Genomic DNA, 72089 nt, shown 5'->3' on the forward strand with positions numbered 1-72089 from the left:
AGACACCTTAAGGAACACATGGTCTCCAACCCCAAACACCAAATCGCGTCTCCTGTTATCTGCATAACTTTTCTGTCTACTCTGTGCCGTGCGAAGTCGCTCTCTAATAAGATTGATCTTGTCCACTGTTTGTTGCACAATCTTAGGCCCTAACAACTTCCTTTCACCGACATCATCCCAACACATAGGTGATCTACACTTTCGTCCATATAAAGCCTCATATGGTGCCATCTGAATACTCGCATGATAACTGTTATTATAAGAGAATTCCACTAAGGCCAAATGCTCATCCCAAAAACCTCCAAGATCGATAACACAAGCCCTCAACATATCTTCCAAGGTTTGAATAGTTCTCTCTGGCCGTCCATCAGTTTGAGGATGAAAGGCAATGCCAAAATTCAAACTAGTGCCCAAAGCTGTATGCAAACTCCTCCAAAACATAGATACAAATCTGCTATCTCTATCAGACACTATGGTCACCGGAATACCATGCAACTTCACAATCTCCTTGATATACAATTTTGCAAACTTCTCTAAGGAGAACCCTACCTTAAAAGCTAGAAAGTGAGCGGATTTGGTCAATTGATCAACGATAACCCAAATAGCATTGTTACCACCTTGGGTCCTAGGCAACCCTGTCACAAAATCCATGGTAATATGTTCCCACTTCCACTCGGGAATAGGAAGAGGTTGTAACTTACCTGTAGGTCTCCGATGTTCAACTTTCACTTGTTGACATACCAAACATTGAGCAACATACTGAGCAATTTCCCTCTTCATATTATTTCACCAAAAGTTCCTCTTCAAGTCTTTATACATTTTAGTGCTCCCTGGATGTACAGTATATCCTGAACTGTGAGCTTCTCTCAGGATTTCTCTCTTGAGCTCTAAATCATTAGGCACACACAACCTCTCTCCAAATCTCAAGGTTCCATCTTTATGCATACAAAATTCTATTTGTAGCCCTATTTCTATTTCGGCCTTAAGTTTTTGCAACTGAGGATCTCTTTCCTGAGCATCTTTAATTCTATCAATCAATGTGGGTTGAACTCTAAGGTTTGCCAACTGCACTCCATGGCTATGCCATCTAATCTCAATATTCAACCTCTGTAAGTCCTCCAAGATATTCTTTTGGTCAGTGATTAAGGTAGCCAAATTACTCGGGGTCTTTCTACTCAAGGCATCCGCCACTGCATTGGCTTTTCCTGGATGATAATTGATAGTCAAATCATTGTCCTTTAATAGCTCCAACCATCGTCTTTGCCTCATATTCAATTCTTTTTGAGTGAAAATATACTACAAACTTTTATGATCAGTGAATATCTCACATTTCACCCCATACAAATAGTGCCTCCAGATTTTCAATGCAAACACCACGGCAGCCAACTCCAAATCATGCGTAGGATAATTTTGCTCATATGGCTTCAACTGCCTAGACGCATATGCCACTACCTTATCATTCTGCATCAGGACACAACCCAAGCCCATCTTCAATGCATCACTATAGATGGTAAAACCTTCATCTCCGGACGGAACTACAAGTACTGGAGCAGACACCAATCGACTCTTTAGATCCTGGAAACTCTTCTCACAATCATCAGACTATTCAAATTTAACCCCTTTTGTGTTAAACGAGTCAAAGGCATAGAAATTCGAAAAAATTCCTCAACAAACCTTCTATAATAACCTGCTAAACCCAAGAAGCTACAAATTTCAGTGACACTAGTAGGCCTATTCCACTCTACCACCGCCCCCACTTTCTTGGGGTCAACAGACACCCCATCTCTAGATATCACATGACCCAAAAATGATACACTCTCCAGTCAAAATTCACACTTCCTTAATTTAACAAATAATTTCTTCTCCCTTAATATCTGCAACACTATTCTCAAATGTTCTTTGTGTTGCTCTTTACTCTTTGAGTACACAAGAATGTCATCAATAAAAACTACCACAAACTGATCTAAGAAGGGTTTAAATACTCTGTTCATTAAATCCATAAAAGTTGCAGGCGCATTGGTCAACCCAAACGGCATCACTAAAAATTCATAATGCCCATACCTAGTTCGGAAGGCTGTCTTAGGTATATCTTCCGCCTTAACCTTCAATTGATGATAGCCAGAACGAAGGTCAATCTTAGAAAAGACTTGTGCTCCTTGCAACTAATCAAATAGGTCAACTATCCTAGGCAAAGGATATTTATTTCGGATTGTCACCTTGTTCAACTCTCGATAATCAATGCAAAGGCGAAAACTACCATCCTTCTTTTTCACAAATAAAACGGGCGCACCCCAAGGAGAAACACTAGGCCTAATAAAGCCCTTATCTAGTAACTCTTGTAACTGTTCCTTCAACTCTTTCAACTCTACTGGGGCCATCCGATACGGAGCCTTGGAGATAGGACCCGTGCCAGGTATCAATTCAATGGCAAACTCAATCTCTCTATCTAGTGGCAACCCCGGTAACTCTTCAGGAAAAACATCAGAAATTCCTTCACAACTAGAATATCCTCTAACTTCAATTCAGTCTCACGGGTATCTCTCACAGAAGCTAAATAGCCCTCGCAACCATTCCTTAACAACCGTCTAGCTTGCAAAGCTGAGATTACCAGAAGAGGAGTGTTAAGTCCACTACCCACAAAACAAAATTCTAGTTGATCAGGAAACTAAAATACTACCCTTTTGCCTCGACAATCAACAGAAGCATAATTGGTTTCCAACCAATCCATTCCAAGAATTATGTCAAAGTCCCGCATATCTAAAACAGTCAAGTCTACAAGCAATCTCCTGCTATATATACTAACCACACGAGATTTGCCAATGTCTCCTCATGTTCCATTGCAACCTATATGCATCAATAATAAAACCTCATCTTATTCTATTCTCAAGTCCCTATAACATGTAAATAAAATTAACATTATATCAAATTATAAGCGTTCCCAATACTACATCTACCCAATCTCACCACTATTTTATACCAGCCTTTAAAATTATAACCTGGCTCTGATACCATAAAATTGTCACGCCCCAAGCTCTGTGACAACGCCGCACACTCATATAAGTGAGCATGCAAGGCTAAGAATCCAATCACATAACCCACAAAATAAAATACTCAAATTAAATCCTTAATTGTCATAATGCCAAAATCCATAAAAATAAATAGTTCTCAAATGAAAATGTCCACCAAATCCACTAATTTAATCCACTAACAAAACAATAATCCAAGTACTTAAATCATGGTCCTACTCTCGGCACTTCCACATGTAAAAAAAAGATCCCGCGCAGCTCTACTCTTCAGAATCTGAAAAAAAAAAAGAGTAAGCTAGATAGCCCAGTAAATAACCAACCATCACTGCTAGCTGGATCAAGTATACAAAAATAAATAAATAAATCGATAACCAATAAATATAATTTTTTTTCTACAGTTCAATAAATGAACAATTATTTGTAAGACAGTTTCATAGCTAAAAATAAACAATGTACAATACATTTTAATTGAAAATCCAACAAGATAATTCCAAGGAAATTCGTTGTTCAAATCGATGGTTCGATATTCAGATGGTTCAATGATTTGATTCACAAAACCAAAGTCTTAATGACTACGGTCACTTAGCCCGTGACAAGGCCCAGAACCACACATAGGCCGGTGGTAAAGCCCCAAAAGAAACTAGTTTCTGTGCCAATAAATAACCCCCATTGGCTAGGGTCCAAATCATAGTCAGACTAGAGTGATGTTCAAAATTCAAACAATACACAACTTTTAAATAAAATATTCGATATTTTCGGAATAAATATTTGGTACAATTTTCAGAATAGTTTCACAAAATATTCAAATAACTTTCATAATAATATTCGATGTTGTTTTATACCTGACCCATATTTTATTTTAAGAGAACATGAAAGCTATAAATAAATATTTATAATTTTAAACGATTCAGTAGGAATAAAAATGAACCAACAGTGATAGAGGGTTACTTACCTTCGAACAGCTAAAATAATATTTTCCAAGCTAATCTCAATTTACCAAGATCCACCTCAATCTCACAAACCTAATAAAATATTACACCGCATAAACAATTATTATGTGCACCCATCCATCTCTTCTTGTAACAACAATAGAATAAATTAACTCAATAGTCTATTAAGAACTCCCACGATTTAGCATCAAAACAAAGCCATCACGGCTTCAGAAATTCTCAACCCATATTATTCTCTTGTTGTTTATATACATGTAAAAATTTGTAATTGCTTGTAGTCAATCGTGTATCCCACAAATACACCACCATTAAACTTAACCTATCACATATCAATCTCAAAATATGAACCACCCAAATGGGATGCAAAATACACTCTAAAATTGAGCAAAATTGAGGCCCCCAACATAGACTACATCAATATATCTATTTAATCATATATGCCCATAAAATCATCTATTGATATATTAACACTAAAATCATAGATAGAAATACAATAAAATAAATCTTACCTAAGTGATGAATAAAGCAAAACCACCACTCTTATGAATCCTCCCTCTTCCTTGGTTTGGGTTTCTTTTCTTTAATTTTAAACTTTTCCAAACCCTTGCTTGCTACCTTCACCTTTGACTCTTCCAAACCCTTTCTGCAGCTCCTCTTTTTCTTTTCTTTTTTTCTTTTACCTTCTCAAACCCTAGCCGCCTATGGAGCAATTCATAGCCTCTGTTTTGTTTGTTTTCCAAGACTTAAAGCCACAATAGGTGGGCTTATTAACCTAATTTCTCAAAGTTACAAAATTACACATCTAAGTAATAGGAAATATAATGCCATCTCATAACTAATTCTTTGATATTAATAAATGACTCATATAAGTTAATTTAATTACTAATCTATCCAATAAAATAATCCTACACACAACTTGGGTTTTACAAAATTTTGATACAACTGTCATTATATTTAATTTGAAGAGAGCATCATTCATATATCCCTTACCAACATACATACCACTTTTTGATAATACAAATTTATCATACTCAAATACAAGCCTAAAATCATTTTTACTTAACAAAGAGCCAGAAACCAAATTCTTCCGGATGTCAGGTACATGCTGTACGTTGTTGAGGGTCAATTCCTTCCCTGATGTCATCTTCAAGATCACCTTTCCTTATCCAGTCACAGTAAAAGTAGAAGAATTTCCTATGAAAAGTTGTTCACCATTTACAGTCTCATTGTAGGTAGTGAATATCTTATTGTCCGCACATATGTGACGAGTTGCTCCAGTGTCAACCTACCACTCCTTGGAATTTCTAACCAAATTAGCCTCAAACACCACAGTAGAGAGATTGATGTCATTTACCCCATCAGAAATGTAATCTAATTCTGTCACATTGGCTTGATTGGTGGTCTTCTTGCTTGTACTTCCGCGATCTTTCTTAGGGCGGCGGTAGTCAGAAGCTCGATATCCAGTCTTGCCACAGTTATAGCATTTTCCTTTGAATTTCTTCTTGCTATTGTTGTCGCCTTGTTTATGACCATCTCCAGTAAACTTCCTCTTTTTGTTATGTGGTTTGTGAACTTGTTCAACCACATTAGCCTTGGACTCAATGAGATTTTTCCCATTCCTCTTTTCAGCCTTTCGGTTATCTTCCTCAATTCTCAATCTTACAATCAATTCATCCATGGTCATCTCCTTGCGTTTATGTTTTAAATAATTTTTGAAATCTTTCCAAGCCGGTAGTAACTTTTCCACTACAACAACGACTTGGAAAGACTCGCTAAGAGACATACCTTCTGAATGAATATCATGCAAAGTTATTTGAAAATTTTGAACTTGAGAAATTACCGTTTAGGAGTCTACTATAACAAAATTCAGAAATTTACCGACAACAAATTTCTTTGTGCCGGCATCCTCTGTCTTGTATTTCTTCTCCAAAGAATCCCACAATTCTTTTGCTGACTTCAGAGGGTTGTAAACATTATACAGCATGTTGTCAAGGTCATTGAGGATGTAGTTTCTGCACAGGAAAACTGAATGTTTCCAAGCATCTACAGCGGCAACAACTTACCGATCACTTTCACCCTCTTTGAGTGTTGGAGCCTCTTCACGAAGAAACCGGGCCAAATTTAAAGTTATAAGATAGAACTTCTGCTACCATCTCTTAAACTCCGTACCGTTAAATTTTTTCCCTTTTTCTCCATGATTTATTGGTACTTGAATATGGTTCTAGATAGGAACCGGAGTTGGTGTAACAATTGGAGTATCACTTCCGGTTGTAGTTTCAGTTGTAGTAGCCATAATATCTGATTACAAAAATCAGGAGAAAAAAAAAATACCAAAACACAAATTAATTTTCTAGTTACTAAAACCAGAAAATAAATTATAACACAAAATAATTTTATTTTCCTTATTACTAAAACTAGGAAAATAAAATACCACAATAATTTTCTGTAACACAAAATAATATTCTGCAATTATTAATGACACCAGTATATAACTACTAGTTGTCAAAGAAAATAGAGAGTATATTACTACTATCTGTCAAATAGTTTAAAATACTATTTGTATTTTCCAACCAGAATATCACTTTGTGAAAACACAGAAAATTAAATACAATGAAGACACAAAAACAAAAAGATTCTGTCTTAAGATTGTTGGACAATCTTCACTGTATTTAAAAATTAAGGCCTAGTTTGGGAAGACTAAATAACTGCACTTTTTGACTTTTTATGAAATATGAGTTGGGTTTGGGTTGGGTTTGAAGTGATGTATTAGAGAGGTGATGTGAATTAAATAAGATGATATGACTTAAATAGGATAATGACTTTTTGACTTTTTGTCTTTTTTCAATCTTCCCAAACTAGGTCTAAATTTTGTTGTGTACTTAATAACAACCAGAATACTGAAGAAATAAAGAAAATGAAAGAATTTGTTTGATTAAAAAAATCAAACCAGGAAAATAAAATAAAGTAAATAAAATAGATTTTTATTTTGTTACAAAAATAAAATCAAAATCTGATTTAAATAAATAAATAAATAAATAAATAAACAGTAAATAAATAACCAACTTTCTTGATTAATTTCTTGAATAATATTCTGATCAAGTCCAGTGTTCGACACTGTGTCTTTAAGACAGATTCGTCCTCTCCACGATACTTTCAAAATATGGACGTCTATCTCCCAGGATAAAATGATCTATTAATGAATAAATACAACACTACAATTTATTCAAACAATGAACACATTAAAGTGTTTACACTTTTTTTTAGAAGGAAAATAATGCAGCAAAATGCAGAGAAGGCAAACAATATTTAGGACGAAATTATTGAATGAAAACATCAAATGAGGCATTACAACAAAAAGCACATTTGGCGACCAAAAAATTAGTCACCAAAAGTACAAATTTCGTCGCCAAAAGAATCAAGTACACAATTGGTCGCCAAAGGCCTGTCACTAAAAGTATTGGCGACCAAATCATAAATTGTCACCGTATGTAGACATTTAGCGACAAGCAAAATTGGTCACCAAAAATCATATATTTTGTCACTGTAAAATTATAATTTGTCGCTAAAAGGTTAAAATTTGAATAGGCTATGTAGTTTTAGCGACAAATAAATGCGTCGCCAAAAGTACTATTTAGCGACAAAATTAACTTGCTCACTAAAAATCAAGTTTTTAGCGATGACTAAATTTTGGTTGCTAAAAGTTCTTAGAGTAGCCACTAACTTTTAGCGACAAAAACAATATGTTGTCACCAAATGTCACAAAACAATATGTTTTTAGCGATGACTATATTAACGACGACCAAAATGTCACCTGTCACTAAAAATTCAATGCACAAATTTTAATTTTAATAATTTTCCTGTTCAAAATAATCCAAAACACCTGTTTTTCTCTACACAATATATACACAAATGCAATGTAAATAGTAATATACCTGTGCAAGACATTCATAATAATTCAAAATTAACAGCTATTAAACATCCCAACAAACATAATTACAATTCTCTAACTATCTGAAACATTCATACCACACTATTAACATCAAACCCACAAATCCATTACCAAATCCTATGTCAAAATATTTTTCAAAACACAAAACCAAATATTTTGATGCTAAACATCTAACCCACAAGTCATTTACCAAAATCCGATGTCAAAATATTTGCAAAAATACAACACCAAATATTTTGATGCTAAACATCTAATCTATAACTCATTTATCAAAATCCTATGTCAAAATATTTCTAAAAACATAAAATCAAATCTTCTGATGCAACCCGAACTATTTTCCACCATTGCCAATCTGTCACATGAAAAAGAAAAAACAATATTAGATTGAAAAAAAAACTCGATATGAATTTCATGATTTTGATTTTAATTTTGTAACGGGAAGTCCAATCGAGGTGCCGTTTGCTCATACAAGTTTATTTAGTCTTGAGCAAGTTGCCCGTGCTAAGTTTTGGCGGTTTCGGTGGTCATTTTACAATTTCGCCCCCCGAACGGGCCTTTTAGGTCTTGTGTTTTACAATTTTCCTTCTAATTTTCTAATCGAAAATCCAATTGAGGTCCTGTTTGTTCCTACAGTGCTATTCCTGTGTGTGTGTGTGTGTGTGTGTGTGTGTGACATTGAACAAACACATGAATAACACTGTAAATAAGACACACAACACCCACCCACCCCCCTCAAAAAAAAAAATTCAAATAAGCGTAAACATGGGGAGCAAATCCATTTCTAATGTTAGCACACCTAAAAGTAACTTTAAGAAGCCAAACTAGTCAACAAAAATTTCCTAGTGTTTTGTTAGCATACTTGAAAGTAACTTTAATATTAAGCCCAAAAGATGCTTACAGAAGTATGAAACTTTTTCAGCAATGTATGTTGTGTGGTAGATCTTCTTCAGCCTTCAAATTTGCTTGGCTGCAACTTTATTGTATGAGAAATACAATTGGCGGCTGTGATGCTCCCTACTACTGTGATATTGGGGGCAAGTGGGAAGTATCTGTTTGCTTCGCCTGAGTTTTATGAAGATCCCACAGGGATCATCTTTAAGGCAGCAACAATAGGCATGCCAAGGAATCTGAGAGAAATGCTCACAAACCATAGATGCAAAGTGAGAGGATAAGTGTTTGCAAAAGTACCTAGAAATTCGATGATAATAATTTGAAAGAGGACCATGCAAGCGAGCACCGCCACAAATACATAGTTGTTCAGTATACCTTTGAAGACGTTTATCTTTTCCATATCTCTGGAGCTTATCTCATTGAAAACCTGCAGGGGAAAAAAAAAAGAAAAAAAAAAGGCATTATGTCACAAGTCGCAAACATGTTTGGTAAATTAATTTGTCTTTTGAAGAAATCATTGGGATTTATGGATTTTGATTCAAACAACGCTCACAATTAGATATTTTAGATCAGCCAATCATTACCCAGATCAGAAAAACAAATTTATGTTTTCATGAATGAAAAGTTGCACACTTTCACTCAAATACAGCTAAAGCCATCTATCATGCTATATTTGAAAATAAATAAATAACACCATCAATAACTTAACCTTCAAGTTCATTTATTAAGGGTAAAATCACATCAAAAAGGGATTTGGTCAGTTTTGAAGAATGAATTGTCTTTGCACTATCAATAATGGCCATCAACGGGGCTTAACAAAGGGTAAAAGAAGCGTTAGTATCAATTTAATTTATGGAAACAACATTGCTAACAATTATAGTAGTGAATGCACAAATCAGAAGGATATTATTCATTACAGAAAACATCATCTAAATAAATTTTAAAAAAATTAGAAGTTACGTGACAAAAGACAAACGTGTTGAAAATAAGTGTGTTTAGAATCAGATCAGAATCTGGGCCTTCAATATGAAAGACTGTTTTTCCTGATGTCTGAAGATACCAAAGTATGATAAAACTGATATAATGACTGCCCCAAAATATTCCTCCACATAACGTTACTAATGAAGTTTCCTTTCCTTCCAACGGTTTGTCGCTTCATTAAGTCGTCATTAGGAGGTTCAGTTGCCCCAAAAGGATAGTATTATAAGAAACATGATGTTTAATGAAATTGGATATAGAGGGTGATTAAGGTCGGGATTGCTTTGCCTCTCAAACAAGTTGAAGAAAAGTTGACAATTAGGGCAACCACGTTGACTGTCAGCTGAAACAGAACAAATTTTTGAATGTTTATGTATACCGAACGTCCACATTTGGCCACAGTTGGAATTGTGGAAAAGTTGTCATCTTGAATTATGACATCGACACTCTCTGTAGCCACCTAAAAAGTCATGAATAATTTAATAACTTAATAAAAATTTTCTACTAATTTCATATATGTAAGAATAAAGCACAAGATGGTAAGAATTTTTTTTTTTTTTTTTTTAAATGAAGAACCAGGACTAGAAGAAGACACAGGGCAATATCTTCACAACCAGTTGCAAGATCAACAAGATCAATCCAATCAAAAGAAACACAATGGCTTCTGAGACAAAAATTGGGGCATCACGATCTCCAAAGGACAACCGGACACCTCCAAGAACAATTCTATCATTTATGATATACCTCCCTTCTTTTTATTATTTTCTCTTGTTTTTGGGGTCATGAGCACTGTCATCTATGATTCCTAGTCGAAACTTATCAAGGCCAATCCTGCTTTCCCATTCAAGCCTCTTATGATATTACAGATATATGTTAACATATAACATATTTATCATATATGTTATGAGAAGTTTATGTGACATAAAATCATTGGAAGATTAATCTTTCCATAAGCTACAATGATGGATTTGATTCAGTAAAAAAAGTTCCTAAGGAATTTCCAAAACTAAATTGCAAGCAGTATTTACTTTCCCAAAGATCTTTATTTGCAATGGTTAATTGAGAATATCTATATAGACAAAGTCTCAAGAATTAAAATTGCAATCCTATGAATCGCAATCCCAATCTTCACATTAACAATATGAATATTCACATTATTATTCAATAATGTATATATTATTCTGTGCTGTTATAAATATAAATACTATTATAACACAAACATTAAACTATTATTGGGAGAAAATGGGTCATAAAATTGGGCATATAAAATTTGTAAAAAAAATGTCCCAAAAATATATTGCAATTTAAAATAATACTAGTACAAGTTGTAATTGTGCAAGCCCTTGTTGTTGTTGTTGTTGTTGCGAGGAAGTGGAGAACATTTCCTTTGTCAATTTGTTTGTTACCGATTAACAAACAAAACACACAAAAGCAAAAACACAAATAGAAAAACAAACTACCTTCCCACTCCTCTTCCTGCTACTCCCTTGTCGCTCTCAGAATCCGTTCTTTTTTTATTCCATTCCACTCTCTCTCCCTCTCTCTACTCATATATATATATATACATTGTAGTCTTTTATTTATTATATATTCAGAAAGACAGTCCCAAAATCAGTCTTCTATGTAGAATTGCAGTCCCAAAATCAGTCCCATAAATTCAAAATATCAAAGAGAGAGAAGATAAGGAGGTAGCGACCAGCGCTGTGAGAAAGGAAGACAAAGGGGAAGCACTGTTTGAGGGAATGCCGTCGGTGGCGCTCAGTCGGTGGCGCGAGAGAGCGAGAGGAAGAGAGAAGAAGAAGAAAAAGCAACAAGCTCTAATTCTAAAATGCAGAACAAGATAATGAAACTAAAGACAAAGTAGAAAAAGAGAAGGAGGCGGCGGGAGAGAGTGAGAGGGAGAGGGAGAGGGAGAGGGAGAGAATGCATACCTCTGTGTTTGTGTGCCGCTTGAGGCTGTGGACGGAGAGAATGAGATGAACAATGCCTAGGTCTTATTTGTTTATTCACCAAAAGGGTCAGTCAAAACTTAAAAAAAATAAAATAAAATAAAATAAAATAAAAAGTACAAATGCAAAAGGACGTAGTTTCCATAGCCTATTTATTGGCGACGAAAATCCTTCAGTCGCCATAAATATCGTTCACCTTTTCCGCAACTATTTTGTTTATGTCGCCAAAAAATTACAATCGGCAACCAAAATTTTCATCGCCATATATTAATTTGGTCGCGAAAATTTTTTTAGCACTCCTGCATTGAAATTTAAGTTGGCGCCAAACATTTTGGCGACTAAAAATCTCAACTTGTCGCCAATAGTTTATTTTTTGGCAACCAACAAGTATATTGTCACTAATTATATAAAATTGGCGACTAATTTCAGTTTGGTTGCTAAAAAAACGTCACTAAAAATGCTTTTTGTTGTAGTGAGGGCTGCCTATTTATAGATGGATTGGTGGCTGCTGGTTTTGAATTAAACAGGTGCAAACCTGTTTTGAACATGTATGAAACCTGTTTTGTTTTGAATGAACGAATTTAAATCTGCTGGGTTCAAAATTCAAACAAATAAAACTGTTTTGCCCAGATTTAAATCTGTCCGGGTTTTCTGAATTTTAAACAGATTCAATTCTGTTCGGGTGAGAGAAAAACGGACCCAATTTTGAATTCAAAAAATTGAAATTTAAATTGGACAAATTTTATTTTTCTAAAAAATAAAATTGAATTCAAATGTTTTTTGCCGGACAAGCCCAACCCAACCTCACACTACGCACTCACGCCCGGACAGACGGTGACGACGGGCGCGATGATTTTTGGGTCCAATGGGTCTAGCCCATTTTGACCATAACCTCACTCTCTACAAAACTTGGGTACCCCTTGAGGCACACCCCAAGTTCCAATCCTATGCCTTATAAATCCACTCAAAACTTCCTACCAAATCAATGTGGGACAAACCATTTTTCAAACCTTTATCGATTTTCTACCAAAACTCTATTTCCATGGAGCACACTTTGGTTTCAATTTCCCATTCACTCGATAATGGTTTTGAACAACTAAATATACCACGTGAATCACAACGTGGCATAGAACGCGTTACCACTTCAACCCGCCAACTTTGGTGTATAGGTCCCACTTAAATAATAGACCAAAGTTAGGAAAAAATTCTGTTTTTACCCAGAATTTCTAAACCATTTTTAACAAATATCAACACGTCCAGCAAATTATCAGTGCCCAAACTTTTATGGAGGAATTTCATTTTGCACTCGAAGTTATCACTTAAAAAATAATTTAAATCATATTTTTTTAACAATATTAATTTTATACTTAAACTATTTGATTTTAAATTAATTTTATCCGTCGTCTATAATTAAATGGAAATTGTTGACGTGACATTGAAACTTAATTTAATCTCCTTAACTATTCTTGAAATATTAATTAGACCCCTATATATATATATATATATATTTAAATATTTAATAATAATTTCCATCTGAAAAAACAAGAAAAAAATAAATTTTAAATAGTAAATTTTATAATAAAAAATTTATTTAAACATATATGTCATTTAAAATTGTCGCTTTAAATCTCAAATTGTCTTGCATCGGCTGTAGAGAAACTAATTGAGCCCCAACTTATGAGTCTACTCTCTTTCTCTTAGCAATTGTAACTAGCTTATCTCTCAAACTAATTTTAATAGGATTGATGATAATAGCTTGAAAATTGTGGGTAAAAATTTACACCATACATATTATGAGAGAAACAACATTTGTCAAGTACCAAAGAAGGAAAATTATTATTGTTAGGCATTTTGTAGTTGGCAATCCCTTTTGATAACAACAATGATTCATCCTCCCTTTTCCCCCCATCTCCTTTGACCCCCTCTCTCTCTCATTGGTTACATTTTCTTTTTCTTTTTTTTCCTGCTCCTCCAATCACCACCTGCCACGTGGCAAAGGGGGTGAGGGGGTGACCCCCAAAAGGGGGTCCCAAGCATTATTCTTTTGATAAAACTCCATTTAAATGTTGATTTCACTCTTTTGTATCTGTGAGTTTGTGGGAGTTTAGATGCGAATTCAACCCAATTTGTACCTGAATAGAGGAGTTTGTGTGGAAGGAAAGGTGTACTTAAGTAGGAGCAAAGAACTTATTAAGTCAGTCAAACTTCTTAGACCACTCGAGGTGTATGCTCGAATGTTGATTTGGATCATCTAGTATCTCAATCTGATTTAAGAGATATTGAAAGTTGTGTTTTACCGCTTGAGCAGTAAGTCTTGCACTTGAGCGATGTGACATGTGAAGTACCGCCTTACCAGTCTCACTTCTCGAGCAATCATTCTTGCGTTTGAGTGGTCTTCATATCCCCATTTGTTATAAAGTGCCTCAGTTGCTCGTTTTAGGGTTTAACCCATCCAGAATTCTTAGAGAGAAGATAAATTAAAATGTTCTATATTAGAGAGTGTTTATATATTGTTTTCCTTGATGAATTGAGGGTGATTGATAGATCAACCAGTTTCATATTGACTATTATCAAGGGGTTTCTTTCGTTTAATACAAATTCATAGAGAGATGTTCATCGGTAGATTCTAAGAAACTTAAGCCTGCAGTTTTGGTAGATTCTAGAGTGACTCATCGTCATGGATTCGATATCGGCATTGTGGATTCAATATTGGGCAAAGCAATTCCGAGATAAAGAAGATGGTAGAAAAGGCATAACGGGTTTGGTTCAATTTGGGCGTGGATTCATTACGTAATTGAGATTTTTCGTGTGTAATTCCTTTGTCTTCTTAGTGATTTTTTTGTGATTTTGACCTGTGATTTTTTTTTATCACATATGAAGGTGCTCTAATTGTGTTTTTTTTATGTGTCAATTTGTTGTTACTTGGTTGTAGGTATAATTTGATTCTTATTTGATTGAATTAGATCTATGATTGTTTAATTGGGGATTGTTATTCATTCCTAAAATTGAATCCTAGTTACAAATCATTATCTCAAGTTTTTAAGATTTTCAATTATTATTTAAATTTATTTTTTTATATATTTAAGTGTCTAATTGAGATTTTGGGATAATTTAGGAGGTAAAATGAAATTTCAGTGTCATATCAACAATTTTTGTTTAATTATAAACGCGGGATAAAATTGATTTAAAATCTAATAGTTAAATCTAAAATTAATATTAATAAAAAACAATGATTGGATTGATTTTTAAATAATATCATAATGAAAAATGTTATACAAACCAACAAATTACATAAATTTTTATTACTAATTAATGCCTTTCACAATAATGACACTTTGAATTCACATCCCCATATTTTTTATTTTTGGGATAATTTCATTGCAGTATATATATATAGAAAAATATTTTCAAATTAGTAGTAAACTTTATAAATATTAAAAGATAAAATCATAAATTTTATTATGAGTTTGTAATTAATTTTTTGATAACTGAGTGTCTGGACCAGTTTACGTGCATCTCGACTAATCCCGAAATACACACAAAGCGTTATTTCCACGTGGATCTGACAAATCTCGGGTAGAATCTGTAGATGTGGTCTCAAGGAGCGGATTGCTCCTCATTGGAGTTAAACTTGAAACCTAGATGGAGTATATCTTTAAATTCCAAATTACACCCATTAGGTCAACCCACTGGAAAGCATATCTCTAGGTTCCAAATTACATCCACCAGGCCAACTTGTTGGCGGTAGTTTGTAATTAATTTTTTTAAAGGGCCAGTGGCATATTATATCCCCCTTATTTTTTTTTATTTTATTTTTGGGGATAAGATTTGTAAATTTGTATTGTGGTATTCTTTTGTAATTAGTCACAGTACCCAACCGCACGGTGGCCAACAGCAGCAAAACCGCCCTTCGTAAAGATTAATCCCGTATATATATATATATATATATATATGTCTTCCTTATCTTTCGACTTTCCTCGTAGAGCTAGCTTCTATGGAGTACGGAGACGTAAATTGAGAGCACTTTAATACCACACTCGTAACCATTCTCGCAGCTCCAACAGGTACTCTTCCTCTGTTTCTATTACCACAAACAAAGAATTTTTTCCCCGACTCTGATTTCCTAACCATTCTCTGTCACTCTGTTTGATTGCACTTTGTGAAGTTTGTGTTATTTCATGTAATGAATTGGCCTTGATAACTTTACCCCTTTTACTTTTAATTGATTTGGGTTATTGATAGAATGTTTAGGTTCTGCACAGTAATTGCTGGAATGCCTTTTGTGTTCAGCGCTGTCATTGAACACCATGTGTTTGTGTTATTGCTTGTACCTTTTTATTTTTATTTTTCAATAACTTCAGTTTTTGTAGAAAAAGATAATACCCAATACAATTCTCTTCACCCATTTCAATCAAAACGGTATTACAACGAATTAAGTAGGCTATAATAATGCAAAAGATACCACGCATTGGAATTGCGCTCTTAACTTTGACACCATTTGACCTGTTTCGTGAAAAAGCTTTCCTTTGTCTATTTGATATTTACTTTTATTCTTTTTGGATGTCTACTATTAGGGAAAGGCTACTATGTGCACCCCAAAAACGGTGCATATGGTATGATTTTTATCACAAAATGAATAACTTTTTATCACCTTATGTAAAATTTATGATTTTATCACAAAATGTGTAACTTATCACAAAAAATAACTCTATTTTTTTTTTATAATTTTTTGCTTCTCACAAAAAACATTACTTTTACGGTGCACATCATAACTTCACCAATCGTAACTTTCATCCCAAAAATAGTCACTTCCATCCCAAAAACCGTAACTTTTGTCACAAAAATCTAACTTTTCTTACAATGTGCACACATTGTAGCATTTCCCCTACTATTATCATTATTATAATTTTTTGGGGTGTAGATGTTAGTGTTTTACACTATATACTCAGAAATTTTGTTCTCTTACATAGAATGGCTAATGGATTTGGCACTTCGTCACTTCTCTGTTGACTTGACTGCTATCCAAAAAGAATTATGTTGAATACGTGGGGCTAGAGAAGTTGATCCTGCTGATGGTTGGCTTCTTTGTATCAATATTCTTATAAGATAGGCTCTGAGATGGCTGTTCTCATGTCTCCAACAGACCATGCTAACTTATGGAATTCAGAAGTCAAGGTAATATCATCCAGCTGTAGATAAGCAAATGTTTATATTGATAATTCTTGAAATGTGGTTGGATTGACAGTAGAACAGGTCATTATCAGTCAATTGAGTAAGTGATTTTGAAAATTGTTTTCCATCAATATATATACATTTAATTTTATTGAAGAGAGAGTAGACTAAAGCTCATTTATATTATTTGAGATGGAAATACATGTAGCTACTGGGATTAAGATAATGTAATTTATCATTTACTATTGGGATTAAGTTAATTTAATTTATCATGTAGCTACTGACCTATTGACTTAATGGTCTCGGCAGATACGTCATTGGGGGAATTTCAAGTGTAATCGTTTCATAAAGGGAGATATGTCACCTTCGTGTGATACACTTCGGAGACTCAGGCCTGAATTTTCTGTTTCAATACCTCTACCTGGAAAGCAATATAGAAAAATCATGGTGATGGATTCATGGATGAGATTTCATGCCAAAAGGTCTCCAGCTTATGGGCTGGGACCTTTTGTATCACCTCCAGCCAGAGGTATTATTTTTGTGACAGCATTTCTTTGTATTAAGGTCCTTTCTTGATATGTTTCTTAACACTCAAATACTTCCAGTGGTTTGACAGATAATGACAAGATTCTGAAATGCTTTAGAAGTGATTCTTTGGTGTCGAAGCAATTTTTAAGTGATCTCACAGTCAATTCTGAATTATACACTAAGGATACAGATACTGCAATTTATGAGGGCTCGGATATTGATAGAGCATTCTCTGATAGAGACCAACCTGTTGAGGAGCCCTGGCTACTCCACTCTTGTCTCCTCTCTCATTATGCTGCACACTCGAATGCTTCCATTGGTTTGACAGATGAAGACAGGGTTTTACAGCACGATAATAGTGACTCTTTAGAGACAGAGTCCTTTGATCAGTCCGTATCAAAGGTTCAACCCTACTCTAAAGGTGAGGATTCATTAAGTTCTATTGATAATGTATATGGTCCTTGCAGAACTTTCTGTGAGTGGGACCAGCCTGTTGAGGAGCCTTGGCTATTTGAGTCTAATGCCAAGGTGGTTTCCGATAAAGAATCTGTTAAAGATGAGGAAACTCACGCCAAATTTTATGATCAGCATCACCAAGTCACAGAAAATTTATTGACTGCAGAAGAGAGTAAAGCAATTTCTCATGAGGATTTTGTTTCTACGGTTATATTGATTAACTCTTCTATATGTACCATGCAAAGGATTGCTCTGTTGGAAGATGGAAAATTGGTTGAGTTATTACTGGAACCCGTTAAAAATAATGTGCATTGCGATAGTGTATATCTTGGCGTAGTTACAAAATTTGTTCCCCATATGGGTGGTGCATTTGTAAATATTGGGAGTCCAAGACCCTCTCTTATGGACATAAAGCATAGTAGGGAACCATTCATATTCCCTCCGTTTCGTCGTTGTAAAAAGGAAAAACAAGTAAATGGCTCTGCATTTGCCATACCTGATGAGCAGCCAGGTGCTGATGAGATTCAAAACAATTCACATGATGTTGAAGTGACAGATGAGATTGATGATGATGAAATTGATGGTGATTTAGTGGAATACTTGCACGATGAGTATGTGGAGGATGACATTGATGAGGACATTGATATTCAAGAAGATCTTAAGGAAAATGTTAATGGTAGTCTACTTGGTCATGGTGAGGTCGAAGCTGATTTTGATGGCCATTTAGATCAGTTAGATGGGGATGTGCGCAATGTGGAAGGATGTTCTGACAATTCACTACCTTCTCATCTCCATGATGTGAAAAAAGTTCATAAGGAAGCAAGTGCAGATGAAAACAAGTGGGGCCAAGTTCGAAAAGGCACTAAAATCGTTGCACAAGTCGTTAAAGAAGGATTAGGTACAAAGGGCCCCACACTGACTGCTTATCCAAAATTAAGGAGCAGATTCTGGGTATTTCTTTTTCGTTACTCTCAATTCTTACCGTCTTGTTTGTCTTTCTTGTTGATCAGAACCCATCGATTTGTTTTGACCATCCTCTGGCTCTCAGGTCTTGAGTACTCGTTGCAATAGAATTGGGATTTCAAAGAAAATTTCTGGTGTTGAACGCACACGCTTGAGAGTCATTGCAAAAACTTTGCAACCTCAAGGTTTTGGTCTGACTGTAAGGACTGTTGCTGCTGGTCGTTCCTTGGATGAATTGCAGAAGGACTTGGAAGGCTTGCTTTCAACTTGGAAAGATATAATGGAGAATGCAAAATCTGCTGCCCTTGCTGCAGATGAAGGTGTGGAAGGGGCAATTCCATTTTTGTTGCACAGGGCAATGGGTCAAACACTATCTGTCGCCCAGGATTATTTCAACGAGAAGGTGAACACATTCTCTAGTTAACCAGTCTTTTGTTAAACCATGCCACCTAACATTTTTTTTTCTTTCCAAATTAGGAGTTTCAAACAGTAGATTTCCTTAATTGTGTTATTGAATGTGATTCAATTTGTTTTTGTCTTTAATATGGCTTTCCTTCAGGTTAAGAGCATGGTCGTTGATTCTCCAAGGACATATCACGAGGTATGACCTTTGTCAAACATCAGGGGAATGAAGTTACTGTTTAATCAGGAAAGAATTGTTTGTCTTCAGATTTCAGCGTGCTCAGAGAAAGTATTAGGTCTTTCTTCCCACCAATTGTACATGAGCAATGTTGCAATTAGGGATGGTCAAGAGTGCCACATCGAAGAAATCTAGGGTAGAAAAGTGATTAAAATCAGTGAGCATACAATGACTGTAAATTTGTTCTCTTTTGTTTCTTTCCTCTTTCGTTTGTGGTTATAGGCTAGCTGCTGCACATGTATTGAATGCAGACAAACCAACATAGGTTAAGTACAAATTCCAACCACAAAATGGCTAAAAATATTACACTATTGTCAACTAGATTTTGGATTGATATGATCAATTGTCATGCTGAAGGATGAATATGGAAGCTCAACGTGACGTCTATGTTACATGGACTCGGATACGGGTGTCGGGTGCGGGTATGTATCTAGAGGTCGGACTCATCAAATCATAAATTTAAGGATACGCGGACTCGGCAAAAAAATGTCATATTTTTATATTTTTAATCTAATATGTGAGATAAAATGGTATTATATGTAACTTATAGTGTCAAAATGACATTTATAGCAATTATATAACAATATATACATATAATAATAGTGTTATATACAATTATATAAGAAGTATCCGTTGAAAAGTATCCGACACATATCCCATACCCTTGTCCGAGTGTCGGGTGTCCGACACGGGTATTTGATTTAATTTGAAGAGTCCATGTAACATAGCGTGACGTAGTCAAAACCACTTTGAATCCACTCTGGAGGTGAACTGGCTCAGAATCAATTTGTTGTTGCTTCTAAAATATTAGTCCATGATCTTAATTTTTTCCCAACAAATGTACAGTCAATGTTGCAGTAAAATCTATTCTAGATGCTTAGGCTTGCCAAAGTATCATGTTTATCAAACTAACTTTCTTTCTAGGTGCTTGGTCTGAGCTTTCAATTTGATTAAATGAACAATTTGTAGTAATTCCCAAACTTAGTAGCATGTTCAGTTTGTATTCAGGAAGTGTAGGGAGTGGCAACTCATCCCAAGTTCCTGTTAGGTTTTCACAATAACTCGTCTTTGATTCACTGGTTGGATTTTTCCACTGAGAAGACATCTTGTAATGGATAACAGCTGGCCTAATAATGTTGGCCTTGCAATATTGAGGATTGAGAAGATAAATATTATTAATTGTTCAGTTTACAAGCAAATGGAAGGTGGTAATCGTTATGTGTAGTTATGCAGTAAACACCAGTTAAATAATGCATTAAGTCTATGAAAGGGGACGACCTTTTTTACACATTGGGTAAAGAATCAGACAGATCAAACTTGCATTTATGAATTAAATTTTTTTCCACTGCCAATGACAAAATGTTAACTTATGCCATGTTATATCTTCAGGTTACCAACTATCTTCAAGAAATAGCTCCTGATCTTTGTGATCGAATTGAGTTATACAACAAAAGAACTCCCCTTTTTGATGAATATAATATCGAGGAAGAGATAAGCAACATGCTCAGTAAAAGGTTAGAAACAGCAAAGTATTGCTTTTCTTTTTCATTTGTTGCTTTGAGTTGCACTGCAAGATAGCTATTATCTATTAGTTATAATGCATCATGCCTATTATGGAAAAAATTTATTTGTTAATGAAAATGATTATTACTGCTAAGTTCATTTGAATGAATGTACTTATGAATGCATGATCTAATATAGATGTGGTCATGGTTGCTATATTGAGAGCATAGATGTAATCTACTTAAGCTGCGAAAGCTATTTCAGCAGTGTGAAAAGAGCTGGCATGATATCTAAAAGGAAGTAATGAGGTCAAGGGTTCAGTCTTTATTTTAGTTGATTAGAAATAAATAAATATGTAAACAAATAAATATAATTTAGTTAAAAAAAGTTAATATAAATATCAAGTGCTCAAAACTACAGGCTTAAAGATTTTTGCTGTAGGCTTGTAGCATTTCAATTAGCATTTCAATCACTACTTGGATATATTTGAAGTGAATTTCTTATCAAGTTAAAATACCCCTCAAACACTTTTTCTTATTTGTCAATTACCTAAAACACTTTGTATTTTTTTAAAAGGGGATAACTTGCATTAGAAATTCAAACATAAAATGAGTCGTCAGCAGCACGACAAGAAAAGACGAGGGAGGATAAAATTTAATGCAACAAGGAAAACCAAGTAATAAATTCCTTCACTCCCCCAATAGAAACAGAAAAAAAAAAAATGAATATCAATCAACTCTGAAATGGCTTAATTCAAAGCTGTTTGGTGTGGTTGCAGGAATTCTGTTTGACAATCCTACTGCTAACGTTAGATGCATTATCAGTGCCTCACCCTATGACCTTCATGCTATTCTTCTCTCCCCGCATTACACTCTAAAATCTTGTTACTCTTTTTTCTTTTTCTTGTTTTGGTAAGAAAGTAAGAATGTAAAAATGGATCAATGAATACAAAAATTATTGTGTAATGACACCCTTAAATCATATTACTCCTTACTGGTGCAGCGTCAGAAGGTTGTTAAACATTGCAAGACAAGTATTGCATGTTGTTGAACATTCCAAAACAGCCTCAACGTACTTGCAGGTTTTTTCTTGGGCATCCTCCTACAGCTTTAGGAGTGTCGCTCTTTTGTAAAGGTCCCATGCTCTCATAGTGTAATGTTTATACTGTTTTTGTTTTGTTTACACTTTGTATTCATATGGTTTTGCTCAAAAGTTTTGGCTTCTTTGTATAACGCTAGGCTATTCACCAAATGAAGAAAACCAAGAAAAGATCTTGGAGGTAAGAGCCTGATAAATTAATGAAATCTCAATAGGGTAGGCCCAACTTGGACATCCTTCAGTGTCAGTTGAGTATTAAGTTTATATCTCATACTTAAAACAGAAGATTGACTTATTTTTGTTTTCCTTGGCCTATGCAATATTCTTTTAAATCCGATTTAATCATTGCCCAAAATTCGTCTTTGTTCTTGCTAAACTGAGATGTTGAATTTAAGATCTTTGACTCTTTAGTGCTGAGCAGATCACATTTCTTTTATTTCAGGGTTTCTCTTGCTAATGGAGGTTATCTTGTGATTGAGCAAACTGAGGCATTAGTCTCTATTGATGTGAATGGTGGACAATGCATGCTTGGTCAGGGAACATCACAAGAGAAAGCCATTCTCGATGTCAACCTTGCCGCTGCCAAACAAGTATGTAGAAACTAAATTATATCACCCATTTATATTTGTGGTAAATTTTCCATTGATTAAGAATATGGGGTTGTTTAACAAAACAAAGTAGCTTATTTAATAGTGCTGAAAATCTTAAGTAACTGAATTTTGAAATTAAAAAATTTTAATACTTGAATCTAATTCTAAAACTACCTTCCACTGACCATATTAAATATTTTGTAGTAAAAAAAAAATGTTAGGTTTCCCCACTTAGATCATTTTAAGCAGATTTTGCCAATTTGAGTACTAGCTTATTCATGTAAATCAACCCATTTAGTAAAAGTTCCAGTGAATATTTCAGAAGTAAGATGCTTATGGGGTATTCAAACAATTTTTATGAGATTTTGAATAGTTGGAAATGAGGACTTTGTTGTGAATCTTGATGTTTCTATGGAAACTGTGTTTTAGATTTTCTCACCATATTGGAGAATAGAACACACCAATCCTTGAAAGGACACCATACCACACTGACAGCTTCGTTCAGCCATGTTTTATTTCATTACTTTAGGCTGCTGCTGTTACTATCATCCTTGTCATGGAGTAATTCTATGAATAGATTTGTAGTTTTTTGTGGTGCTTGTGGGTCACTCAAATGATTCACTAACAAAATTAACTTTTTCAGATTGCTAGAGAATTACGGCTGAGAGATATTGGTGGCATTATTGTGGTAGATTTCATTGATATGGTGGATGATGGTAAGAAATCTCTCTCTCTCTCTCTCTCTCTCTCTCTCAATATTGCTAAATGCCTGCTGCTTCAACGTATGGTTTTTCTTCGATCATGATGTGTAACATTAACATATACACATAAAAAGGAAAATTGATATTCCTTGTTTTGATTTTCCTGGTTTACAGTGGAACTGGGTTCCAATTACCATTTTTCTGGATATAATTCTATTTTCCATCTGTGTATTCTGTGCCTTCTAAATTCTAATTTTTATAATTAAAGAAATGGGTATTGAAATAAACATAAAGGAAACTAAAATTTAGGTTCAAGTAGGTTTTGTGTGTTAATTTGTTCTTCTGACACCAATCTCATCTTCCAGTGAATAAGAGACTGGTATATGAAGAAGTTAAAAAGGCTGTGGAGAGAGATCGATCAACTGTGAAAGTCTCTGAATTGTCTAGGCATGGCCTTATGGAAATCACCAGAAAGAGGGTATGTTGTTTGTTTCTCAAAATTCTTTCTCTTGGTGTTAATTTTCAGGTAGTTCTGAACACAGTAATATGAATATTTTCATTGCAAGATGTTGATTAAAGGTGGGTATGCATCTGTAGTTAGCTTTTGTAATATATCACCAAAGTGAAATGTATAACTGTTGTACCATGATAGCTGACTACATAGCAACGTTTACCTTTCGTAACAAGCTGTTGCCACCATACTTGACAGGTTAGACCTAGTGTGACATTTATGATTAGTGAACCATGCAATTGCTGTCATGCTACTGGAAGAGTGGAAGCTTTGGAGACCTCATTTTCCAAAATCGAGCATGAAATTTGCCGGCTGCTTGTGAGTAATTTCTCTGGTTTCAAGGAATTTATCACTTCATTTGTTATATGACTTTGAAATATGAAGGTCAACAACTTATAAACTGTTGATTGATCATGATTGTTGTTGATGAAAGGGAACTTATTCTGAATTTACTGTTCTATTGCACTTTGAAAGGCATTTTTGTATTTGAAACTTTGTTTCTGAATTCCTCCTTGGAATTCCAATGTTTCACCCTCCCTCCCTCCCTCTCTCTCTCTCTCTCTCTCTCTGAAGTTATTTTACGACTCCCAGCAACACGCTTCACTTCTCTTACCTATTTATTCATAGTTCTGTGCCTCTAGTGCTTCATTATGATACTGATAATTATCCATTTGTGTCAGGCAATGATGAACCAAAAAGCAGACCCTGAAAACCCTAAATCATGGCCAAGATTTATACTGCGGGTTGATCGCTACATGTGCAATTACTTAACTTCTGGGAAAAGAACAAGACTTGCAGTCTTGAGTAGCTCTCTTAAAGTTTGGATTCTTTTGAAGGTATGTTCAATCCAACTTATGCATGTTGAATCATTTGAGTACCACTGTCGCCTTATTTTTCAGCAACCCACTTCAGAGAGTCAAATTAACGGTCAATATGCCTTTGCACATTTTATTTTCCTTTCCTTAAACATGGGAATCACTTTACCAGTTCCTTTTGTGTGAAATATGAGAAAATTGATAACATATTAAGGTATTGACCTTTATCCAATTCATATAGATTTGTAACCACGAAAGAGATATAATCACAAAGAGGGAAGCATCATATATTAAATAAATTTTTACTACTCTGTACCAGTATGAAGATACAATATACACCCGAACTCCTTGTATAAGCAAGAGGGAGCCTTATCAGACAAACTACTACAATAACTAGTATGGAGATTATATGGGTTTGTCTATCAGCCAACGCTAGACGACAAAACATTATTCACACGACACTATTTACTTATGTGCTATCACACTCACACTCAATTTATTACAAAATGACAAAACCATAAGACACAGTACAAACACCTACACATGGTTTCCACCATGCTTCCATAGGTGTAACTAATAAGTATGTGCATTTTCAGCTGTAACTCCACGGAATACACATTGCTACCTAAATTGATGTATACATCAGAGCATTGTTTTATGTATGATGGTAGTTGGTTAGTATTTTGCAAGTGAAAATAAATGCACTGGCTTACAGTTGGGGTGTTGTTTTATGTGTTCAAGGTCATTAATTAACATTCAACTGCATGCCATATGTTGTTTCAAGCTTTGGTTGTTGTTCAGGTTGCTAGAGGTTTTACAAGGGGTGCATTTGAGGTGAAACCATTGACTGATGAAAAGGATTACAACAGTCAGCATCAACCTGCCATTTCCGTGTTACGACGAACAGAGGTTGGATCTTACACTCCCAGCAGAAAAGTAACTGTTTTTCCTATCAAAAAATGGAAGACTGGGAGGAAATGAACGTGCCGAGTTCAGCTGGCTTCATTCTTTTATTTGTACAGTACAGGTTGGCCTTTGCTTTCTCATGGCCAATTAGTTGAGGTGGCGTTATGCCATTTTTTTTTGTTATAATTCGATTTTCTCCCATTTTTCGGAAAACCAAATAAAATTTGTATAAAGTAGAAATGTTTTAACAGCCTTGATATGAAATATGGGGAAAATGGCTGTTGAAGAACATGATTGCTCTGAGAGATTTTGCCTATTTTTTGTTACTTTCTGCTAAACAAATCATCTTATATTGTATCAGTATGAAAAATTACCCTCGGATAAATTACATTTAGCATCCTGCATTTGTATCAAATATTTTATTTTGATTGAACCACTTTCAATGTGATACACCTTGTAATGTTATCATTCTAAACGTTAGGCGTTAATGAAACTACAGAAAACTAGCATGTGAGAGCCACACATGAATTTTTTCTTTTTTCTTTTTTCTTTTTTCTTTTTTAGAGGATACAATTAGAACTAGACGAATCAAAGTGAGATTTGGTAAAAATGTATGTATGCTAATGGGAAGCTTCTAAATACAGTCAACAAATTTCACAGGTGCATCTAAATGCACTCAAAAAATTGGCTGGGCATCTCATTTCTCAAGACATTTCATCCCAATTATTTATTTATTTATTTTTTTTTTTGTTAACACCCCAATTAATACCAATCTTACTCCAGCTGCCCACCCTAGCCACATTCACTATTGGCTCACCTTTGCCACCTCTTGAGTGGGTGGCAGGTGGCAAGGTTGGGTGGTTGCAACAGGCGGTGATGGGCTAGGGGTGGCAGTGGGAGTTGGAGAGGTTCAAAGGGGGTGGAGAGGGGCTAGGATGTAGCAGTGGGAGTTGGAGAGGTTCGCGAGGGGCTAGGGTGCGGTGGCGGGAGTTGGACAGGTTCGAAGGGGGCTGGTGCCAATGATAGCCGAAAGGAGAGGAAGGTGAAATGAATTTCAGAATTTTGTCCACTTGGTAATTTGACTGTATTAAAAAAATATGGGAAATGAGGTGTTGAATAAGTTTTATGGGATGGATTAGAGGCTCCCACATTCCCCTCTAAATCCACATGCACACGTGTTTCTCACTAAGTTCTAAGGATTACAATGCATGTGGTGGGTCTGGAGGGAAATTAAATTGATATATTTAGAATTCTCGTACTAGTAAGACGAGAAGATGATTGATTATTCATATATGCTCCCAAAAAATTATCACGCGGCTTATATGTCAATCTTCATTAGGCTCATTGATGCCAAATGGACAAAAATATGACATTAAAATTTAACTTAAAAGGTAAAGTTGACTCTTACAATAATGAATTCAGGGATCAAAATAAAAATTCGACAATAGTCGGGTATACTGAAACAATCAGAATGATTTGGGAGCACAGAAGTCAGAAAATGCCCTGAATTCCAAGCACATGAAAAACCAGTTAGATCAAAAACCCTCTCAAGGATAAACTTATGCAACCCACAAACAGAAGCAAAATATTTTTGATGCCTTCCAGATAAATGAATCAAACACATGGATACATACACTCCAATGAGAGGATCACAACAAACTATAGGGATAAAAAAAATATGAAATGCTGATGGATAATACAACGAGGCAAACTATACACAACAGCAACGACAAGATAAAACATCCATGCACGTGTAAGGTTTTGACTTTGCTTCAATCTCCTGTGCTGTTGGCAGCGGCTCCAAACTGTATTTGCTGCTTCTTGGGGAGCAAAAGTTGTACAAATTTCTGCATGCTCCTTTACTGAAGGGATACACTCTTTCAGGGATCCCCCTGCAGATTAATGCAAAAGCTTTAACCAAAATAGATCAAAAAACCTATACAAACACACATTAATCTACTCCATGTACTTTCTCTTTGTATTTCTTTTACTACTTACCCAAGCTCATCTTGGACTCGTGAGGCTGAACGACGCATTCTAAAACTAAAGCACCTATACATACATATTAACCTACTCCACGTCCTTTCTCTTTGTATTTCCTTTACTACTTATCGTGAAGCTGAACGACACATTCTCAAACTAAAGTGCGCATTAGAAAGTGCTTCGAAAGGTGTGTCACAAGTGCACAAGGCCGGCATGTTCACCAAAGCAACTACTTAGTCAAATTAGATGAGATTTGTTGAACAGGTTGTCCTACAATCTGAGCCTTGCCATCTTTAGCAAATGAAAGGGGTTTGATTAAAGCATGGATATTAGAAGCTGCTCACAATTAACAATTCAAGTCATACAATTCGATATGAGTTTCAACCAAAACAATTCGGTTCATATTGTTAAATCTTAACTTGAGTGAATTTCACGATTCAATTGCATTTCACCACAATTCAGTTCTGTTTGTATAATGTATGCAAGTGTCCTTTTTACAAAAAAAAAAAAAAAAAAAAAAAGAAGAGAAATTAATTATATTGTCATACGTGGATTTATAGGTATATATATTTACCATTTACTTATATATTATGCAAAGCAAAGTTAATCTTATAATTCATGATTCACTATTTTAGCAAAATTACAATTTGACAACAGTGGACTAAAGATTTGTTCTTTACATTTTCCATTCTGGATCAAATTGGGGAATTGTTCTGGTATATTGTGATTTTTATTTCCAATTTTTTTTTTTTTTTTCTTAATGAGTAAATGCACGCATCATGATAATATGAGTTCTTACTTCTTACCCTTATTTTAACAATGTAAATTGAAATCAAAATAAAAACTGACCTTAGATATGGGATGCGCCGTCGTCTTACAAGTTCATATGTAGTTTGATTTGTTAGCACAAGATAGCTGTCATAAAAATAAAAAAGGCATCAGAATTAGAGAAATTTGGTGGTTCCCCACTGAATTTGATGATTGTTTAATGAAAGCAACAAAATGTTCTTTCAAAAAACTATGGGGTCCCACCTTAATTAATTCCAGGAAAAGAAATTCATGAGAAAATAATACAACCACACAAACACAAACAATTACACATGCACACAAAAGTGCTATATTTTCTTTTGTGAACAGATTCAATATTATCATTTATTCAAGACAAACATTGCATGCCTGAATATGGCAATACCATCCTCGTAAAATCAACTGAACTGACATAGCTACCTTTATCAAGAGTCCACAAATTTATCATGCACACAGACCAAAAATTCAGTAACACCAAGCAATATGGAATTAAATACTCGTACATTCTGATTCCCATGGGTACAACAATTTGAAGCAAAATTTCACTAATGAATAACATTAAATCAAAATATGATGTCCAGGGGAAAAAGAGTCACAACCTCAAGGAAATGATAATTCTTACCTATGAAAAAGGAGGAGGAGGACCAGAAAGATAAACCAAATTGATAAAGTAATCAACAGCAAGATCATGATTACATCTATCCACCTGAAAATAATCCATTTCAGAATCTAACCTTAGCTTTGGTTAAAAATGTAAATGACAAGAGGGTTTTAACAAGCTAAGATATTACAAAGATTGCCATAGTTCCTGCTGACCAAAAAAGTTCGCCATAATTGTAACACATTAGCTCCTTTTTTCTTTTTCTTTTTCTTTTTTTCCTTTTTTTTTTTTTTTTTTTTTGGTTGTTGGGGGTATTTAACCAAAGCAACATGTTAAATTTTCTAAACTGATATAAAGCTCCTAGAAAGATGCATACCACGTCTTTGATATATTATTCTCTAGATATGTAATGTACAATACGCCAGTCCAAAGGCACAACGCTGTTTCCTCACATATGTACCACCTGAATATATATAAAGAAACAGGGAACATTATTGATCAGGAAATGGTTTAGAAAATGCAATTAAAAGTGCATGAAAACAAAAATGAAAGAGGGCATGTCTCCTGTTATTCATTTTTATTGTTGGTTCGATTACAAAGTTCAAAGAGAACCGTCTCTGCAACATACCGAACACACTGAAATGTAGAACTCCACAATAATAATAGACATCAAAACATAACTATGATAGTGGCAATTAAGATAAGTTCGTTCTGTAACTTTTAGGTAAGTTATCTAGTTGTGCCACCAGATAAGAGCCTCCCTCTCTTTTGGAAGTAGTTATCAAACAAGGAACTGTACAAGAAAAATTAGTTATCAAACAAGGAACTGTACAAGAAAAATTAAGGTATGAAATAATTATTTTTTAAGCAAGTATTTTTTCAAAATAATTTGAAGCATCCAATTCCAACCATATTGTTCTGTACTGGAAAATAATTCCATCCATACAGGTACGCACACACACATTAGAATCAACCAGATACCTACTTCCAGTAAACATACTAATGTGACACCGTAAATGATAAGCACAAAATGATACTTCAATTAATTCAGTAATAATTAAGCAGAAAGAGAATCGAATTCAAACCATGTGTTACTTCATCCACAAAAGTAAAACTGAACTTTAGGGGGCAAAAATTTACGATCAACAAAAGACTCTTCATGAGAAAAACTAACCTTTTTTGTGGGTACATAAATAAGAGAAACAAACAGTGAAATTAATAATTGTTGACTCCAATTTTCAGTATGCATCAACTGATACTTTTTTGGATTTGCAAACATCATTTTATATTGATAAATTACTTCCCAGAGGGCATGCTAATGTATTGAGCTTACCAAATGTTCTGACCCCAAAAAAAAAGCCCGTGGATTCTAAGACAATAATTCATGGTTTATAACTAAACTTTTTCCACCACATATATATGTTATATATTTTGATAAGTAAAGTATCAATGTAATATAAGCAAACAGAAACTAACTATTTTCCATTTTCTGACCTAAAAGATGGGTAAGCTTGTGTAAGCTGAGAATATAGCACTAAGGCTTCCCCACAGCAACATGGGGTAATCACGACTCAATCTCAAACATTGAGCAAGTAAGTACAAGCGCTTTACTACCCAACCACCTGCTGGTGGTGGTTAGAGAGAGTAATTAACGGTAAGCAATAAATAATAAACAACAAGCTAAAAGGATGTACACTTACCAAAATCGACAATGGTTGCCTTGGCCTATGCATGTCCCAAGCCAAACACAATGATGATCAAACTCAATAACACATTTGTCACAATCATGGCAATGCTTCGTTCGTGGGGGCTACAGACGACAGATGCAGAATTAACAATGACCAGAAGTAATTCAAATGTTAGCAAACTGTCATAACAGCTTCAAAGGAATTTGTAGAAGCACGCGCATAATTATACTTAAAACGTTAAGTAACTTTATGCATCTATCTTTAAATGGAAAAACCCTGCATAAGTCATCTCTCAAGACCGTCGTTAACTAATTTATATTTTGGCCTTGTAAATTAATTTTCCTAACAATATCATATTGTATCAAAACTCCACAAAACGACAAAGATATTAATGGGTCCAAATCGATTGCGATGAATTGGATCAAATTTTGCAATTTTTTTCTCTTGCAGTGACAGTATGTTCTTATTAATAATGTTACAATTTATATGTGTTAATTAGCATTGATCACCACCCAAATGCATAACGTGTGACCCATGAAGTGGTCTCTGTAGAGTTATTTCTCATTCCCCAGTTTTTCTAGTCTGTTAACAAGGTGTTTCTTTTGCTTTGTTTCTTCAAAAATAATGTGCATGCTTGCCAATAGGCAACAGATACTGAAAAAGCATACCTCTCATTCTCTCACAATGCCATGAAATAAAGAAAGAAAGAAAGAAAGAAAGAAAATTGGTCTTAGATCATACCTATGAAGCATGGGTACTTCGAAAAACAAGCCGTACCCGTACCGGGTACTTACCGGCGTATGGTACCTCGTATGGTACTTCTGCATACGTACCAGGTATACGAAACACGTACCCAAATTTTTTCTTCTTAATTTTTGGCGTACCCACACGTACCTACTATATACTCAAGCCGTACCGTACTTCAGTTGAAACAATATTTTCTTCTACTATAGAGCTATAGATTGGCTAATAAGGAGGTCAAGAAAATAGTGAGAGAGATTAAGTTGAAAGTTTATGATGACCTATACACTAGACTAGATAGTAAGGAGGGAGAGAAGATGGTATACAAACTTGCTAAGATGCGGGAGAGGAAAACAAGAGATTTTAATCAAGTAAAGTGCATCAAGAGTGAGGATTCTAAGGTATTAGTGAAGGACGATGAGATTAAGGAAAGATGGAAGAATTATTTTGAGAAACTATTAAATGAGGAACATGGAAGTACGACAATAGGGGAAGAAATAATCAGTAATACGATAAACCAAGACTATACGTTCTATCGCAGGATTAGAAATTTTGAAGTGGAGATTGCACTTAAGAAGATGAAATCAAATAAGGCTTTAGGACCTGATGATATCCCTATTGAAGCTTGGAAGTGTTTGGGTAAAAAGGGAGTTGCTTGGTTGACTAGGTTGTTTAGTAAAATTTTGTTGACTAGGAACATGCCAGATGAGTGGAGGAAGAGTATTTTAGTGCCAATCTATAAGAATAAAGGTGATATCCAGAATTGTAACAACTATAGAGGAATTAAGCTAATGTGTCATATAATGAAAGTGTGGGAGAGGGTGATGGAACGTCGATTGCGAGACATAACAGAGGTGTCAGAGAATCAATTTGGGTTTATGCCTCGTAGGTCAACAATGGAAGCGATCTATCTTTTGAGGAGAGTAATAGAAAAGTATAAAGAAAAGAAAAGAGACATTCATATGGTGTTTATCGACCTTGAGAAAGCATATGACAGAGTGCCCCGAGATATAATATGGTGGGCGTTAGAGAAGAAAGGGGTGACAAAAGGCTACATTGACGTGATTAGGGACATGTATAAAGGGGTGGTGACCACTATTAGATCGCCAGCTGGAGAAACAAATGAATTTCCTATCACTGTAGGGTTACACCAAGGATCTACCTTAAGTCCTTATCTTTTTGCTTTAGTTATGGACGAGTTGACGATAAATATTCAGGATGGCATGCCATGGTGTATGCTTTTTGCAGACGATATTGTGTTAGTGGATGAGACTAGAGAAGGAGTTAACACAAAGTTGGAGATCTGGAGAAAAGCTCTTGAATCTAAAGGATTTCGGATAAGCAGAACTAAGACAGAGTACATGGAGTGTAAATTTAGTAACAGTAACAATGAAAGCAGAGGAGAAGTGAAGATTGAGAACCAAGAACTGCCTAAGAGTGAACATTTTCGTTATTTAGGGTCAATTATCACAATAGCGGGAGAGATTGATGCAAATGTGGCCCATAGGATTAAGGCGGGATGGTGTAAGTGGAGAAGTGCGTCTGGGGTATTGTGCGATAAACGAATACCTACTAGACTCAAAGGTAAGTTTTATAGAACGGCTATTAGACCAGCTATGTTGTATGGGACGGAGTGTTGGGCAACTAAGAAACAACATGTAGATAAGATGAGTGTGGCTGAGATGAGGATGCTAAGGTGGATGTGTGGTAAGACTAGACAGGACAGGATTAGGAATGAGTATATTCGGGAATGGGTAGGAATAGCACCGATAGAAGATAAGTTGAGAGAGAATCGTTTGAGATGGTTTGGTCATATTCAACGGAGATCAACAGAGGCAGTAGTGAAGAGATGCGATGCTGTAACGGTAGATGGAAGTGTTAGGGGATGAGGTATGCCTAGATTAACGTTGACTAGCGTTATAAATAGAGATATGAATCTACTTAATTTGCCCAATGAAATGGCCTTTGATAGGGCCGCGTGGAGAAGAAGGATTCATGTAGCCGACCCCATTTGATGGGACTTAAGGCTTCGTTTGGTTTGGTTTGGTATAGAGATAAAACCCCTTTAACTAGACTTCTTTTTTATTTTTAGTTTTATACTTAGCATGTTTTTAAAATTAAACTATGGTTTGTAAAATATATTGACATTTAATTTTGATTTATAAATTTGCTTTTGGCATTAAATGTTAATTATAGGTTAAATCTTAACAAATTAAACCATTTAATTAATTTTACATTACTATAAATTAAAAATAAATATTTTTTTACAAGCGTACCAAGCCGTACCCGTACCCTACTTTTTTTGAATTTACCGTATCGACGTACCCGTATCGTACCAGTACCAGTACTCGTACCCGTACCCGTACCCGTGCTTCATAGGATCATACAGTTTTCCCCTTTTTCCCCTCATGTTGAAATGATACTGTAGCAATCTTCATTGGTGACATTGATTATGCATTTCGGAGATTAATTAATAATAGCAGATTCAGGTGTCATAAATGAAATAATGCTACAAACTTGAGAAAACTACCTGCACAATATTACAGTAGGTGCAAGTCCAAGATCTGCAAAAACCAAAAGGAAGTTTAGTCATTCAAAACTGCATGTAACTGTAACCTGATTATGAGAACTTTTGCTATATTGTTCATATGAATTTATTGTAAAACAAAAAAGTTGACACTTCTTTAAAATTCATATTCAATTTCATTAATTTGCACTCAAAATAGTGTTAGTTTACTACAATATTGCATAACATGATTTCAAATACCATCATTCAACCTAAAGGTGAAAAGAGTGTGGGGCATGGGAGGAGAAAGAATATAAGACAGCATTTTTTAGATCTGACAATGACACAAAACTTCAACTGTTCAACACTCAATTTGGTTAATTACTATGTTAACATGGTCGAACTAGATTTATCAGATAGCCAACAGAATAGTGTTCCAAGTTGATTGCAAAATGAGTTGACAAGTACTTACGTTTCTAATTTTATCAATAACATTTGGTCAAGTAACTGCTGTACATCAAATAAACCAAGTACTTTATTAGTGAGAGATATTCCATTTCATATATATACTATATTGATTGACTAATTAAACAAGTGTTCTATGTCATACAAAGCACTACATTGATGGGATAATTACCATTAAAACAAACTCACTCCACGCAACCTAATACAAAACACAATATCTCACCAATATAAAGTTTCACTGCCATGTTTACTTTCACATCAACTCAACTCATTCACCAAGAAACCCCCTTAGTTCTCTCTTCATTTCATATTGAGATTTACATCCTACATGGATTTATATACCTCCCCTATATTTTTTCCATGATCTCCATCCTCCGCCTCAAATCCATGTATATATATTTTTTTGGTAAGTAAGAAGAATTTTATAAAAAGGGCACCGAGGGGATGTGACAGAGATGAAGGTTGAACAAATTACAAAGCTAAATCAACAAAATCTAGAAATTGAACCAGGTTGGGAGTAACTCCTCCATCCCCAGGAGATCCAACTAAAGAAAAAGGCTACAAAATTGTTCTAAGCCCATAACCTCAAGGGGTTGGCCTAGTGGTCAAGGCCTGAGGCCTAGGGGTGTGCTCCCTTCAAGGTCTCAAATTCAAAACCTCCTAGATGCAAACAATTTTTTGGGGGCAATCCATACAAGGCAAAGCCCTGGCTCTAATTGGGACCTCCGCAAGTGGTCGGTGGGATTGGTCCCTCGGATTAGTCGGTCCAATCAATGCTAGCTTCTCTTTTTAGTTAAAAACCAGATAAAGCTATATATGCACATTCTGCAATTCTTGGCATTATAAGTATGTCTAGAGAGTCAAAAGTGTAGCATATACAATATTTTTCCTACAATTCTAACCCCAAATAAGACTTCATTGGGTTCCACCAAAATATTTTCACATCCCCCATTTCCTAATATCTTCTACGAACAACCTTCTTCATCATGAAATACCAAAATTTTTTGACAAGGCGAACACATTTTTTTTGAGGTTTGGCCTCACATAAAAGTGGGATTCTCAAAAGTTTGGAGGGGCTGAGACACCTCTGACCCCCCCTCCCTCCACCCCTGCATCTCAGACAACAAAAAATTTAAATTTTTGAGTAAGCTTTGAAAAATACTATCCTTCTCCCTTTCTGCCAGTATCCATCCTCTAGTTTTTAAGATAGTATTCCAGCATTCCATGAGCTTGAATTGAAATCAGTCATAACACAAACAACTGGTTTATTCTGTGATGCTAATGTCAGTTGACCTGCAGACATGATTTCATGTACAGGATAAAGATACACAGACACAAAAAATGTACAAGTCCTACCTTACAGATGATCCAGGCGGGTACATCTCCATCACCACCTTTGTCCAAGTTGTTGCATTATTTCCTAAAAGATTTCTTCCCAACTGATTCCCACCCACTGTTACAGCTACGCTGCCATTTTTACTTGAAGCAGGTTGTCTTTACTTGATCATTTAAAAATTAAGAGAAGTAAAACAATATGGCAATTAGATAACAACGGAGTTCAAGTAATACGATCTTCCACAATCTCATATATTCAATTAAGGAAACTGAAAAGGAATCTACTGCAGACCTTTTAATTTTAAAATGAAAATGGAAACTAGTGCTTACTTTGAGGTCAATAATGTCTTTCTTAATAAGGCATCTGTCTCATTAGCAGCCCTCATTGCATCAAGAACATAGCTAACAATAAAAAATTGAAAAAAAGAAAGCAATCATATTAGATAGAAAATGAGATAATATTTTGGGTTAATTACATCAAGACCCCTCAACTATCAATGAATATCACTTTACCCCCCTCTTCTATGAACTCGTACACTTTGACCCCTTAAACTATAAAATTGTATCACTTTCACCCCCTCCAAATGGGGTGTATTTGCACAATTTTTATAGTTGGGGGGGACAATATGTATAGATTCATAAATGAGTGGGTAAAGTGATATTCATTGATACTTGAGCGGGTTTTGGTGTAATTAACCCTAATATTTTCATGCGCTGCAAGCACTTCTATACTGAAAATGTTTGCAATAATAGTATAATTGCAATTCATTGACATTTACCCAGGAGAGGAACAAGAGGTCAAGAAATATTGAGCCAATGTAGCAACAAACAACAATAAATATATTGCTGTGTACCTGAGAGAGAGAGAGAGAGAGAGAGAGAGAGAGAAATAACATTAAGAATTAAAAACAATTCAAACCAGTCAGTCATCAAGAGAGGATTTGTGCACATAACTACGATGTTCAATAAAGTGAAAATTATTTTTCCCAAGTCTTTATCGTAGTCGTGGAAGATGTTCAGAATCATGTCTGAAGGCTTACACATCAAATGGGACTCATGTTAGACAAGTTCAACAGATTGATTATCAAAAACCTTGCCTTGCTTCTGCACTGGCATATGAATCTTGTATAATATGACAATTTTGGATGTATCAGTACAACACAAAAAAATTAAGGAAGATAAAAAGGGAACATAAAAATAAGTAGTCAGATCTCAGCTGAATTCAAAAAACTCACATCAAAGTTTCCTGTATAACCTTACAGGCTAGGAAAACCTTCATTAATTTCATAGTTCATCTTAAAAACATGAGGCTTTAGCTGTAATAGTCCGTGAAAAAAAGTAAATTTGCTGTTTTTGAGATGTATATAGATTTTAATAACATTTGGACATTTTTCCCAACTTGTAAGTTCCCACTTCAATTACCCAAATTCAGTCCATTTGCCAACATAACGAAACACAAATGACGCTTATTCACTTCCAACTGAGTTATGAGCTCATTATACTAACATTTTATCTTCCATAAAACAAATTAAACAATCAAATTTTGAGTGGTAAACAGAGCTCAAAATTAAATAAACACACAAATGTTGGATTGAAAATCTACGTTCTTGGAGCATAGCAATCACAAACTCCTTATCAATTAATCAAAGTTAGTGAAGCCACATGTTATGCTAGACCCAGTTTCAGTACAGGATTTTGCCTCCCCAAGTCCCAAAAGATGCAAAATTTTAGGTTAAAAAGAAAATAGAGGGGGGAGGGAGGGAGGGAGTGAATGAATACCATGGTTCTCGCTTAGTTTTGTCTGTCAAATCCTTATCGAAAATGAAGAGAATGCCGACATAGATCAGATGTAGCAACACCAACGCCAATTTCAAACACAGAGAAGATCTCCGAGCTAGAAACCCACAAACCAAAAACATCAAATTGCAGATACAAAAGTGTACATCTTGATGAATAAACAAAGAGTGAAATACCGGGATCGGAGAGACAGGGGAAAAAGTGGAAGCATCGGTCGGAGGCGCAATTCCATGTGACGCGTGTACCCGCCATTGTCATCGACCTTACTTGGAACCGTAAAACACTTGCTGCATCTCACAATTTCGAAGCAAAATGTTTTCAAAAACGCGAGACACTGTGTTGTTTTCTGATACTGTAGAAGAAGAAGAAGAGCTGTGAGCAAAACCACACTACAGAAAGCTCTAGAGAAGGGAATAGTGAGACAGAGAGACGCAATTCACTTCTGCTCCACGGAATCTCGTTACCGAATTCTTCACAACACCTGAATAGTTTTTGGTTTAGGAAAATGCTTGAGGATCCTTAAGGCCTTGTTTGGCGAAGGCTAAAATTGAGCTTTTTAGGCTAAAATTCACAAAAAGATAAAATAGATTAAAATAATTAATAAGACAAAATATTACATCAAATCTATAATCATTTCACTTTTTCTCTCACAAACATCACATCTAACTATAAAAAAAATTCAACTATTTTCACAATCACAAAAATTTTAACCTACTAAAATAGTCAATTTTCCAAACAAGACCTAAAAATAAAAATAAAAATAAAAATAAAAACATCTCCAATTCAAACTACAATAATGACAGTACAATTTATTGGAAATAATAAGTTGATAATCCAAAAAAAAACAAAAGAATTCAAAAGTATCACTCATTTAAAAAAAAAATTAATTTTCTTCGATTTATTTAAATTATTTTTATCTAATAAATTATATGTAAAAATTACACTAGACAGTCTATCAATCTTTTTTTAAGCTATTTTTCTCATAATATAAAAGTTACAAGCAATTCAAATAAATTACATTAAACAATATCAATTTAATATGGCTTTGAATTACAAATTATCATAATTTTACTAGAAAAATACATAATATTTATAACAAAAATGCATAACATATATCTATATGTTGGCTTTTTGGCTTTTCGAAGGGTATTTTTGTGAATGTGAGCGTGCCAGCAAGGATCAATCAGTCCTTACAGAAATTATAATTGCCAACCAATTATCAGACGATTGTGTTTTAGTTCTTTTCAGCCTCAATGAAGAGGACTTTTACTGGTGGCTTGACTTAGGAGAAATTAAGAGAAATAACAGTAATATGAAGAACAATTGAAGTATTTCATAAAAATGAACACTTACAACGGTCCGAACTCAGCCTCGGAGAGGTTTACAACAGCAATCTACTTGAATCTACTTGAAGCTACTCCTATGAATCGAAGTGCAGTGCGAGTATTTAAAGTGCAGGTATTTAAAGAACAGGTATTTAAGGACTGGAAATGTAAATGACTGGAAAGAAAATATATGAAGTAAATGACTGGTTTGTATGGTCTGAGTCCGTCCCTCTTTCTGGGGGCTACCCTGCTATTTATACTCGTCAGTGATGACCTTCGAACTGCACTTCGAACTGTCGAACTGCTCCTCCATGATCGCTGGTCATGCTTCCTTACAAGTAGCTCCATTATGCCATTACTGGCAGTTGAGCTTCCCTCTTGTACTTAGATTTGAATATGAGTAACCGTTTGAAGACACGTCATCTTGCATCCCGTTTATTTGATCTAGTGTTACTCGGATCATGTGAGGACCAATGTTTATTGTCACGTGTACGATCAGGATTAAAGGCTTGAATAACCTTCCTTTATTACCCTTACTATGCCACGTGTCGAACTGTAACTGGCTTTTACAAAATATGTAGCCAACATTACCCCCCGCACTAATATACCCAATACTTGGTGATATTAGTGGATTGCAATTTTCCCGCGCTTCCAGAACGTGTATGAAGTCCATATTCTGGAAATACAACCGTCATCCATTTGGAGATCATCTACATTAACTCGTCGAACATCCCAATACCTTAGTATTCGAACAGGTTATGGCTGCATCAACTTCCCTTTCTATTGATCAAGCATATGAAGAGCCTTTGAGTGATGTTGTTCCCCCTCGAAAGAACCTCCACGCATTCATTAGCCACTTTTACCCGCCCTTCTATATTCAGGTAATGGAGGCTTTTGTAGATTATAAACCTCTGGACTATGAACACATTGCTTTTAATCCCTTGGTTTACAAACTTACAGATACAAAGAATTCTTCCCCTAAGCTCCCTTTGTATTCTGACCGAACTACCCTCGAGCCTTTGCTTCGACAAGTTGAAAACATGGATCTAGGAAACTCTTCTTCACAGACCTCTGCATGGGATGAAATTGTGACCTCTTCATCCTCTGGAGCTTCTGGCTGGACAAGCTGGTCCACTCCTGAGACTTATGATCTAAGGGAGCGAATCAATCACCATTTTGTTGAGTTTACTGATCCTTTGGAGTTTCCCTCCTACGCTCGAAGCTCAGTGGTCTACCCTTACGCGCCCATTGACCTTCGACGTAGCTTGGAGGAGAATCTGCTTGTGGCTTGGTATACTTCTTCCATGCCTACGAAGATAATGCATCCTGCCCAACGTTCAGAAGAAGCACAAGGGTATACCCCTTCATTTTTAGCCAAAAAGGCGAAGATTTGTTCTTCTGATTGGCTTGACTATATTAATGCTTTTGCTCCTTCTGTTCCCGTGCCATCTCCCATAATAGAAGCATCCACACCTTCTTCTGCATCTGCATCCTCTGAGATAGAAACACCTGCTCCTTCCCCTTCGTCTTCTGAAGCAGAATCATCTTCTCCTTCTCCTCCTCCCATCCTTTCCTGGACAGAAAAACTAAGACTTGCCCTTCCAATGGACAAAGTCTTTCCACCTTACCAACCTCCGTCACCCCCTTCTCCAGCCGAGCGAAAGCAAGCTCAACTTTTGCTTGCGGCTTTCTCCCACCTGCCCTTCAATGTTCTTGAGGATGATATTCCTCTTAAGAATTTCCAATGGGCTTGTGATATCCTCACTAGGGGTCATGTCCTCAACCCTCTTGCTCAAGCAGAGCTCCATTTGTTTTTGGACCAACTCCCAGTGCTCCTCTACTGGCATCAGAATTCTAAGATCACCATCCAAAATCTGGATGAACTTTTATCTCTCCGAATTCATGCCCAATATGAAGCAGAGAATCTCATCGAAGAGCTCGATGACTTCAGGAATAAAGATTCTACGTACTGGGATGGTTTGGTTATAGATGACTTGGAACAAAAATCGAGGGAAGAGGCCTTCGAAGCAAAGGCTGAAGAACTCTATTATGAAGTGAGGGCTCATCAGCTTATGCAATCGACTTTAGAAGAAATAGAAGAAATAATAAAGAAAGAACAGAAATTTATTGACCATTGCTGGACAAAATTTCATGACCTTGTTATTTATTCTATTCCTTATTTTTATGAGCTTGAATTTGTACCGAGATAGAGTTACTTAATGTAATAAACAAAGTCTTTCTGTACTTAACACTGTTTGACTCTGTTTCCTTTTATCTCTAAAAGCTAACTCATAACTTTGAATTGAACAATTTCATACTTCGAATCAACTGTTTAATGAAGTACTAAAAGAACCAATCATGTCTTCTTCCAATTCATGGAGTAAAATTGACAATTCCGGCAGATATCATTTTAGTACTTTGATTTCAATGACTTTATATTAACTGTAACCAATATATGGTCATAGTTGATATAGCCAATCAATTTGAAACTGATCTCTTTTGGCTTCGAAGGGCAAACTATGGCAATTCCTTCTTGCTCAAACCAATAACTGGTTTGGATGTTCCGAACAATGCCCTTTTTTCTTTAAAGAGTTCTAGGGCTTGCTTCGAATGTTATCACTTCGAACAGGTCTTTAGATTTTTTGAAGTAGACCAATACTTTGAATATTCAGACATTTTTAAGCATGCAGTATGCTTCGAAGTCGGCTCCTGTATTTCGAAGCCGTTTTTGTTTGAAATTTTAGCGCCAAAATGTGGCTTCGAAGCTGGCATCAATGTGCTTTTCCCTCCAGAAATTATCGATGTTGAAAGAGATTCCTTGTTTTCGCACGTTTTAGTACTTAATGACTTACGAGATGTATCCCCGCACACAAAAGTTATTTAAAACCTCTTCACTCTGTGCCCCGAAATTGCTTACACATTCAAATCCCCTTTGGATTTCCATTTCTCTCTACTCCCTTCTATATTTTCCGAAAACCCACGATCAATGGCTTCTTCCCCTTCAAAAGTTCCGACCATAGAGCGCGTAAGCTCATCTGTGGCTTTGAAGCGGCTTATTGATGCTGAATGTGAGAAATACAAGGGTGATGAGAAAAGTGCTATCGATGGGCGTTTCTTTATCCCTCGTCGCCATGTGCAGCGAGAGTACGTGTTAGGACCTATTTTCAAGGAGATCCCTTCCGAGCTTCCCGCCCTATATCCTCGCTTGGAGAATCAATGCCTTCTGTATGAAGGTGGTCTCGACTGGCAAGGCTGGAAAGTCAATCGTCCTCACCGATGCTGGCCCACGATGAGACCAGAGTGGCAAGAATGGTACGACCGAGTTGTCCCTGCTAGGACATTGGACCTTCAAGAACTCTGCCTTCTTGATGCTCTTCGACTATCTAGGGTAACTATCCCAGAAGACCCTTTTCTAATCCCCGCTGCTTTATGTTTCTGGAACCCTATTTTCAATTTCTTTCAGTTTAGGTGTGGGATGATGGCTCCCACTGTTCTTGATATTTGCCACCTATTAGGAGTATCCCCCATTGGTACCCCCATCACACCAGATTTTCCTGACTTAGTAGTCCCTTTCTCCCTCCCCTCTCTTAATGTATCTTACAGTGATTTTGTTAGAGTCGAGAACAAAAGAATGGGTCCAGTAACTGATAGGGAATTCTTTTCCTTTTTATTATATTGGCTTTGCAAATTTCTTTTCTGCACCTCCTCCCAAAGAATCATGCTCGAATTTGCTCCTCTTGCCAAAGCCTTGGTTTTGCAGAAAAGAATAGCCTTAGCCCCATACATTCTGGGTCATGTATATAGAGTTTGTTCCCTCTTTTGTGAGAAACCCCTAGATGCCAATCAAGGGGGACCATTTTGGATTCTTCAGCTTTGGCTCTTTGCCTATTTTTCTGAACTACAATCCAAATGTCTTAAATTTTCTGGGCTACACTCCCTCACTCATGGCATAAAACTGGCCAATGCTTCACTTTATCCAGCTACTTTTGCCTTTTATTTCTCCTTCTTTCATCAATTACCAGCTGCTCTTCCTGATCATCGTTTCCGTCCCTTCGAAGCTAGCATAGGTCCAACCTGGTTAAATCACTTCCTTAGTGATAGGCTCTGTGCTTTGCCTATTCATAAAGATATGTGGGCTTCCCTACTGATCCCTAGGGAACTGTTTATTGGGACCACCAACCCCAGAGCCTATAAATGCATAGCTGAGCCTTATTGTCCTGCTCAATTTGCTAGACAATTTGGCCTCACACAAGGAGTTCCAATACCTCTTTGCAGCAACACCAATCTGAGTCTTACTAAGAGGGATTTGAAGGTTCGAAAATCGAGATTAGAAGAGGCAACCTTCAAGTTTATGGATGATTTGGCCAATTTTGAGTTCATCCCTTTCTCCCCTCATGGTACTGAATTGAAGAGATATCAAAATTGGTGGGTGAGCAACATGGAAGTTTATTTGACCATCTCCTCTCAAAACCTATTGGAGGTGCTGGATGTGCCCAAGCCCAAAGAAGCTGAGACTGTCATTTCTTCCACTATTCCAATTACAGTAACTGCTACAACTCAGTTTACTTCTGCTGCTTCAATTCCTCCCAGAGTCACTCGAAGTATGTACCCCTTTCTCCTTTTCTCTAACCTCTTCATATAATGCTTGCTATCTTATCTCTAATCCTTCTTTTATGAAGGTGGTCAACAACAAAAGAAGAAGAGACTCTTTGAGCTAGAAAGGGAAAAAACTGAACTTCCAGAGATGGAGGAAGAAGAAAATGATCAAGAACAGGAGTCTCCCTTGAAAAGAAACAAAAGAGACCCTCAATTGGCTCAAGAGGGGATAGCCGCTAGGGAAGAAGAGGAGAAGCTCACTTTTGAAGAGTCTGGACCCCAACCTAAAAAGGTCGAGAAGACAATGGAGGAGCGAATGATTCCAACTCAAAGGAAAAGGAGAAGAAAAATTACCGTTTCTCCTTCCGATTTTACCGAAGATTCTGATTCCGAGACAATTGCTCAAGTAATAGAAAAGAGGAGGATGATCACTGTTCTAGCTACCAGCTCGTTTGAAGATCCCATCCATGAGGTTGTAGAACAAGAATATCCCAAAGCCATAGTTGTTCTTGAAAGAGCTGAGGAGAGGCAGCAGCAACAATTCCTTGGGACAAGTAAGTTTCTGCATGCCTTTATTCTTTTCTTGTCGACTTTTCAAGACTAAGACTTGACATTACCTCACATTTTCTTCTTTTTACAGCAACGACCACTGCATTAATCTTCCCAACGGAAACTTCCCCAATTTCAGTCGAAGTTGATCAGATGCAACGCGTGAAAACCATTCAAATCACGCTCCCACTTCCTAAGCCTATATTCGATACGTCTTTACCGAGGCCGAGTATCCCTTCATCTCTTTTCCTTGGCTTAGAGCCATACCTCCCTTTCTTGACTCTTGATCTGCCTCAGTTTGTTTCTTCGATCCTCACTCTTCCTCCTACGGCTACTTCATCTCGCATGGCAGTTGATTCTCCTTCAGGGGATGCCGATAATTTTTCAATTCATGACTCATCACCAATGCCTACTTCCAGCCCTTCCTCACTTGATTTGCTGGTGGCCAAGACCATAGAGACTGCCAAAGATGCTCCATCTGTTTCTCCCATCCCTATGCAGCCCTTTGTGTCTTCCACCACAACACTCTCTATGCCCTTCATGTCAAGGGATGAGGTAGACATTTTTGAAGAAAGACTAGCTAGTCTTTTTGACATTCCTTCTACCTCTCCTACTTCTACTACTGAAGCTGAGCCATTAGCCTTGGCTAACTCCCTTTTGGAAATCTTCGAGAGTTCTCCTTCCTCCAGCAACAAGCCTTTTGTACCTTTAGTAGATTTGGACACATGCTTGCAACTGTTGACTTCCTTTTCGAGGATCCCCTTCGAGGCTCTACAAAGGCCTATCATCAGGAACGGGTTCCTTCAATGCTGTAACATTGCTGAGCAGTCTGCCATGAGTGTTTCAAGTCATCTATCTCAGGCTGCAGCTACTATTGATTTCTATCTCAACATTTGCCATGCTGCTAAAGCTGCGGATGATAAGCTGGTTAAGGACCAGAGTTTTGTTTCTCAGGTGCATACTGAAGTATCAACTCTGAAAGAACAACACTCTTCTGCCTCCCACTTTCGAGTCCAACTTCTGGAGAAGAAAGCTCAGCTCGAAGAGGAGTTAGCTGCAGTAAACCAAGCCTTGGTTCGAACTGATAAGAAATTGCACATCACCAATCAAGGACTGGCTGATCGAAAAGAAAACATGGCTGCAGCTATTCAATTATTTCCTTCCCTTAGTAATAGGAAAGCTATTGTACAAAAACAATTAAAGCATTGTAATGATTTTTGGGCCAACTTGTGGCATAATGTACTTGATTCTTTATGAAAGCACACTATTTTGAATATAATTTGAACAAGCTTTGTGTTTTTGCATATGGTGTTTACTCTATCCCTTGTGTCTCCCAAACGGTTGGAAAATAAGGTTTTAGATATCTGCCATTAATCTTTTTGGGATGTACATAACCATTCAAATTTCTTAAATGGTATGCTCCGAAAGGCAGAACCCTATGAATTTGATATGGACCTTCCCAATTAGGTGACCATTTGCCAAACTTATGGCTTTTAATCCCAATTGGGAGTATTGTCTTCCATACCAAATCACCTTCATCAAAGCCAATGTGTTTGACTTTCTTATTATAATTCTCGGCTGCTTTCTTCTTTTGGAAAAGAATGCTATTTAATGCCAAAATTCTGGCTTCATCTATGCCTTCTAATTCTAAGCACATACTTTGATGGTATTGTTCAGGATTCAATTGATCTTGACATCTTACTCTCAAAGATTTGACATTAATCTCTACTGGTAAGACTGCGTCATGTCCATACACCAAGGCATAAGGAGTGACCCCTGTGCTTGACCTCGGTGAGGTTCTATATGCCCACAGAACATCCAACAATAGGTTATGCCAATCCCTGGGATTGTCATCCACAACCTTTTGTATTCCTTTTTTCAAGGACTTATTGGATGACTCAGCTTGACCATTAGCTTGTGCATAATAGGGTGTGGAATTAACAAGGCTAATTCCAAATTCTGCCGCAAAAGCCTTCACCATCTTCCCATCAAACACAGTTCCATTATCAACTGTTATGGTTTGCGGGATTCCAAATCTATGGATCAAATCTTTAATAAAACCAATAACCTCTGTTTGGTCTACAGCCTTGTATGGCTTAGCTTCGACCCATTTAGTGAAGTAGTCAGTGGCCACTAGAATGAAACAATGATGTTTCGAAGAAGGTGGGTGTATTTTTCCCATCATATCCATGGCCCACCCTCTGAATGGCCAAGGCTTTACTACTGCATGCAGGTCAGTTATGGGCACGTGCCTTATTGTGCCATGCTTTTGACATGCCTGACACCCCTTTGCATATTCTATGCAGTCTTTAAGAATGGTTGGCCAATAATAGGAATGCCTTCGAAGCAACCATCTCATTTTTACACCAGGTTGATGAGCACCACAGATGCCTTCATGAACCTCAGCCATGGCTGTTAATGCTTCTTTTGGGCCTAGACATTCCAACAATAAGCCATCTCCCCCCCTTTTGTAGAGAGCATTACCATATATCATATATTGCATAGACTGCAATTTAACTTTTCTACTGGCCTTCGAAGATGGACCAACCAAGTACTGCATTATTGGATGCCTCCAATCTTGTTCTTGTAAGTCGTTATGATAGACTTCCAAGATCACATTCCTTTTATTCAAAGGTTGAATTAATCTCTGATATGTTGTTTGGCTTATGTCCCTTTGGGTATTATCTCTTCTCTTGAAGTTCGAAGCCTTTTGAGCCACATCATTGGCTCTATTGTTCAAGAATCTTGGAACATGGGTTACATTTGCTATTTGAAACTGAGAAAGCAAATGTAATGCAACAACATAATATGGCAAGATACTTATGCTTTGACACTTGAAAATTCCTTTTACTTGGTTAATCACCAATTGAGAATCCCCAAATATGTCAACTGCATGTACTTGTAATCCAATAAGAATCTCTAGTCCCACAATTAAGGCTTCATATTCAGCCTGGTTATTGGAACAGGTAGCTTCATCCACTCTAAAACCATGGGTAGTTTCTGTCCCCTGTGGAGACTTGATTACAATACCAATTCCAATTAACCCATTTGCTTTCGACCCATCGAACCACATTTGCCATGGCTCAACACTGGTCATACCAAGTTCCATGATCTCCTGGTTCTCAGTTTGAGATGGATGGTCTGCCAAGAAATTGGCTAAAACCTGCCCTTTTACTGCCCTTTGAGGGACATATTCTAGATGAAATTCTGATAAGGCAAGTATCCATTTGCCAATTCTTCCCCTCAACATTGGTCTAGATAACATATATTTAACCAAATCTGTGGTTGCAATTACCAAGACAGTTGTAGGCAAAAGATAATATCTTAATTTTATTGCAGCAAAATACAAAGCAAGACACAGTTTTTCAACAGCTGAGTATTTACATTCACACGAACTTAAAAACCTACTAAGGTAATAAATAGCTTGCTCCTTGCCTTCTTCATTATCTTGGGCTAAGAAAGCTCCCAATGAATCCTCTGCTGCAGCTATGTATAATTTCAAGGGCTTGTTCCCCTTTGGTGGCATCAGCACTGGAGGTTTAGCCAAGTAGGCCTTGATACCTTCGAAAGCAATCTGATGCTCTGCTGTCCACACAAATTCCTCTTCATCTTTCAGCCTTAACAAGGAAGAAAATATTTTAGTTTTCCCTGCAGTGTTAGAAATGAACCTTCGAAGAAAGTTAACCTGCCCAAGGAACCTTTGTAATTCTTTCTTACTTGATGGGGGTTTGGCTTCGATGATTGCTTTGGCTTTATTCTGATCAATCTGTATTCCTTTCTTGTGAACAACATAGCCCAAGAAATTTCCAGATGATACCCCAAAAGCACATTTAAGAGGATTGAGCTTTAACTTGAACTTCCTCATCCTTTCAAAAGCTGCTTCTAAGTGAAACAGGTGCTCTTTCATGGATTGGGATTTAACTACAATATCATCAATATAACATTCCAGATATCCTCCAATAAGATCATGAAAGATAGTGTTCATGGCTCTTTGGTATGTAGCTCCAGCATTCTTTAGACCAAATGGCATTTTAACCCACTCAAAGGTGCCAATATTCCCAGGACATCTGAACGCTGTCTTGTGGATATCTTCCTCTGCAATGCATATTTGGTTGTAGCCGGAATGCCCATCCATCATTGACAAGACTTGGTGACCTGCTGAACTATCTACCAGCAAGTCCACTATAGGCATAGGGTACTCATCTTTGGGAGTTGCTAGATTTAAATTTCTGAAATCGATACATACCCTCATTTTGCCATTCTTCTTGACTACAGGCACAATATTAGATAGCCACTCAACATACCTGGCTGTTCTAATAAAACCTGCCTTGAGGAGTCTAAGGATCTCTTCCTTGACCTTCTGAATTACTTCTGGACTCATCCTTCTTGGTTTCTGCTTATAGGGCCTGAAATTAGGCTTCATAGGGAGCCTATGTTCCACTAATGACCTGTCCAATCCTGGTAGTTCATTATAAGACCATGCAAAGCAATCTTTGTATTTCTTCAGAACAACCAAAAGCTGGTTTCTGTCCAGAGCATTCAAACAAGCACTTACATAAGTGGGCTGTTGTACAGAACCTTCCCCTAGATTTACTTCTTCTAAAGGATCTTGTGCATGAGAACTCCCTCTAGTTTCTGCTGCCTTTGAAGTGATCTTCGAGCTTGGTTCTGCCCCTAAGTTCTTCAGTTCAATATCTCTGCCCTCCTCCTCATAGACAAAATCTGTCCACAAGGCTTCCTCTTCCTGTATTTCTTGGACTTTTGTTTCAATGTCCAAGGCACAGTACTTACCAAGAGTCAAGACTCTAGCCTGTTGCTGCTGCTGTTTGCAGCCAATTATCATGGCCTCTCTCTCTTGCTCCTGAACTTTCTGGACTATTGCTTTTATGTCCAATGCTGAAAACTTGATCAAAGCCAAGGACTTGGCTTCTGGTGATTCCTCTCTTTGCCTATAACCAGGCATCATTGTCATCTCTAAGGACAACCTCTTCACCAGCACTTTTTTGGACTAAGTGCTTCAGGTGTGTCACCTCTTCATCAGCCGTCACTTCGGCTGAATTGTCATCTTTCATCAGTATACTGAGAGGTGTCACTCCCTCAATATACAATTTAGCCTCCGCAAAGTCTGCACAGGCTATGAAGGGTTGAGGATCTGCGTCGATCTCCTCTGTCTCTCCATTGCCCAAGGCCATCATGATTTTCTGATGTAAAGAAGAAGGCACACACTTGTTAGTGTGGATCCAGTCCCTTCCAAGCAAAGCATTGTATTTAGCATTACTGTCGATTACGAAAAATGCTGTCATACAATCCCTGGTTCCCACACTTAAATTAATGGGTAGAATCCCCTGAGCCATTTGTTTATCTCCAGCAAATCCAGCAATGGTTGTGCTGGTTGGTATCAACCTGGGATTCTTTTTCCCTAGTTTCTTCAAAGAAGATTTCGGGAGTAGGTTCACTGCTGCCCCATTGTCTACTAGGACTCGGTTCAGCTGTACCCCATCAAAGAAAGCTTTGATGTACAAGGGCCTGACGTGCTGTGTCATCGAATCCGAGGGGTACTCAAATGGATATGATAGATTGATGCTTACCACCTCTTCACTCTCATATCCATCTTCCATCGGGATGACCATTTCGAAGTTATCTTGCACCATACTTGCTTGTGAATCTTCACTGGAGATCTGAACTGGGTCAGCTTCCTGCCCCTCTTGATTCTCATCTCCAGCTTGAAATTCTTGTGGCAATATGTGCACCATGTTTACTGATACTGGGGGAAACGAGCCAAACTGGATGGCTGGCTGTACTTGTTTCCCCTCTTGGTTACTTTGGTTGACTTCCTCAGAAACATCCTGCATGATGCATTCTGGTATTTCATCACTAACTGATCCCTTCGAAGGATTTTTCTCAACTGGCTCTTTAGTCAGAAACGTTTGCTCAGCCATGAAGGCTTCAAACATCTCTTCCTCCACAACCTCTTTCTTCTGACTCACGCTAATCTCTTCTTCAGTCTCACTATCTGTTTCCATCAGAGCTTTCTCCAACCCTACCAAACTGGCCTTTTCTCTGGTTTTCAGTTCAGAATGAACCTTGGCCAACTGTTCTCGGCTGCAGACCACTGTGCTCTGTGGAACTGGCTTTGGAGCATGGTCTGATTTTAGGTTCTTCCTCCCTTCCGTTTTGACTGATGAAGAATTTTCTCCACCTTCCTTCAGATCCTTTTGGTACTGGGTGTACCTGCGCTGAATTTTTCTCCTCTGTGATCTTGAGATGACTGGGATCATGTCGGGTTCCCTCGTCTTTGGGTGTTTAAGCAGTACCCAGTTGTTCGGAGCCACCATAGGAGGCTTGATCATCCTGCCTTGGTGGTTTACAGTATCTCCATAAGCACGTACCTCCCTAGGTTTGTTTTGCATTACAAACCAATCCGGGACCCCAGGTACCCACGAGCTTACTGATTCAGAAGCTGACCTGCCTTTTTCCACCTTTGAAGCCATCTTCGAAACTGGCCGTGAAGGTAAGTGCTTAGTTTTGTCCTCATGTTTTGAATCTGGTTCAGACCTTCGATAAGGGTGACCATTTTCTGTCCTGCGTGAAACTGATCTAGGGAGCCAATCTCTGGCTTTGATTCCATGGACTGAACTCCTCTCCAGCTTTCTTTCAGAATGGCTATTCTGCATTCTATAATAGTTATGTGGTCTGGATTCATGCAAGAGTTCCTTGCCTTTGTCATGCATTCTGTTTTCCACAGGCTCAACCACTGGTGGTCTCTGCCTATCACTAGCCGGATACGGCCTTTTGTTGTAAGCATTGGTTGATTTAGGACGTCTCTGAACATCCCTGTAGTATTGCTTCCCATCAGTTGGAAGCCCCTTCAACCACTTGTAACTGAGTCTGCACCTGGGGCACATTCTCTGCATCACTGCTGCTTCTAAAGAATCATCATCCAGTGACTCTTCATCAGAACATTCCATCTGGTGTGAGGAACCTTGTTCAATAACTGGTAGTCTTCTAGTATTCTTCTTGACGTTGGTTTGATTAGCAACATGCATCTGCACATTGACTTCCTCCAATTCTGTCAAGGACAAGTTCTGGAAATCTGATGTAATGACATTGGCTGCTGCCTCTCCAACTTCTGGAAAGGGATCACTGTCAATTCCCATGGCTTTTTCTGTTTTAGCTGAGAACTTCAAACTTCCTTTCCGAATCTGTTCTTGGATCCTGTCTCGAAAAACAATGCAGTTTTTAGTCGAGTGAGACCAAGAATTATGCCATTTACAGTATACTTTTCCTTTCAGTTCATCCGGAGATGGTAGTTTTACTCCTTTAGGCAACTTAAGGAAATTAGCCGCGAGCAAATGATCAAAGATGTCATCTGCTTTTGTTAAATCGAAAGAGTATTTTCTGTGAAAGTCTTTCTTTTTAAACTGCTGGTCTATAGTTGTATCCTTACGAATTAATGCTTCACAGATTACAGGTTCTTTGCCTACAATCTCTGCTGCATCTATTTCATAATTAGGATCTCTATAATATGTCTTATATGATGCATTATTTCGATCTTGTTCCTCTTCTAATAATGTTTCATATCGAGACACCTTATAGGTCAGTTCGACCAAATCTCTGAATTCAGTTGAATCAAACTTCTTTCGAAGCCTGAATTCTAAACCATTTTGAGCCAATCTGACGAATTCTGGCTCTGGCAGGATGACTCTACATTTATTTCGAGCCCTTTTAAATCTGGCAATAAACTGAGTAGCCTTTTCTTCAGGCCTTTGACTCAACCTAGCCAAATCTGCCATAGATACTTCTGGTTCTGATTGGAAGAATTGGGCATGAAATGCCTCTTCCATTTGTTGCCAATTTTGAATGGAGCCAGGTGTAAGGTTGATGTACCATACAAATGCTCCTCCCGTTAGGGAATTTGGAAATAATCTCAGTTTCATATAATCATGGTTAGTGAATTCACCGCATTGAGCAGCAAATCTAGCAATATGTTCTATCGTTGATTGATTTCCAGTCCCATAAAAAAGGGTAAAATCTGGTATCCTGAATCCCCTTGGGTATTCATGTACTCTATCTACCCATTCTGGGTATGGTTTTCTGTATATAGGAGTCTGGACCCCCCGAGCCATTGGTCCACATATCTCCCTAACAATATCAACAATCTGGTCTCTAGGGACCATATTTTGTGCCTGCTGAACCACTACTGGAGGAGCAAACACAGGATTTGGTGGATAAACTTGTGCTTGTGGTCCTCTTGGTCCATAAGGTGGTAAATTTGGGGCTGGTTGTCCTTGCGGTGCAGGTTGCTGTTGAGGGTATGGGTAACCTCTTTGAGCATGACCTGCGAAAGGACCTGCAACAGGTGCTGGGACAGGTGTCGTGTCTCTACCATTTGTAGGAAAACCCTCCAACCCCCCGGGTGTAAATTCGAATAAGGGATTGGTGTACCCTCTTGTGCCAGGTATGGCTTCGAACATAGGATTTGTAACCATCCTTACACCAATTTCTTGTACTTGGCCAGATCCACCAACTTGTGTGGCTTCATTATTAAGTGCTGAGGTATTTTGGCCTGCTATAGGCCTTGAAATGGGTTCATACCAAGACTGAGGTGATGGTCTTTCAAAGTTTTGGGTACTAGTTTGACCATTAACTTGCATAGGCTGTTTTTCTCTAGCCAATCTTTGTTGGGGGACATTTACAACTTCCTCCGTTTGTCTTGTGTTTGTTGGTTGGTGGTTATTCATTCGATCCAAAAAGGATGTTGCCCACCTTTCCATTGTGTTCATTAGTTGTTGTCCCATGGCATTCACTAAACCATCCCATGGATTTGTTGGCATAGTGGACGGTCCAATTCCTTGGTTTTGTCCAATAATATGAACATATGGTTCTTGTCCAGAAGTACTGGTCTGCTCGACCATGGGTTCTGACAATACAGGAGTTTCCACAGGATGTGTTACCACATTATCCTCTGGATTTGGTATTTCTACCTCTCCTTCCACGCCTTCTTCGAAGCGTTCATTTTCTCCTTGTCGTCTTCTTCTAGCCATTTTTAATTAAGTCCCACCGGGCGTGCCAAAAATATATGTTGGCTTTTTGGCTTTTCGAAGGGTATTTTTGTGAATGTGAGCGTGCCAGCAAGGATCAATCAGTCCTTACAGAAATTATAATTGCCAACCAATTATCAGACGATTGTGTTTTAGTTCTTTTCAGCCTCAATGAAGAGGACTTTTACTGGTGGCTTGACTTAGGAGAAATTAAGAGAAATAACAGTAATATGAAGAACAATTGAAGTATTTCATAAAAATGAACACTTACAACGGTCCGAACTCAGCCTCGGAGAGGTTTACAACAGCAATCTACTTGAATCTACTTGAAGCTACTCCTATGAATCGAAGTGCAGTGCGAGTATTTAAAGTGCAGGTATTTAAAGAACAGGTATTTAAGGACTGGAAATGTAAATGACTGGAAAGAAAATATATGAAGTAAATGACTGGTTTGTATGGTCTGAGTCCGTCCCTCTTTCTGGGGGCTACCCTGCTATTTATACTCGTCAGTGATGACCTTCGAACTGCACTTCGAACTGTCGAACTGCTCCTCCATGATCGCTGGTCATGCTTCCTTACAAGTAGCTCCATTATGCCATTACTGGCAGTTGAGCTTCCCTCTTGTACTTAGATTTGAATATGAGTAACCGTTTGAAGACACGTCATCTTGCATCCCGTTTATTTGATCTAGTGTTACTCGGATCATGTGAGGACCAATGTTTATTGTCACGTGTACGATCAGGATTAAAGGCTTGAATAACCTTCCTTTATTACCCTTACTATGCCACGTGTCGAACTGTAACTGGCTTTTACAAAATATGTAGCCAACAATATCATAAAAATGCATAACAAAATAAATTTGTATTTGTTACACTCAATTATCCTGCCATTGTACATAAATATAAAGATTTAAATTATGAAATTATAGCATTTGTCATAGTGTTTGTGAGTTCAAATTATGTCCAATTATAACGAACAGTCTCAATGGCGGACATAGGAATTATATGTAAAGTTAAATTAAATGCATTTAAAATTGACAATAAAATTTTAATCATTTTACTTTTAACGAAAACATCATACGTATGTTATATTAAAATATTTACTTCTACAAGCATACAAATTAAAAAAATTCATTAAAGCAAACTGCTAGTATTAAAAAATGCAAATATGTATTAAAATATGTAAAAGTCTATAAAAATATGTAAAAAAAATTTAAATAAATAAATGTATTAACATTATAAATATCTTTATATTATGTATTTCTTAATGAAAATAACAGAACCTTTTTATGAATACAATCTCTAGATTGGAAGAACCACTAAGCCAATAAGTTTGGAATTTGGGTTGGGGGCCATCCCTAAGAGCTTACATACCATCACATGAAGTAGTATATATCTATATGCAATTTTCTCATCCTTGCAGGGCCACACCCCTGCTACTAGTCCCCCTTTGTCCACCAATGAACAGTCTTGTATGTACATATTAAAATATTGTATAATTTAAATTTATTTTAAATAGACTCTACACAATATTTAAGATGATTTTAATCATATATTAAAACTTTTACGTATTTCTTATGTTCTAATTTGGGTCATTATCATATATATATATATATATATTAGGTATTAGATCTGGATTTAAGTGGCAGGCTCCCCGGCTGGATTGGCCAACAATTTGAAGCCATCCAAGTGCTAACCTAATTTGTTACCATGAGTTTCTTAATGGTTTAGTTCTTAAAGGAAGGTCATGGATTTAGCTCTTTCTACGCTATGTTTGGTTAGGATTAGGAAGGGATTTAGAAATGAAAAGGGAAAAAGGAAGTAAAATGTGAATAAAATATACCTACATTTCACATAATTTCACACACTTTTTCTTTTTTCCTTTCCTTTTTTCAAATCTCTCAACCAAACACAATATTAGGAGAGTTAAAATAAGGAGACAAACACTTGATATTTTGTAAAAAGTAAAAATATTAACTTTTAAAAGTACTAATCTAATAACTAATAATTGACTTCCACCAATAAAAAAAAAAAAATATTTTGTTATGCAGGTTGAATGAGACTCAAATGATAAGCGCAAAAGTGAGGGGACAGAATTTGAATTTGCATTAGCTACAATTGAAATCAAGCAAATACTTAGAAAAAAAAAAATCATAATTGTAAGAATTGAGCAATGGAGGTGGGGTGTTTTGAAAAGATAGTTAAAAGTTAATTTTTAACTAATCTTTTTGACTTTTTTAAAAAGTGATTTGAAAAGTTGATAAAAAGTAATTTTTGGCTTTTTTGATTAATATTTATTTATGATGTCACATCATAATAAAATGACCAGACTATCTCCACCCAATTTAAGAAATTTACATTTTCACTCATGTATAACCCTAAACAACATGGAGAATATAATTGTAATTTCACAAGTAATTTTTTTTTAACCTTCCCAAATGACTTTTATGTTAAAAAAACAAACCTCACTTTTTTGAAGTAGCTGCAAAACGCAGGTTGCGTTTGGTAGAGTTTTGTAAATATGATTTGAAAGTATGAGTTGTATTTTGAGTTCATGTGTTGTGGAATTATGATTTGAGTGTAAAAATTTTGTTTGGTTATGATTTTTGAATGGCCTCGTTTGGGAACAGGCTAATTTAGTAACTTTTTGGCTATTTGGCTAAAAAGGTAGGTAAAAAAAACTTGTATGTTTGGGATGACTTTTTGGCTAATTACGAAAAGATGTGCAAAAAGTAGAGAGAAAAGAAAATCTTTGACTTTTTGGTATGGGTTGTTGGCTTTTTGGCTAATTTAGTAACTTTTTGGCTAATTGGCTAAAATAGCCTCTTGCCAAACGATGAGTGTTGAATTGAGTGTGGAATTGAGTTTTGAAAGTTTGATTTGACATGTGAAGTAAGAAAATTTGTTTGGTTATGAGTTTTGGAAAGAGTTTTCAAAACTTAATTCAAATTATTATAATTCATAACAAAACATACTACTTTCACACTATTGAAAATTCTGATCAACACTAATAACCAAACTCTTTTTAAAATTCAATTAAAAAAAATTGTTATTAACAGAAAATAACATTAATCAATTTTTTAATTGAAAATACTACAAAGGAAATAAATTTTTTTCAAAATAAATATTCAAAAAATTTAAATCATAAATATTTAAATAATTTGAATAATCTAAAATTTAATAAGTGAAAAACTAAAATAAATATTCAAAAAATTTAAATCGTAAAAATTTAAATAATTTAAATATTCAAAAATTTTAAATAATTTAAAATGTTAATGTTTTAAATTTAAAAACAACTCTACACTCACATCAGAACCAAACACATAGAACAAAAGTCAATTAAGAAATTATTTTTAAAACTCATAACCAAACACATAACTCGAAACTCCATACTACTTTCACAACTCTACACCCAAATCGCAACCAAATACATAACAAAAAAATTAAAATATTTTAAAATATTTGGAAAATTTATCAGAAAGTCCCATATGGCGAAATAGTATTCCATTTGGTCCCACGAATATTTTGTTTGATTGGGCAGTCCATGATAGTAGAGATATCTTACTGATAACTCCTTTTTTGAATTACATTGCTATGTGGGGGACAAATATGCCCTCACATCAATTATGGGCTGTTATGTTTTCATTTTGGTATATGTAATCCCACGTTTGGTGGGGCGCGGGTATAGGTGTGATAGTGTATTCCATTGGTACCTATGTTTGACACCAACAGTGCAACAGTCCACTGATGTGCTCAAAAAGAAAAACAGAGGGATCACACACATTGGATGTGGGGAACCTTTGATGGGCTTTTGACCATACTTTCTCCAAGAGTAATCATCCGGTGGTATGTCGGCCAACTTCACACTTATTGCTGTCGCGAAATTGATCGTCTTCGCTAACTCCTTTCGATTAATAGATCCGTTTTTCACTTGGTGATTGTGCGAAAGAGGAGGCAATCTCTGAATCAGCTTCGAACAGTAAACTCTAGGAATCGAACCTTGCTTTTCCTCTACCAACTTTGCTTCATAGGTCCTCTGTTGTTGTTGGTGAGGAGTCACAGGGCCTCTTCTAAAGCGATCGTGACCGGTTCGAGTTCGATCGAGAAACGAAATGAATTATGACGTAAACCCGACAAGTGTGCTTCGGCTTCGGTTACCGATATTCTCACGACTCTTGGTCTGGCGGCATTCATCTCTGGTAGCTTTCTCCTCACCGTCGTGGTTTGCTGTTAGTGTTCACTGTACTTGACTATGCTTCGATTCATATCTCTACAAATTTCTCAAATTTGCATTGAAAGGCACAGAGAATAAGAGCGTGAAATAGTGGTTGTAGAAACAGAAAAGATTCGTTGAAGATTTGACTTGAAGAGAATAAAAAGAGGTTTTACAGAGAGAAAAGTGTGTTTGAGGAGGAGAAATGTTGAGGAAAGTTACAGAAACGAACCCACTCACTCACTCCATCTATAACGTGGGTTTCAAAATTCGTGAACCCACTCACTCCATGTATAACGTGGGTTTGAACTATAACGTGAACCCACTCATAACGTGAACCCACTCACTCCATCTATAATGTGGGTTTCAAAATTCGGGTACTGAAAATTCTGAAACGAAAATCCGAAATCATTTTAGTGTGTCTTATTTTCACGTGTTCAGGTCACGTACGAAACCACGTTCTATTTCTGTGGGTGTTACAAACCTATTAAATTAAAAAAGGTATTAGTGCGCTTTTCCAATCAACATGACACACAAACACCCATTTACCTTTCCCATACAAACCCACACCAATCAACCAATAATACTACTAGTGGCAAAACAGTCAACAAACAAATTAAGGGACCATCCAGTCACCAAGAAAACATTTAGGACCTTATGGATTACAAGTTCACAAAATGGGATTTACTGGTCAATTCCCCTTTTATAAAATAGAGTTTGAATTCATTTTTATAAAATATTTAAAAATTTAAAAAATTAGAATCGTAATATTTTGAAATTAAAATATTCAAAAATATTCAAAAAAAATTAAAATTAAAAAAAGCATAACATATTAAAATATTAAAATATTTAAAATCTTAACAAAATTTAAATATTTTTAAAATATTTAAAAAATTAAAATATTGATTTGAATTGAATTGAGTTTTGAAAAGAGTTTTGAATTATGTGTTTGGTTATGAGTTTTAAAAAGTAATAATTATGTTTTAAATTGAGTTTTGAGAAATGGGTGTACAATTATGATTTAAAAACTCCAAATAAATAACACACTCAAATCAATAGATAGAATCATATTTTCAAATCAATAGATGAAATTATATTTTGAGAAGCGTTCCAAACAGAGCCGTAATTTTTAACCAAAGTTTCCAAATGGGCACGGAATGTCAAATCAAGAGCCATGCATCCTAATGTAGAAAGAATTTGTTCAAAAAAAATTTCACCACTTAGGCCTCGTTTGGGAATAGGCTAATTTAGTAACTTTTTGGCTATTTGGCTAAAAAAGTAGGTAAAAAAAACTTATATGTTTGGGATGACTTTTTGGCTAATTACGAAAAGATGTGCAAAAAGTAAAGAGAAAAGAGAATCTTTGACTTTTTGGTATGAGTTGTTGGCTTTTTGGCTAAAAAGGTAACTTTTTGACTTTTTGGCTAAAAAGGTAAGTCCCCAAACGGGGCCTTAAGCTATGCTTGACGTACACTTTTTTGGTTATTTTAATTACATAAAAGATAAAATAAATTAAAAAATTAATAAGGCTTGGTTTGGGAAGTGGGTTGGCTTTTTGATTTTTTTGGCTATTTTAGCCTGGGCTAAAAAGCTTGGTTTGTGAAAGACTTTTTGATTTTTTGACTTTTTTTGTGAGAGAAGAGTGTAATGATTATGGGTTGGATGTGATGTTTTGTTTGTTGTGGCTAAAATAGCCTATTTTATCTTTTATGGCTAAAATAGCCAAAAAAGCCTCAAATCTTGCTTCCCAAACGGTGCCTAAGACAACATATTATATCTAAATTATAATCATTTTATCTTTTCTCTTACAAAAATTAAAAAAGTCAAAAAATCTATTTCAAACGAAGTTTTTTAGTCCCGAACTAAAATAACCAAAAAATTAAAAAGTTAAAAAATTAACCCACATCCCAAACAAATGCTTAACATTGGATGATGCAGTATTAATTAATGAAATGGGAATAATTGTAAATAAACCAAGTAAATTCACATTGAGCAATGTTAGAGACTCATAATTTTTACAAATTCACTTATAATGATGTAATAATATAGTTGGACTTTTAAAATTAAGTGTGTAATAAATAAAAATTTACATATATCATTATATATTGTCATGTGTCAAATTGTGAGAATTTTTTATGGGTCTTACATATTTTCCATTAAAATTATTACTATAAAACTTAAAATTTTATTATAAATATAGCCAATGTTATAATTTATTAGCAATTTTAAACTTTCTATAGGCAAATGAATTAAATTTGTCATAATTTCATAAATAAGATTAGTGTGCTTGACACAAAGACTAGAAAAATTCATACATGTAGGCTTGGAATTTCTCAACTATCTGTCTATTTATAAATTTCCTTCCATCAAGGTAGTTATAAGTGAATAGCAGAGAGAGAGAGAGAAAAAGGGGGCGGGGGGGGGGGGGGGGGGGGGGGGGAGTTATGACATATCCATAATTAGCTACCCTAACTGTTAAAGTAGTTATAACTAAATTAAATATCTTAGACGGGGGTGGGGGTGGGGGTGGGAATGAGAAGTTATGACATATCCATAATTAAGCTACCCTACCTCTTAAAGTAGTTATAAATAAATTAAATATCTTACTCACCTAATAATTAAAGAGAAATTACATTGAAACAATGTCAATAAAAAATATTTTATAAAAAAAATATATATATATATTATAAATACTAATAATTAATATCATAAATTTTGTTACTAATATGTAATAATTTTTGAAAAATTTACTTATAAATCTTATATAGGGAAATTTTGATTAATTTAGTTTTAAGAGTTTTTTTTATGAATTAATTAGTCATTTTTGTTTTGAAAAGTTATATTTATTTGATTTGATGTCATTTGAGTTTAAGTAAATGATCTTTCGTAATTTATTTTTCTAAAATTTTTATTTGTTTTTGGGATGAGAATAGAAAAGTAAGGTGTAAAAGATTCTTTTTGAAAGGATTGGTGACTATGTTACATTAGAGTGCTATGTTTAGAAAAAATATACTAAGGAGTTTTTATATTATATTGATTGGAGTGTTACGTTTGGAAAAAAAAAAAATACACTAACGAATTTTTTGGAATAGTTGTTACGTTTGAGAAAAGTACATTAAGGAGTTTTTAAGTGTTACATTAGAATGTTACGTTTTTGAAGTATTACATTAAAGTGTTATATTTGAGAAAAATATACTAATTTTTTTTTTGAAGTATTATGTTTAATAATTTTAATATTATGAAAAAAAATTATATTTGTCCCTTAATGCATAATACATGTGTGTTTATGCTTCATTCTTTATAAGGGCATTTACATACAAGTCCTATTTTGTGAACTTATACTCCATTAATATATAAAATTATTTGCTCCTTCAAGTCCCATTACTTTTTAATAGCCCAATTTATCCTTTTTTCTTCAGGCTCTGTCTCGCGGCCTCCGAAACGATCAAAACGATTTGCTGAAGACGATCGGCTCGACCGACGAAAATGTGCGGTAGAGTTTGGAGGATTGATTTGTAGCCTCCAGTTGATCGAGCTATCTCGAACTCGGATCTGAAGGTTAGGTTTTTGAGCAGAGCAAAGAATGAAGGGACAGGACCAAAGAGGTTGGTCCAGCTCAATCTGATCTCTTTGAGGTGCATGAGTTTGGTAATGGCAAAAGGGTTTTTTCCGGTGAGGTTGGGGAATTTGCGGAAGACTAAGGATTCGAGGTATTTGAGGTTGCCAACGACGGGAGGGATTTGGCCGGAGAAGTTGCCGTCGAAGATGGCGAGGGCAATGACATGACTGGTGGTTTCGTCACACTCCACACCAGCCCAATCGTAGCAATCGATAGATGGGTTCTATGAGGCCAAGTACTCAGGTTGGGTTGCTTTGATTTCGAGGAGGACTTTTTTGTCTTCGGAGTTGCAGTGTTCAGGTTCAGAGAGAAAAGGGGAGTGTAGACACCCCATTTTTGACCGACCTTAAGACTCAGACGTCACCGATTGAGAGCTTGGTGATGTTGCATATCGTGCTCGTCCAGAGGTTTCAGAGTCTCGGCTGCGAGCCTTGCCTCCGGACTTCCGGACTCTTTTGTGCTTTGCCTCGGTTTGCGAACCAGGTCCTGTTTTCTCTGTTTACTCTTCCCGAAGGGAGGGAGAGGTTTCGTAGACCATCTCTCAGTGGCCGTAGGCTACGTTTCATGGTCGTATGCCATTTTGCTCGTTTGGAGTCCGGTTTCCGATTTTTCAGAGCCGTTGGTCGTGTGCCTCGGTTCGGGACCGCTTAACCATCTCCGTTTGCTCCGGTTCTTGGCATGCAGCTCATTTACTCCCTTTTGAGGGACACTGTGGTCCGAGAGACCAACTTCGTGGTCGAGCACCACTCCCGGTGCCTAACAATCAATTTTCGGGGTCTCGAGCTGCGCGTTTCGGCTCCCGAACCTTCATTTTGCATCGGTTTTGGTTCGTTTTTGGCAGGGACCTCTGTTTCATTGGTAAGAAGGTCGTAGAAGGGTGGGAGGCCAACAATTGTTCAGACAACCAATTTTATTCCTCCATCGACCTCCGTCGCCCGTTTTTCCTCACTTCAAAGCCAATGTTGACCACCCTTAGGCCATTTTCTTGCACCCTAAACCCCATTTTTGTGATGTACACATCTGGGAGGCCACCAATATTTGGTGGCCGGCCAGTAATTGCTTTTGAACCTTTTGAACCCCTTTGAAAATTGGGTTGTTCTCTCTCTTGGTTCATTGTCTCCAGTTTTTAACCACTTGGTTGTGTTGTGCACACATCAGAGGCTCTCTTTTTGGGGTGGCCGACCACTAATGCTTCTTGACCCTTTTGACCCCTAGCCGACCGGCCATGGGAGGTATCCGGCCGGCCACCTAAACCCTAGATAACTGGCCGGCCAGAATCCTTGAATCAAGTACAATGCAGATACACCATCCTTTTCCCCCCAGATTCTGTATCCGGGGGGGCATTTTTGGGGGGAAACTTGATTCATTTCCCTCCATTTTTTCCCTCATTTTTCCCCCCTCTTTTGCCTATATAGCAGACCCTCCAGCTGCATATTTAGGGTTACAAAAAATTCCCCTCAAGCCTCTTGCCTTGTATCTCTCTCTCTCTCTATATTTCCAAGCTTCAAACCCTCAAGCCCTACACCATTCCCACACCACCACCTAGCACCACACCACCACCTCCATTCCAGCCACTTGGAGCTGCTTTCCAGAGCCTAGGAGTGCTGCATTTTGGTCCAAAAGGCTGCTAAAGTTTGGTCTTCAAGGGTGAGCACCATTTTCTCTCTTTTAAGCTTGTTTTTGTATCCTTTCTAAGCCATACTTGCTTGCTATTTTTGGCTCCGACCCTAACTGGAGCTAGCATTATTTTGAGGTATTTTTCATGTTTGTTCAAGGGTCTCTCCCTATTTGAGGCCTCCTTGTTGCACTTGCTTCATTAGCTCCCTTGTATGTCATTCTCTTGTGTAGTATTTTTGGCCTATGTATAAATTGTTTTGAGGCATGTCATAAACTGTAAAGAAGCTTATTTTGAGCCCTTATTCAACATTGTTGAAGGGCTCATCACTGTTTGAGGCTCCCATTTGCCACTTGCCTTTATATCTCTCTTTTGGCTCCATTTTTGCATGATTTGTTAGCCTCTTGTGCTTCTTTTTTTAGGCTTTGGTCCGAACTGTATATGACCTTATTTTGATCCCCTCTTCATGTTTCATTAAGGGTCTTTCACTGTTTGAAACATCTTTTTTATACTTTGTGTTATAGCTCTCTTTTTGGCCTTATTTTGCATAGCATTTTGAGCATACTTGTACACTGTTTTGGGTCTGGCCACCAACTGGAAAATATCATGTTTTGGGCCCCTCTTCAACTTTGTTGAAGGGCCCTCTCTTGTTTGGGGTCATCAGCTGTGACTTGCTTCTTTATCTCACATTTAGGGCCATTTTTGCATATTGGTTTAGCCCTATTTGTGTTCATTGTTTGGTCTTGCTTAGAACTGTAAACATGCTTGTTTTGGGGCTGCCTTGAATCTGTCTTCACATTTCATGATCAAATAGTGCATGTTTTGTATAGCTATAGGCCAATGCATATACCTAGTTTTGTGTTTCGGTTTCATTTCATGCACCGGGTGCCATGTTTCCATGATTCGGGGCTGTTTTGGGTCATATTTTAGTGCTGAAATTTGCACGTTTGCATACCATGTTTCATGCCTTGCCATGCCTTGTTAGAGTGGCATTCGTGTGTAGACGTCCCCGAACGCCCCGGGAGGGACGAGCTCCCGTTCCGTTCGATATTGGGCTCACTACAGCTCAGGACTCTCAAATTGTCACGGTTCTAAATCTGAACCAAAGAGTCCAAATCCAGCAAATCGTTTTGAGAAAACAGATTTTGAAAGAAGTGCCAAACATGGACTGCTTTGCCAGATACAGAGTCGCCACCTAAATATTTTATTTTGGGAAATTTAGGAAACCCTGACTCGTTTGCCTAAGGCCACGTGTCCGTCATCACCAAAGTTGCCTCGGCTCGGGAACTTGGGTACGATTGGGGAAGGTCACTTCGTGAGCACCCCCGCTCGCCCGATCAAAGATCGGCCTCTACTAACCATGATATCAAGTTTTGAAAACATTGTGTGTTCTTATTCCGGTTATTAGCCTAGATTTACTATGTGATGCGCACAGCATACAAGTATAGACTGAATCGTCTGAATTGGAACAAAACATTTCGTGTTTATTTGTTTGAAAGATGGTTTGATGGTGCTACCCGCAAGTACGCTAAGACGTGAATTTGCTACCCTCGGGTAGGCTTAGAAAAGATGATTTTGCCACTATCTAGTGGGCTTAAAACTCACAGTGAATGAATTGTTCCAATCCAAATAACCCAACCTTCACCCACAGGCATTCAAACAGTTATATCACATAAGCAAATAGCCTCATGGTAAGCATGCTATTATGGCAGTCACTCACACGCATGCAAGGATGCTAAAGCATAAAACTCACCGAGTACTCCAAGCCAAAACATAAGCTGATTAGAAATCCATGCATGATCCTAACTATACAGAAATGCCTAATGCAACACATGCAAAAATGCAACTATAGCAGGCTCGGCTATTCTAAACATGGCATATGAAATGCTACAGCTAACATGTATTCAATTTGGAATTGAAAATACAATGCAGTTAGTATGATGCGCCGAGCCCGGTGCATGCAATACAGATGAATGAATGCAAACATGCTATCATACTGTATGCTAATTGAAACATGCCCTAATCTAACCATCATAAGCTGGTAAATAAAAGAGAGAAAGACGTGGGGTTGGAAGACATACATCACACACACGCACACTTATTACAGTTGTGCCCTCGCGCAGAGGGTCCGAATAAATAGTACAGTCCAAATGATACAGTCCAAATAATACAGTCCGAATATAAACAAATTCCTAATTAATTTACAAATTAACTAAGAAAAATAATAAACTGGCATGCAAGTCAGGGACTGCCTTGACTCTTTTCCAGATGATGGATGATGCATGTCTGGGCTGCCTTGCGTGGAAATCCACTGGGATGCCCCAATTAGCCTCTGTTTTGCAATTATTCTTTGGAAAGCGTGCCAAGCTCCGGAAGGTTGCTAATTCTCGATTTGCTGTAACAGAGAGCAGGAAAGGGGCATAGCAATGTATTTTCACATATGTATGCATGTCTCGATCTTCATGCCACCAATCACGCATCTCGATGCATGATGGCTGAGGGGTCGAATTACACAACTCAATATGAAATAAATGCACACGTAAACACAACAAGACCTAACTCCATCATGGATAATCTGGAGTGTCGACGACCAGGAATTGAGATACGTTCCGTCACTTGGAGTACGAAACGTACCTCGTTTTTCGTGCTCGGGCTAACTCCTATCCCAAGCACAATGCAATATGCATGACGTGCATGATTGCAACTAATATACAACCTAGCATGCACAATGCTATGAAATGACATACACAATGCACGAGGTAACATGGCACACACAATGCGCTAACATACAACCTAGCATACACAATGCTATGAAATGAAATGGCATACACAATGCACAAGAGACTTACACCAACATGAGTGGACCTCAGCCACGCTCACATAGGAGGCCATGAGATGAAAATGAGACACTCGAGATGCGTGCACGCATGCACGCAAACCGAGGACCGACCTTAAAGCACCAAATGTCACTCTAACAAGACATGGCAAGGCATGGAATATGGCATACAAGCATGCAAATTTCAGCGCTAAAATATGACCCAAAACAGTCCCGAATCATGGAAACATGGCACCCGGTGCATGAAATGAAACCGAAATACAAAACTAAGCCTATGCATTGGCCTATAGCTATACAAAACATGTACTATTTGAACATGGAATGTAAAGACAGAGTCAAGACAGCCCAAAAATAAGCACATTCACAGTTCCAAGAAAGGTCAAACAATGAACACAAATAGGGCAAAACTAGCATGCAAAAATGGCCCTAAATGTGAGATAAAGAAGCAAGTCACAGCTGCAGGCCTCAAAAAGATGAGGGACCTTCAACAATGTTGAAGAGGGGCCCAAAATATGATATTTTAAATTTTACAACAAACCACAAAAACCAACACAGGTATGGCTAAGCTCTTATGCAAGAAATGGGCCAAAAGAGGGACAAAGAAGCAAGTGGTGGTTGCTGGCTTCAAACACAAAGGGGCCCTTTAACAATGTTGAAGAGGGGCCCAAAATATTGCACTTTACAGTTGATGGACAGACCCAAAACAGTATGCATGCAAGCCTAAAATACTACGCAAAATAAGGCCAAAAAGAGAGATATAACACAAAGTATATAAAGGATGCCTCAAACAGTGAAAGACCCTTAATGAAACATGAAGAGGGGGTCAAAATAAGGCCACTTATAGTTCGGACCAGAGCCCAAAAACAGAATCAAAAGAGGCTAATGAATCATGCAAAAATATGGCCAAAAGAGAGATATAAAGGCAAGTGATAAATGAAAGCCTCAAACAGCAATGAGCCCTTCAACAATGTTGAAGAAGGGCTCAAAATAAGCCACTTTTCAGTTCATGATAGAGCTCAAAACAGTTTATACATAGGCCAAAAATACTACATAAGAAGATGGCATACAAGGGAGATAATGAAGCAAGTGCAACAAGGAAACCTCAAACAGGTAAATACCCTTAAACAAACATGAAAAATATCTCAAAATAAGCCTAGTTCCAATTAGGGTCGGAGCCCAAAAAAGCAAGAAAGTATGGCTATGAAAGCATGCAAAATATGGACCAAAAATGAGGAAATGGAGCTTACCCTTGTAGACCAATATTTTGGCAACTCTTGGCTTGAGTTTGGTGGCTCTTTAGCTTTGGAGAACAACCTCAAGCTACTGGAATGAAGGATGGAAGGGTGGGGCTATGGGTTGGTGAAGAAATGGTGTAGGGTTTGAGAGGTTTGAAGCTTGGAAGCGTAAAGGGAGAGAGATACAATGGAAGGGGCCTAAGGCAAATGTTGTAACCCTCAAACCAGTAGCTGGAGCTGCTGTTATATAGACAAAAAATGGGGGGAAAGGGGGGAAAATGGAGGGAAAACAATCCAAGTTTCCCTCCAAAAATGCACCCCCCCGGATACACAATCTTGAGGGAAACAGAATATACAACTGTAAGGAACAGGGTGCAAGGACCATGACCGGCCAGCTATCTAGGGTTTAGATGGCCGGCCGACTACCTCCCATGGCCGGTCGGCTAGGGGTCAAAAGGGTCAAGAAGCATTAGTGGCCGGCCACCCCAAAAAGAGAGCCTCTGATGTGTGCACAACATAACCCTGTGGTTAAACACTGGAAATAGTGAACCAGGAGAGAGAAAAATCCACTTTTCAAAGGGGTTCAAAAGGTTCAACAACAATTACTGGCCGGCCACCAAATATTGGTGGCCTCCCAGATGTGTACATCACAAATATGGGGTTTAGGGTGCAAGAAAATGGCCCAAGGATGGTCAACATTGGCTTTGAAGTGAGGAAAATCGGGCGGCGGAGGGCAATGAAGGGATAAAGTTGGCTGACGGGACAATTACTGGCCTCCCGCCCTTCTACGAACTTCTCAGCAATGAAACAGAGGTCCCTGCCAAAAACGAATCAAAACCGATGCAAAACGAAGGTTCGAGGGCCAAAACGCGCAGCCCGAGGCCCCGAAAACTGGCTGTTAGGCACCGGGAGTGGTGTTCGACCACGAAGTTGGTTTCTCTAGCCACAATGTCCCTCAAAAGGGAGCAAATAAGATGTATGCCAAAAACCGGAGCAAACGGAGGTAGTTAAGCGGTCCCGAACCGAGGCACACGGCCAACGGCTCTGAAAAATCGGAAACCGGACTCCAAACGGGCAAAATGGCCTATGACCACGAAACATAGCCTACGGCCACTGAGAGATGATCTACGAGACCTCTCCCTCCCTTCGGGAAGAGAAATAGAGAAAACCGAGCCTGGTTCGCAAATCGAGGTAAGGCGTGAAAGAGTCCGAAAGTCCGAAGGCAAGGCTCGCAGCCGAGACTCTGAAACTTCTGAACGAGCACGATATGCAACATCACCAAGCGCTCAATCGGTGATGTCTGAGTCTTAAGGTCGGTCAAAAATGGGGTGTTTACAGTTGCCCCTCTTTGACAGAACTTGAAAGTCATAAATGATGGGAGTGAATGTCAAAGCCCAGAGACGACCCATTTTTGACAAGACCGAAGACTTAGACAAATAGGCAAAATAAACAGAGATGCGCCCGCAGGCATGCCTGCAGGCAGGGGCAAAATGCAACTGACAATGCAAGAAGCCGAAGGTAACTCAATGATCGTGTAAATGCAGTAAGCTGTAACGAAGCAAGTATTCGCAAATAGATGCAACAGTTTTAAGCAAGAATGCAAAGCAACGACTACATTTCATGCAATTAGGAATGCAGAGAATTATTCAATTCTCGTCGCGTCTTACACGAAGAAGATACGATACCTGCGCGATTCGTCTGGTCGCACCAGCCTCAAATGAACCGTACATACAATATCGTGCCTGCAAAACAAAGAAACTCAACAAGCACAACATATCTAACAGCATACGTTCAATGTGATATCGAATGCAGACAATCACGGTGTTGATAGAAAAGTGCATCGCAATGCGGGAAGATATGCTCGTTTCGGCGAGGGCGACTCGATCACGACCTCTGGTCCACCTCCCGGAGAGGTTACAACATGTTCAGAAGGATATACCTCATTTTCGATGAGTAAACGATGAGACGTGCATTGGAAGTTGAAGCTGAAGTTCCGGCGGAGCGATTTCGCGACAGAAAGTGCACTTCTCTTGTACTTTTTCAGGTCTCGGGGACTTCAATCCTCCTCAAAATTTGCAGGGACCTTGGGGGGCATGTGGGGAACACCACCGGCCAGTTTTATTGGGAGGGGGAAACCACCGGCCATTTTTTGAAAAGGAAATGGCCGGCCGGCCTGCCAGAAAAAGTGGTCGGCCGGCCACTTTGCCAAATCCGGAGGCAGTTTTGTCTTTTCGGCCTCTTTTCTTAAAATACACTTATCCAAACACTTTGAGCTCATAAGTGCAGCTCCGAAATCCTCCTCTCTAGCTTTCCAAACCATTTTCTCCCTCAGATCTGGGCTCTATACGCGTTTTCCAACGTCCCACGCAAGTTGTTTTCGCGAAATCTTTCAGTTTCAAGCACTTTGAACCGATTAAATTTTGGTTTCGGGGCTTCTTTTCTCATTTTCGCCACTTGAGGTAAGTTTGTCTCAATATTTGGAAGATTTTCTCGGGAGTTGACTTTTGTTGACTTTTTCACTTCCCGAGAGTTGACTTTTGTTGACTTTTTCCAATTTTGGCTCATTTTTGCTCATTTTTGCCCCTTTTTGCAGGTTTCTCGAAATGGCGGGTCAATTTCCCCACGGCAGAGGTTCTCCAGGCGCCGGAGGCGAGCCTGACATCATGTCTCTGCCTCCGAGGGTTCGCCCCTTCATACCCGAGAGGTATGACCCACCAGTACACGTTCTTCCGCGGGCTGTTTTTCATTATTTCACCGAGTTCGACGAGCGAGCACCCGAGGATCTCCTCCTGCGGGAGCCTGAGTATCATCTCTCCCATGAGGCACGAGAGGTATTTACTTCGTTTTTACCTTTTCTGTAACGTATTATGAATTTTTCTTATATTCTGTTTGCACTCTGAACACACGGTTCAATCACTTGAATTTCTGAACATTCAGCCCACAAATTGATTGTGAACAGACAACACACACCGGTTGAGGGTTGAACACGTAGCTCACACACTGATTTTCTGAACGCACAGTCTAATTTGAAGGTGAACACGCAGCCCACACTGATTGAGAGTTGAACACGCAGCCCAAACACTGATTTTTAGAGCACACAGCCCAAATTGAGGTTGAACACGCAGCCCACATTGATTGAGAGTTGAACACGCAGCCCAAACACTGATTTTTAGAGCACACAGCCCAAATTGAAGGTGAACACGCAGCCCACATTGATTGAGAGTTGAACACGCAGCCCAAACACTGATTTTTAGAGCACACAGCCCAAATTGAAGGTGAACACGCAGCCCACATTGATTGAGAGTTGAACACGCAGCCCAAACACTGATTTTTAGAGCACACAGCCCAGATTGAAGGTGAACACGCAGCCCACATTGATTGAGAGTTGAACACGCAGCCCAAACACTGATTTTCAGAGCACACAGCCCAAATTGAAGGTGAACACGCAGCCTACATTGATTGAGAGTTGAACACGCAGCCCAAACACTGATTTTTAGAGCACACAGCCCAAATTGAAGGTGAACACGCTGCCCACATTGATTGAGAGTTGAACACGCAACCCAAACACTAATTTTCAGAGCACACAGCCCAAATTGAAGGTGAACACGCAGCCCACATTGATTGAGAGTTGAACACGCAGCCCAAACACTGATTTTCAAAGCACACAGCCCAAATTGAAGGTGAACACGCAGCCCACACTGATTGAGAGTTGAACACGCAGCCCAAACACTGATTTTTAAAGCACACAACCCAAATTGAAGGTGAACACGCAGCCCACATTGATTGAGAGTTGAACACGCAGCCTAAACACTGATTTTTAGAGCACACAGCCCAAATTGAAGGTGAACACGCAGCCCACACTGATTGAGAGTTGAACACGCAGCCTAAACACTGATTTTCAGAGCACACAGCCCAAATTGAAGGTGAACACGCAGCCCACATTGATTGAGAGTTGAACACGCAGCCCAAACACTGATTTTTAGAGCACACAGCCCAAATTGAAGGTGAACACGCAGCCCACATTGATTGAGAGTTGAACACGCAGCCCAAACAGTGATTTTTAGAGCACACAGCCCAAATTGAAGGTGAACATGCAGCCCACACTGATTGAGAGTTGAACACGCAGCCCAAACACTGATTTTCAGAGCACACAGCCTAAATTGAAGGTGAACACGCAGCCCACATTGATTGAGAGTTGAACACGCAGCCCAAACACTGATTTTTAGAGCACACAGCCCAAATTGAAGGTGAACACGCAGCCCAAACACTGATTTTCAGAGCACACAGCCCAAATTGAAGGTGAACACGTAGTCCACACACTGATTTTTAGAGCACACAGCCCAAATTGAAGGTGAACACGCAGCCCACACACTGATTTTCAGAGCACACAACCCAAATTGAAGGTGAACACGCAGTCCACATTGATTGAGAGTTGAACACTCAGCCCAAACACTGATTTTTAGAGCACACAGCCCAAATTGAAGGTGAACACGCAGCCCACACTGATTGAGAGTTGAACACGCAGCCCAAACACTGATTTTTGGAGCACACAACCCACTTACTTTACTTTGCACGCAGCTTATTCATTTTATTTGCACGCAGCTTATTCATTTCATGCTGAAACATGTATTCATTCTGAATACAGGTGACTTCTCGCACCGTGCGGGGGTATGGCTCTACCGTGGCAAGAGACTGGTACGCAGAGCTCCCGGAGGCCGTTCGGGATTTGGTCGACTTGACGAGGTTTGGGCCCTTCTGTGCTAGGCTATCTCGTTGTCCTGCTAGGAGGACGCTGATGGCCGCCCTGGTGGAGAGATAGTGGGACACCACCAACTCTTTCCATTTCTCTGCCACTGGGGACATGACTATGACCCCTTTTGACTTTGCTGTATTGACCGGCCTTGATGTGGGAGGCTGGGCGATCCCATATGATGAGGACATGGGCGAGTGGGAGGCCGCTTGGATATATCCGCTGGGGGCTCGCCCGCCTGTTGACAGAGCTTCGGGGAGAGTCCGATATACCTGGTTCTCTTCCCATTTCCGGCGGGTGGAGATGGAGCCCGGGACTCCTGAGGAGGCAGCACAGTATGCCCGTGGCTTTTTGATGTTCCTCTTCGGGACCACTCTGTTTGCTGATAGAGGGAACACTGTTGGGCTTTATCTGCTGAGTGCCTTAGTGGACCTGTCACAGGTCAGGCGGTATGACTGGGGTGGTGCCAGCTTGGCCACCCTTTATTGCTACATGAGCGCGACCTCACGCGGACGGGGGGACTTACTTGGCGGCTATTGGAGAGCCTGGGAGGTACTTTCTGCCCTTTTACATTTCTGCTCCTCATTACCTACACATTGCACACACGGCGCACTTTTATACTCTGTATCGTGCATTTTGCCCTCAGCATTTCATATTCTGCTTTGTTTTCTACAGTTGTGGGTCTATGTATATTTCCCGACATTGGCCCCGGAGTTGATGGTAGCGGGACCTCTCATGACCCCGTACTCACTTGTGTTTGAA

The 72089-nt window shown here is 37.6% G+C and overlaps 2 protein-coding genes and 2 long non-coding RNA genes across 10 annotated transcripts; 1 reads left to right on the forward strand and 3 right to left on the reverse strand.

Moving 5' to 3' along the window:
- Positions 1-3108: 3108 nt before the first annotated feature.
- Positions 3109-4898, reverse strand: LOC145824270 (uncharacterized). The gene is made up of 2 exons (XR_014365947.1): positions 3979-4898; positions 3109-3300 (listed from the first exon to the last, which is right to left on the reverse strand). It is a non-coding gene; the product is annotated as an uncharacterized LOC145824270 (long non-coding RNA).
- Positions 4899-7927: 3029 nt separating this feature from the next.
- LOC114301412 (uncharacterized) lies at positions 7928-11821 on the reverse strand. Of its 2 annotated transcripts, XR_014365949.1 has the most exons (5): positions 11726-11797; positions 10083-10254; positions 9192-9243; positions 8824-9052; positions 7928-8277 (listed from the first exon to the last, which is right to left on the reverse strand). It is a non-coding gene; the product is annotated as an uncharacterized LOC114301412 (long non-coding RNA). The 2 variants fall into 2 exon arrangements; XR_003643031.2 differs by lacking the exon at positions 10083-10254 and having other exon boundaries at positions 11726-11821.
- A 3721-nt stretch (positions 11822-15542) lies between these two features.
- RNEE/G (RNAse E/G-like protein) lies at positions 15543-26059 on the forward strand. Of its 6 annotated transcripts, none has more exons than XM_082923902.1 (15): positions 15596-15807; positions 16714-16918; positions 17225-17444; positions 17532-18850; positions 18948-19265; positions 19422-19463; positions 20892-21016; positions 22008-22086; positions 22244-22284; positions 22546-22693; positions 23337-23409; positions 23760-23872; positions 24104-24223; positions 24586-24741; positions 25522-26059. In XM_082923902.1, exons 2-15 carry the CDS (start codon positions 16862-16864, stop codon positions 25699-25701), a joined length of 2991 nt encoding a protein of 996 aa, XP_082780028.1. In that variant the 5' UTR covers positions 15596-15807; positions 16714-16861; the 3' UTR covers positions 25702-26059. The 6 variants fall into 6 exon arrangements, with proteins under 6 accessions (XP_082780046.1, XP_082780028.1, XP_082780034.1 ...); XM_082923914.1 differs by having other exon boundaries at positions 15598-15807; positions 17521-18850; XM_082923906.1 differs by having other exon boundaries at positions 15676-15807; positions 17634-18850.
- A 1144-nt stretch (positions 26060-27203) lies between these two features.
- LOC114301397 (protein S-acyltransferase 10-like) lies at positions 27204-38043 on the reverse strand. Its single transcript, XM_028246367.2, has 11 exons — positions 37726-38043; positions 37532-37646; positions 36532-36606; positions 36083-36154; positions 35774-35911; positions 33977-34010; positions 30718-30827; positions 29394-29480; positions 29039-29122; positions 28459-28524; positions 27204-27518 (listed from the first exon to the last, which is right to left on the reverse strand). The coding sequence occupies exons 1-11, from the start codon at positions 37805-37807 to the stop codon at positions 27338-27340; spliced, it is 1044 nt and encodes a 347-aa protein (XP_028102168.2). The 5' UTR covers positions 37808-38043; the 3' UTR covers positions 27204-27337.
- Between the last annotated feature and the right edge of the window lie 34046 nt (positions 38044-72089).

The sequence above is a fragment of the Camellia sinensis genome, chromosome 1 (genome assembly GCF_055761805.1).
Source record: "Camellia sinensis isolate YWXY chromosome 1, ASM5576180v1, whole genome shotgun sequence".
Taxonomy (NCBI): domain Eukaryota; kingdom Viridiplantae; phylum Streptophyta; class Magnoliopsida; order Ericales; family Theaceae; genus Camellia; species Camellia sinensis.

What these genes read in the sequence shown, in the direction of transcription:
- RNEE/G (XM_082923902.1), top strand. Translation starts at nt 16,862, where the DNA reads ATGGCTGTTCTCATGTCTCCAACAGACCATGCTAACTTATGGAATTCA. An exon ending in TGTATCACCTCCAGCCAGAG is followed by an intron (nt 17,445 to 17,531) that starts GTATTATTTTTG and finishes GTGGTTTGACAG; the next exon opens with ATAATGACAAGATTCTGAAA. An exon ending in AGGATTATTTCAACGAGAAG is followed by an intron (nt 19,266 to 19,421) that starts GTGAACACATTC and finishes GCTTTCCTTCAG; the next exon opens with GTTAAGAGCATGGTCGTTGA.
- LOC114301397 (XM_028246367.2), bottom strand. Translation starts at nt 37,807, where the DNA reads ATGACAATGGCGGGTACACGCGTCACATGGAATTGCGCCTCCGACCGA. An exon ending in CCCCTGTCTCTCCGATCCCG is followed by an intron (nt 37,647 to 37,725) that starts GTATTTCACTCT and finishes GTGGGTTTCTAG; the next exon opens with CTCGGAGATCTTCTCTGTGT. An exon ending in AAGACATTATTGACCTCAAA is followed by an intron (nt 35,912 to 36,082) that starts GTAAGCACTAGT and finishes GATCAAGTAAAG; the next exon opens with ACAACCTGCTTCAAGTAAAA.